General features: G+C 43.7%; 1 protein-coding gene across 2 annotated transcripts; it reads right to left on the reverse strand.

Annotated features, from left to right (window-relative positions):
• Nucleotides 1-3884: 3884 nt before the first annotated feature.
• On the reverse strand, nt 3885-28148 carry ZFAND6 (zinc finger AN1-type containing 6). 2 transcript variants are annotated; one of them, XM_063448689.1, is made up of 7 exons: nt 27807-28148; nt 7704-7874; nt 6768-6873; nt 6088-6170; nt 5616-5759; nt 5394-5510; nt 3885-4640 (listed from the first exon to the last, which is right to left on the reverse strand). In XM_063448689.1, exons 2-7 carry the CDS (start codon nt 7861-7863, stop codon nt 4492-4494), a joined length of 759 nt encoding a protein of 252 aa, XP_063304759.1. In that variant the 5' UTR covers nt 7864-7874; nt 27807-28148; the 3' UTR covers nt 3885-4491. The 2 variants fall into 2 exon arrangements, with proteins under 2 accessions (XP_063304759.1, XP_063304760.1); XM_063448690.1 differs by lacking the exon at nt 5616-5759 and having other exon boundaries at nt 27807-28135.
• Between the last annotated feature and the right edge of the window lie 38294 nt (nt 28149-66442).

Consider the following 66442-nt stretch of genomic DNA (forward strand, 5'->3'; position numbering starts at 1 on the left):
ACTATAAACTAATCTACTGCTGGTATATGGTCCCCCAAATGTATTGAATTTCTAAATCAAATGCAAATCTTTGTTGGAGAGGTCTATCAGATATAGGCACTATATATCATATTTGGTGGGGTTGTATACTGCTGAACGCATTAAAAACAAGCTTATGTAATCGAATTAAAAATGTGTTCCCAAATATACATACTATTTCCCCACAAATATTTGTTTATTATTGATATCACTACTGGTAAAATACAGAAAAACTTAATTGTATATATTTTATTGGCAACTAAGATCTGAGTAGCAATGGAAAAAAAAAAAATAGAACCGCTGCATTGGGTGGAAGTACAAAATCAATTAGAATTTCAATGCATCGAAAGGGGAAATAGAGAAGAATAAACAAATTTGGCATCCCTGGACAACGATTCTCAAAATATAAACTTAACTAACTTGGACCTATGTCCCCCTAGACTAACTCGCGACATGTTCTTCGTGAACCAGAAGGGCTTTTTCTTTTCAGGTCTTAATTCAATATGAATGAAGTATGAATGGAATATCCTTGCATTCAGGTCAAATTACTCAATAGATTTAATAACTAAGGATGATTATTTGAATTTGAATGTACATTCATTTGAATGTAATGATGTTCAGGTTTTATTGTCCAAATTGTATAATTATAAATATAATATATTTAATTTCTTGTTACCAAAGGTCATCGGTTAATGTGTAGACAAATGCCAAATATGCACAGAATCAACATTAGCCAGTAATATTGCCGAAGGCGGAGTTACATATCCAGCACCAAAGTGCTTTATCTCTTTGTGCACCATTTTTTTCAATGAAACACTGCACATGCAGACTCCAAGCACCATGAATACTAAAGTGACTGTGGTGCTTGGAGTAACCCAGTAAGATTGTACGTTTTCACAAGATATATTACTAGATTTCTTAATTTACAAAACCTAAAAGGCTGGTTAATTTACAGTATTAAAAAAACGTATATAATGTTTTAAGACATGCCTTCTATTGTACACAAATTGTAAATCAACCCATGCAAGGATCTATACAATTCAGGTAATCTTGTTTAACAATTTAAAATTAGAGGGGAACAAATCACTTCTGAGAACATTACAAAATACAGATTAAGGAACTGCGCACACAGAAATAAAATTTTAAAATCACCTATCCCAGAAAACAAATATGGGGATTCAGTTCCACCATGTGGCCATATCGTGTTAAACCCACAGTACTCAAATATCAGTGGGTCTTACACTTGTTTTACTGTGTGAGACATAGTGCTAAATGAACTAAAGTATATTTAATATGTTGTAAGAGCATTGTGAACATATATAATGCAAAATAAACATGATACACAATTCACAAAAATACAGTGTTATAACTAAATGACTAAAGTGATGTATATATTCACAATGCATATCATATCTGCATTACATCACATAATTTTAAAGTTAGATTTCTATTCAAAACCTGTGGTCAACTGGTAACATGTGGTCACCTCCAAAGAATCTGATGTTGGGGTGGGCAGTGTTTCCCCTTTTGAGGAGACAAAAAAAAAAAAAGTAAATTTGAGGAGGTTTTGAATAGCAATCTCACTTTAACAATTATTTGATATAGAGCAGATAAAGGATATGCATTGTGATTATATAGATAAAATAACTATTACTTTGTTTAATTTTTAACACTTTTTAATCATCACATTCATTTTGCATTATTTGCATTAGCACTATTTAATTTGTCTCCCACGTTAAAATTAGTGTAGGACCCACCGATATTGGGGTACTCTGGCCTAGTGGTGGGCTCAGCATAATAAAGTAATATGGGGATACTGAATCCCCATTTTATTTGGAGATAGGTGATTTTAGCCTTGTAACATTTAAAACAGTATGTGTGTGTGTGAGCTTTTAATCTGCATTTGGTGTCTATGGCAGCACCACAGCTGACTAATGCATAATCCATGTGGGCCCCCAATTTCCTTTTTTTATATTGAACTCTCACTCACAGATAAAAAAAAGGAATTAGAAAAATCTACATAAAATTTGTGTTAACCAATATGTTCACATGATGTAATCTCTTTTATAATTAACATTTAGCAAATTACATCAGATGTATCTTTAATTCCCCCTTTTCTCTGAACGCTTTGACTATGCCGATTGCCAGGTACAAAGAATAGAGTTTATAAAAACAACAGGCAAGACTGTAGATAAAGACATCCATTTGGAGAGGTGTGGATTTCAACATTTAAATTTAAACAGCTCCCAAATACTTATCTGTTAAATAAAGGGATTAAGTAAACATTATATGAAAAATCCTGGTACTTTAAGCCTCTGGAAACGTAAGCATACACTTGCAAGGATTTGAGTATTGGTTTATCCATTCTGAAATAAAAATATGGTAGTCTCTTTAGGGCATATCAACTCCTTTTCTTAAAAAATAATAAATAAATAAAAATTGTATATTATCCATTCTGGTGCCATCATGAAATCAGATGAATCTGTGAATGTGAGAAGAAAGCACAATGCTATACAACTACCATTTTTTAATGCAGAAATATCATGCATTTTGTTGAATTAGCACAAAACAGAAAACCTGTTAAGTCTTTCTCTACATTAAAGTCTTTCTCTGCATTTTTATAAACATGCCATTTTGTAGCACACATCAATTGGTTTGCAAGAGAAATGGCAGGGGAGTGTTGAAAGCAATGAAGTTTAAAATAGGTTTTAGAAAAAAAAAAAAAAAGCAGAGGCATATAAAGCTATAGGACAAAATATATAGGACTTAAAATAATTGTATCAATTATAGGTAAGAATTGAAGGCATGATGAGCTATACCATGATATTTAAACACAAATCAAAATGACTTCCATTTTTTCTAAGGTGACTTTTTCTCAAGACATGGAAGTTATGAAAATGCTATGTTTAAACAGATGTCACAGGTACCTGTATCTGATAAACAGTGGCCAAAAAATATGCGAAGGCACATACAGTACATACATTCAATGTAGAATGGATATTCTAATTAAAACTCAATCTTAACACGGAAGAAGCGTAAAGAATGCCATTCATTATTATTTCACAAAAAGGATATTTTGGATCCCAAATGGGAAAACATGGAGAAAATATTGTGCCATGAAGAACTAGCCCTTATAAGAACACAGGTACAGCCCTCATAGATGCAATATGCTAACGAGCAGGTATGGAGTAATTTTACTGACAACCTTATGCAACTGCTATAGAAGTGCCAGAGCAATGATTTGATATGCAACCTGTGGTGTCAGAGATAATACACATACTATGAGTTGCACAGATTGGACATTGGCAGTTTCTACCGGAAGCATAGCTTGAAGACCTGACATTTAGACAATGCTTGCAAGTAAATATGTCCCCATTCAACCTTTCATAAGTCCATTACCACTGTCATTTCACTGGGAACGTGGAAAGGTAATGATCATGTGACCATCCATTCATTTTGCTATTGACAATTTTAGAGCATTTAAAATATTCAAATTATATTCAGTGTTCTCCAATATAGAAGACTATCTGGTATAAACTGTATTAGAAAACATTTAATCAGTTCCTCTGTGGTAAAAAAAAAAAAAAAAAGGCAGTCTAAACCTCATAACCACAATATGGTGTAGTTTTTATTGTGCTATGATGTTATGTGTGCCTTCCTCCAGTTTTGGGTCAGAACTGAGAGTATTCGCCAATGTCTAATCACTGCAATTAAAACAAGGACAAAAGAGCATGTCATGGTTATGGGGATGATTGTGCTGCTTTAACTCTTTAAAAGACCATAGGTTATGCAATTGGCATATCACACGCCTTAGCTTATATTTTAATGGTAAAAAGAGACAGTCCTACAAAAACAAGTCACCAGTGTTCATAGTTAGAGAACCTTTAATCATCCACACAATCACACAATGTTGCAAAACAAAAGCATCTAGAGTTGGCCCCTCGTATAAAAAAGGGAGAATCTCCAGAGCTCAAACATACATAATTAAATTGGTCCAATAAAATATTGATCCATTTACTTCAGGATAAATACAATGGTTTAAAGGAGCCAGGAGCTTGAACAAAGGTGTATATGTGAACACCATGAAACAAAGCCAGTCCAGGCAAGATAATAAACTCCTTTGCATCCTCTGTCCCTCTAAATAATAATAATAATAATAATAATAATATAAAATCTAACTGGTCGGAAAGGATGGAAATAACCTGAAGATATTAAAGATTTTACTCAAGTCTGTTTAGTTTTTTTTTTTTTCTTCCTTTTTTTAATCCTTTTTCGATCATTTAGGAAAGCTGCAGTAAGAAAGAGGGGGAAAAAATCAAACTAAAAAGAAAAAAATTGAAGAGAAGAGGATCCAATGTCCATGGATCCAAAGTCAAGAACAAACAGGGTGGGGTAAAATATTGTACTCCAACACAGCCCATCTCCCACGGCAAAAGGCTGGTGTCACCAGGAACACAAAACTTCGAGCTTTCCTCAGATTTTCTGAATCTTTTCCCCAACCACGACAGGGTTTTCTTTCCTGATTTTTTCAGCTGCATCAGCTTTGTAATCGTAGGAACAATTGTGAACATCAGAATAGCGGTGTGTTCCGCAGAATACATCCCCACATCGGCATTCAAACCCTGACAAGAGAAAATATATGTGTTACCAACAGGTACAAATAGTACCATGAGACTTTACCAAGGCTTATGGAAAATAGAGAGTTATTGGGCTGGACAGATGACAACAGAATGTTTAAAATTAGGTGATGTTCAACCAAGGTACATTTGAAAGGTAGATAAAGAAAACTACCACTTCTAGCATAACATTTTGTAACCATTATACTATACATAAGACTTACGGTAATAGGAAAATCTCAGAGGCTGCGCTTATTAGAATGAAACAAGCTTCCTACACAAATAACATTTTATTCTAGAAAGGTAGTACTTTTACTAAAAAAAAAACTAAACAAAAAAAAACCACATTCATTAGTGGCTTACACGTTTTTACACGTGCAATTCCAGGTGTGTTCACATACTTACACAGAATACTAATTTTAAGTATAAATATTCCATTATGTTGCATGGGACTGCTCTCACTTTTACAGCATATTTATACGTTTCTAGAGAGCAGATTAGGAGTCAACAAAAGGCCTTACCATAGCACATATCTATGTAACAGCATAGATCCCTGAGGAGCCAGGACAATGAGAAAACTGTGTGATGAATAATAAATAGCAGGACAAGCTTGCTGGGAAAAAATCTATGATACAATTTATATAGAACAACAGAAGTATGGGGGGGAGTGGAGAGAATCAGTTAGCATAAAAACAAAAAAGGTGTGATACAGAACTGGTAACAGAATAACAAATCTGGTCATTTAAATTTGACACAAACCAGTAAGGCCAATCTTTTTACGACACATAAAGCAACGGTTCCTCTTCTTCAACTTGGCTTTCACAGGAGAGCGATCTTGCTCTTCAGAGGAGTTCTGTGGGCTATCTGCAGAGGCAGCTGGGGAAGATGACAAACATGGAGACATTGTGTAAGTGGGTCCCCATTCTGTGTGTGTTACAAATGAGATTTAAAACCCCACATGCAAATAAGACTGTCACTTACCATTAGTACTTTCTAACGTCAGATCTGTTTCATTAAGTTTTCTCTTCCCCCTTCTTGATCCTTCTTCCAAAACACTGCGCTGAGATCCCCCCTTTTCTATGCTTGAAAAACTGAACCCCTTGTCTGAGAACCTGCCAGTGCAATCTGGAACATCCAATAGTAACATCTTCTACAACTAATTCCAAAAAAGCCCTTACTTTCCAGCACTTTCCACTGGAGCGTTACAAAACATTTATTACAACCCTTCCTCAATCACACTGTTTCTATTTTTCTTTTCTCCAATCTTCCCAACACATCTCTCCTGACATGAGTCAGAATACGCATATCACCCTGGTTATGTGTATTCTGAGAAAAGAAAGTCTTTGTGCTCATTGTCTATACTAGTCACATCTGTCACTCTGCACACACCAGTTGAAACTACACAGTAAACATTTGGACTACACACAAACAAACAAAAATATCTGAATCTCACCTGGCGTTTCATTTGTTTCTGCAATTCTGTTCTCTGTATTTTCAGCTTCTGAAGATGAGACAGATTCCACCTGTGATGATGAGCTTAGAATCCAAGAAGAGAAACCGTCACAGAAAAGTAAATCAGCCAGTGCAGATCAAATTAAAGTAAATAAATCTAGTGTACCTGTCACGGTACACACGCTTATGCTCCCTATAGGAGCAGAACATTTCATCTATATGTTGTGCTAGCAGAGTTGCTTGAATAAACTACAAATAAAAAAAAAATTAAAAGTATCTTTCCCCACCTGCCAATCAACTGAAATCCGTGCCAAAGAATTGACTTAACAAGAGAGACCTCCTATAGGCAGTCTCCCAAACATAGCAACCACAACGCATGCACTCGAGTTCTATGGTTACTTCATAGTCATCACTTCTAGTACTAGCAAGGGGGTATAGGAACAGAGTAACTCACTTCAGATGCTGGTAGTAAAACCAGCGTGTTGGCGTCAAGGACAACAACATTTGCCCTGCTTGGGGAAGGGACCCCAAGCAAGGCAAATCAAACTGCAGTGCAGGTGACCTGGAGGTGGATGTTACAATAGTGCAACACTCATGAACCTTCATGGTGCCGGACCATTTGGTTATGGGGACGGGGGTTCATTTCAAGTTCACTTTAAATGTTAAAGATAAACTGCTTACCTGGCTTCTGTGGTTTCTGGGAGTTCTGATTCCACTACATCATTTTCCTGAGAAGTAACTGCATGCTGCATGGAAGATGTCTCAACCCCATTTCCTACTGACACAACTATAAGAAAATGGAAACAGAAGTACAGAGATACTATAGTAGCTGAAATAAAAAGATTAACTTTTACAAACCTTTACTATAATAATCGATTTTTCATCTATCAAAGTAATAAAACTTAAAGGACCACTATAGTGCCAGGAAAACAAAATTGTTTTCCTGGCACTATAGGGTCTTTAAGTCCCCTCGGCGTCCCACTCCCGCCGGGCTGATAGGGGTTAAACACTCACTTACCTTTCTCCAGCGCTGGGGAACTCTCCTACCTCTTTGGCCACTAGAGGCTGGATTAACCCTAGTGTAAACATAGCAGTTTCTTTGAAACTGCTATGTTTACAGCTGCAGGTTTAACCCTAGATGGACCTGGCACCCAGACCACTTCATTGAGCTGAAGTGGTCTGGGTGCTTATAGTGGTCCTTTAACAAGGTTTTTTTCCCCCCCAATTGCCTCTGATGAAGTGCCCTAGGAAACACAAAACATGTAAGTATCATTGTGGTTGTGCAGCCACCTGAGTTTATAAGTGTAGAAAATAAAGGTATTTAATTTTATACTTTACTACACATTTTGGGTGTATGTTTTCTTCACTATATGAGCTGCTTCTGATCAAAGAGTTGTCACACAGGTTCAGATCCTGTCTTAGCCCAAGTGCATATCAGAAGTATGAAGATCTATTCCTCACCAGCCACCCTTAATAAAAGTTTGTTTTCCAATACCACAAAGTCCTCAAATCCCACTAATCCTTTACATACTGAAAAGTGTGTCACACTTTAGTGTCATATGTTTGAGTGTCTATAACATACAAAGGCAACCTTTTCACAGCAGGATCAATGCTTACCTGAGGGACTATTCCTCCCGCCACTGCTGTTCTGCCGTTGTAGATGTTCCTTGTAGCACACCGAGCAAAGACCATTGGTACGAGGATTGCCATAGAATCCACAGCCAGTAGAACAAAGAAGAGGTGCCTGGCTGTGGTTAGTCTCCTGCGCCATTGTCATCCACCTCACAACTGTAAGAACATCACACACACATAATTTACAAATGGTCTTCAGGATTTATCTACACTGCTCTGCCTCTTTACACAAATACAGACATGACGCTTGTTCATTTGGTGTTGGAGAAGCTGACTTTGGTTGTTAGTTTAGGGATTATCTCAGCAAGGCAAATGGTGCACACAATGGATAAAGTAGGAAAAAAGGATGACATTAATAAAGAGCAGCACTGTTAAGAGAAAGGCACAAAGTATAGTGGCTAATTTGATGTAATAAGGCAATTTGTTACAGCAGTACTGTAGGAGGTTGGAGGTAGAATGAACAGAAGAAGGAAGGGGCATCATGTGGAGGAAATTATATGAGGGTAGTGGACACAAAAGGGGGCGCATAGGGTCAAAGGCACACTTCGAGCCCTAAAGCACTTCAGCTAGCTGTACTGGTTTATGCATTAGGATCATGTCCCCTGTGTCTTGTTTTATAAAACTGCTAATTTCGATGTAAATTGGCACTTTCATAAATAATACAAGTTGCACAACACATTCACAATTTGAAGGATATCTCTAATCTCTTTTTCACACATTGGGAGCGACACGTTTGTGAACTGAAAAAAAATAAAATAAAATGGAACAGGAAAACAAAGTAAGAGAAAAGGCATAGCAAAAAATACAACTGCACAAAGAAGGGAATAAAGATGTGCAAATAAAATAAATTAAAAAAAAAAACATTGGACACAATACTTTTTTTTTACATAACCCCCATATCCCTGAAGTCAACGTCACAAATATTTGCCGTTTGATTACTTAGTTTAAACAGTTTTCTGGGGTACTGATAATGCTTCTGTATGGATTTAGACCCTAAACTACAAATTAACAAGACTCATTAGGAAACTCATATAATTATCATTAAAAAGCAATGTCAGAGTAAAGCTGTAAAACAGGGGCAATTGTGACCAGGTGAAAATATTAGGCTTGACCATAAAACTGGTAATATCAGGCTCGGAGAGTAGCTCAGAATTATTGGAGCCTTTCAGAAATGTATCTGTTCAGGAACCACCCAGCAACAGCTCCTCCGAAATGTTCTGAATGCCATGAATCTCGGAAGGGAGGAGAGACAAAAATAGCTATTTTACCTTGCGCTAAAGTGCTTCTGGTTTAGGAGTCTGTATGTGCAACATTTCTGCTTAAAACACTGCACATCCAGAGATACTTGCACTTGTTTGCTGGAGGGGCTAGTTAGACCCATGGCACACGTGACTTTGGCAACCTGTAATCTTCTTCATTGCAGGCAGGGCTCCTGCAAGGGGAAAGTAGCTTACCCCTGCTTAAATTTTTGGGGGATTTAAATAGAATATTCCTTCCTCCCTTCACACGCATGCGTTTTGAGCTGGTGAAACGGTCAAATTACAGGCTCCTTTATGAGAAGCTTGTTATTGGACTGGGCAAGTCCCTTTGCTGACATTAAAATAAAGTTTGGTGCCCAGAGCTTCACTCTGTGCTGGAATCACAGGTGCCCAAAAGGGAGATGGCCAGATGTTCTAGAACTACAACTCACATGCCGCTTTCCATGCCTTTGTCTTTGAATGACAAAATATCATGGAAGCTGTAGTTCTAAAACGTCTGAGGATCTACCTTTTGGGTACCCCTGGTTTAAACACTTATTTATGAGTTAAGGATGGGGGACCTATTGGTAACGTCCAATAGGGCATTCTAATCCTAAAATCTTAAATTTTAACTAAAGGATTGCAGTAACCCTTTAACTGGTTACCAGGTAGCATAAATCAAATTTTAGAGTAAACCAAAAATTATCTTTAATGGGGAACTCTCGGGGAAAATAAAATGAGGTCTAAATGAGGTTGTTATGGAGCCAGGTGGCCCCTGGAGGCATTCCTACCAGTTGTAAAACAGGGGCAAACTTCTCAAAAAAATTTAGCCCAAAGTTGCCTGCAGTGGAGATGTTCACTCCACCCCTGGCGGCATCAAGCTGCTGAATTTTCAGATTGAGGGAGCACGGATTGCCGCCACTCTCAGCCAGTGACTCCCCATTCACTAAACTGGCTTGGAAAGAAACGTACCTTTCACAAGAAATTTTAGCAAATTTTGGTATAGTTTAACCCCTTAAAAAAAAAGGGGGGGTGAGGGGGGCTTTTTTCAGATGCAAGGCGTTTGTGACCAAGGCCTTTTTGCCATGCATTCATTCTACACCACATTTATTTATTAAATATTTTACTTGGATGGATACATTGAGATTTCTCTCGTTTTCAAGTATGTCCTGGGTCTACAAAACATTGCATTGTTACAATAGGGTAGAAAAATAAATAAATAATAAAAAAACAGTATTAACATACATGTTATATGTCATTTGTAAAATGCCCAATAGGTCTGGGATTTTAATTATTTATTTGTTACTGGCATTTATAATGCACCAACATATTCCACAGCGTTGTACAATTTGGGTTAGAACATACAATATGCACAGACCAATACAAAAGGTAAAGTAGGCCCTACCCGTGAGCCAAGGTCTAGCATTGAAGCTCTTTTATACAAAGTGCTGAAGAAGCCATAAAACAAACACTGCAAGAAGTTAATAAATTGGCATGCTGAGATTACAACTTATAGTAATATAGTAGTCACAGAATCCAAAACAAAAAGTTTATTTTTTGTAGAAAGTACATCCCCCAGGCTATGTAATAAATTGCATTTTGACACTTTGTATTTAACCATTTTATCACAAACCTAGGTCAAATTAGTTAAAGGGACACTATAGTCACCAAAACAACTACAGCTTATTGTATTTGTTCTGAGGAGTATAAATCAATCCCTTTAGGCTTTTTGCAGTGAACACTTTTTTCAGAGAACCACTTCCACTGACCACACCTCAGATGGCTACTAAAGGTGCTTCCTGGATGGAGAAAGAACTTACCACATAGAGATGCATTGATTCAATGTATCTATATGAGAAGATGCTGATTGGCCAGGGCTGTGTTTGGCTTGTGCTGGCTCTGCCTTCTTGGCAGCCTCAGACAATCCAATGCTTTCCCATGGGGAAGCATTGTGATTGGCTGAGAGAATCACGTCTGCCAGCAGGCAGATCAGGGGCATGAGCCAGCAGCAGCAGACTGGAGTAAAGGTAAGATTGTACTATATTTAGGAAGGCAAGAAGAGGCCAAGGGAGCTAGATGGTGTTCTTAACACTATAGGGTCAGGAAATTTATAGACCACGGGTGTCCCACTACTGCAAACACTGCATATTTGTATTCTGCTATTGTTCTCTGGTACAGTGATATCCCGCATGTATACAATTTTATATTAACCTGCCCTAAAATCCAACTACTTTTAGTATCCATAATCAAACTTCTAATCCTATCCATAATCTGACACTAACCCGACCCATAATCTTACTTATTAACCTACCTATAATCCCAGTCCTAATCCAACCATTTATCTCCCACATACTGTCTAGTTTACCAGTATATTCCAGGCACATTAAAGGTATCCTATAGTGCCAGAAAATCAAAGCGGTTTTCCTGGCATTATAGATTATACAATGCTTTCCTATTGGGAAAATCTGACGCTGGAGGTCCTCATGCAGAGCGCGAGGACGTCCAGCGTCAGATAACGGACCCAAGGTCCGTTTAAATTCCGGAAGCCCTCTAGTGGCTCTCTGGTAGACCGTCACTGAGGGCAGATTCAGAGCTGCAATGTTTTACATTCAGCACTAAGTGCAACAGGGACACTGCATCCAGACCACTTCAATGAGATGAAGTAGTCTGGGTGCCTACAGTGTCCCTTTAACAATATGTATTTTCCATCCATGCTTGTGTTTCAAAGTTGATCCGTATGTTATTCTTACAAATTAACTAGTGCAAATAGTGTAAGATACTTGAAAAAGAAAAGAGAATGAAGCCGTTTGCATAGTTGCAGCACTAGTACGGAGCTCCTATCTGCAATATCTCACATACAAATTGAAAAGTTCAAATAAATTATAGGCAAATACCAAAATTCAAATATCACAGATCTGCTCACTGCTTTAAAGCCTCACACATCTACTTTAAAAGGAACATGCATCACTTGACCTTTTATTATTATTATTATTATTTTTGTAAACTAGCAAGCAAACACTTTTAAACCAATATACAAATCATAATAAAGCATGACAAACTTTGAAAAATATGTAATGAACATTTATAAACGTACTATAAACTTGGTCAAATTGCATTATTGGGCATGCCTCTCAGCAAGGGGAGATTATTCAGCCTCCCCCGCTTACCTATCAACCTTAGTTTCAAACCAGAACACTTATGACAAAAATGGTGCATCACTGTGCAGCAGCAATCTCTTATCCCCATATCAGGATGTTGCAACGTGAAGATATCTTCCAACTGCACATGTCAGGCATGCCCAGTGCACTTTTCCACCATTCCTAGGGATTGGACACTAATTGGATAGATCAGAGTCCCCCCTGGAGTGGGTGTGGAAAGCATAAGAGAGAAGAAGCAGGTAAACATTAAAACAAACATCATATGTACCTGCTTGTTTTAGGCTGCACAATGAGACAGTTGCTTTAAAGTGATGCATGTCCCTTTAAAGAAGATCCAGCAGGAAAATAAGAAAATCCACAGAAAAAGGGATACTTTACAAATTGTACAAAATAAAAACAGGATAAGTGGTGGAAACATTTGTACAAGTTCAAGGGGCAATCGAAACGCAACAGTCTATATAGCTCATTTTAGCAGTTAGAATACAATTGTTTTGTGTTTTAAAGTAGTAACTCCCTTCTCCATTTCAAGTTAAAATGTTCATGAGTATTTTGAATGAGAAATTTTAAGGGCTCTGCAAAGTGCCAAGCATCTGGCATATATGCAGTCTTTCCAATTATGTATCTCACGTTAGCCATATACAAATGACAATTTAGCCCTAGCAAAAAGAAGTCTACCCCTGGTAAGGTGTGCCATACACACTCCAACCTCCCACTGGCGAGCAATTTTTAAGGCCTGTCTAGTACCATATGACTTGAAAATTTAAGCCTACAGGGTCAATCACTACACACAGGTGGCTGCAGCTGATGGTGGGTGTTATAAATATTTAAAGGACCACCATCTCAAAAAAGTGGTCTTAATTTTAACCCTACAATGTAAAACACTGCAGTCTTGTAGAAACTCCAATTGTTACATTGCAGAGTAAAACCTGACACGCCACAAGAGAACCTTCCTATACAACGGAGTGAAACTCTGGTCATTTAGTCAAATGCAGGTCATAGGAAAGCATTGACTTCAATGCTTTTCAATGAGAAGCATGTGATTGGATACATATAGGACGCTCACACATCAAGTCTCTAATTCTCCCCTTTGAGGAGCACTGGATTGGACCATTGCTGAGATAGCAAAGCCTAATGACATTGCAAGATACAGAGCAAACAGCAAAGCAGCAGTACAGAGTAGAGACTCATGTAAGTAAAACTTTTCTTTTACTATTTTTATGAAGGGGGGGTTGCAATAGGAACCCGCAGCGATGAGCTGAAGCTGAGTAATGTAACAGCTTCCAAAGCATAGAAATAATCACTGTGATAAATGATGAGCCATTACAGCTAAAGTTGAACCTGGAGTGACAAGTTCACTTTAAGTAAGATTGTTTTACACGATAGTAAATCACTGTTGGACAAAATTCCAAGGAATCTGGGAACCAGAGTCAAAATTTATGAGACAGTCACAACGTTTATTAATAAAAGAGATCCATATTTAACCCCTTACATTACAACTACGGTATATACAGGCCTGTCTTAACTTTTGTTTTGCAGGTGACTCGTTAGTGGCTGTAATAAAGACACATTCTCAACCCTAAAAAGGAACACTAGAGCGTTAGGCAGAGCTCGACAAATCCCAGGCTCCAGGGTGTTGGTCAGCCCAAGCAAGCGTGGAGGTGGCCAGCCGGGGGGAGCATGGAGTTGTGTATTCCTGTCACTATAGCCATCTCTGCCTAACCCCTGCCCCCGCTTAATAAAGGGTTTAAAACACTTTACCTGACCCAGCGCCAAGGTCTCTCTGCACTGGATCACTGCTCCACCCCCTCTGACATCACTTAATTTGGGGGCACTAATGCGCATGCATTAGAAAAATTAAATAAGAATAATTATGTCACCCCATAGGAAAGCACTGAGTCAATGCTTTCCAATAGGAAAATAGAGGACCAAAACGTCGGCGTCAATTAGCAGTAACATTCCGGAAGCACCTACAGTGGCTTTCTGGTAGACAGTCATTAGAGGCGGTCTTTTAGTGCTAGTTTAGAAAAACTAAATTGAAGCACTAATGCCTTGTTTCCACTGAGCGGATCGGTTCGGTACAGTTTGGAAGGTTTAGAATGGACCAGCCCATTCTGGTGAGCGTTTCCAATGCAAGTCAGACCTTCAGGGCCATGCAGGGTTTAGAAAAAAAATGCTCTCCCTGTCCACCAATCAATGGATTGTACAGTAGCTCCGCCCTAACCGAACCGATCCATTTCCTATGGTCCTACATCTGAAGCAGGACCCTGAATGGATCTGTACAGTTCGCTTGTATGGGCTACTTTCATAATGGAAACATCCAAATAGCGAACCGAACCGCTCAGTGGAAACGAGGCATAAGTGCAATAGGGGCACCGTACCCAGACCACTTCAACTCAAGTGGTCTGGGTCCCTATAGTGTCCCTTTAAGTCCAATGTCTTAGGTCATAAGTAGAAAGTGTGACATATGTATGGAATTGAAAAATTGCTACAAATTCAATAATTTGCAATAATTATTTGTGGTTATGCATAAAATCATGAGTTTCTATTTAGATTGGTGTTGGTCTGAAACACAAGGGGGGCACTTGAGGTGCATATAGAAGGTATATATCCAATGATGTGCAAATGTCTAGTGAGCTAGGGCAAGATCTAGTTCTGTGTACGTTGCCATCTTTTCATGACAAAGCCCCAGCCAGAAGACACTGTTCCTTTCAAAATCTAAGTAAGTACTTCGGACGTGACAGGTGTTAATTTTGCCTTTTTTTTTTTATTGTTGTTGTTGGTGTAAACTGTATTTTACCAAAACAGAGAAAAAAAATTCATGAGAACCAAATATACTGGGTGCTATGCTAAAGAGTCAATCCCTAAAGTGTACATACAGACAAAATCATGCACACCAAACTAAATCATATACAAAAGGCAATCTTTACGACATAAAAGCAATATACTAATATACAATAACCAATACCAGCTGTAATCAACAATCCTGATCATCATCAGCAATAACTTACATGATGCCTGAAAGAGCTTGACAGGTCAACAGACTCAACATTTCAGCACCAAAGTGCCTCTTAGGGGATTTGAGAAATTTGCATTTGGTGACGAAAGGTTGGGGCGTATTTTGACATATGTCTCTCTCTTACAGATTCCATGCAAGTTATTTCTGATGATTATTAGGATTGTTTATTGCAGTTAAAGAGACACTATAGTCACCAGAACAACTACAGCTTAATAAAGTTCTGGTGAGTATAATCACTCCCTTCAGGCATTTTCATGTAAACACTGCCTTTTCAGAGAAGTAGCCTCAAAGGATTAAACTGTTCTCAAACTGTTTAACCCCTAAGTTGCCTCCAGTGCAGGTCTCACACCTCCCCTGGCGGCATCTGACTTTTGAATTTTCACTTATAGGAAGTGTAGAGTGCTGCTGGGCAGGGGACGCTCTCAGCCAGTGACTTTTCATGCACTAAACGAGAACAGTTTAACCTCCTCCAAGGGGCTGCCGGCACCATAACAACTTAATTGAGATAAATTTGTTTTGGTGCCTGGAGTGTCTCTTTAAGTTCTCTCTTTGTCTGGTAAAGACTTATGTTACCCAATTAGATCAATTTATTAGGAAATCAGCCTAATTTGGTCTTGGTGGCAGCAGTGCTTTGATAGTTTTAGTATTATAATTAAGGGTGGATGGTGTTATGGGGGATTTTTTTTTATCCTTTTCGGTTTAGTGCAGACAAAATTAATTTTAACCCTTCCACCACCATATCCAAGTCACGTGCACTCTGAGTAGGGTGCGTTCGTAACACTTAACAGTCAGCGTTAGAGGTCATATCACTCTGAAATACATATATTTGAAAAATAAATAAATAAAGTGTTTTATCTTCCCTCCATGAACCTGGAAAATTTCTAAAAGGTACTAAATCACTCAATTCCAATAAAAACAAGGGTACTTTCTGTATTTATAATACAGCCTTGTTACATTTTTTTTGCAAATCAATGTGTTTTTAAAACACAAGAAATCCCAGAAGGACCAATGATGTAATAATAGATTATAACAAGTCTTTAACCCCTTAAGGACACATGACGTGTGTGACACGTCATGATTCCATTTTATTCCAGAAGTTTGGTCCTTAAGGGGTTAAAGATCCTGCACAGTTAACAATTGCAGGGCTGTATGAAACTGTAAATGCAAAAACAAGTAGAACATTCCATACTAGTAAATGGGGTCTTTAGAGACAAGATTGTGATCCCAAAGGTGTTATGAAGTTGGTCACTAAGGGTTAAGTTAATCTTTCTGCATCTACAGAAAAAGGCCATGATCAACCTGTACGCTCTCAGTCTCAGGTGGAAAAAGACTAGCACTGATTTTGGAAGACAAAAATTCAAATTTGCCACAAAAAAAAAGAGGTTAAAGAAGATCATTTTCCATAACCGGTTTTGTTATTGATAAATAATAGGGGTATTGTATAGAATGCATATTTTAATGTTTTGTTTCCCCCTCAGGGCCACATATAGCAATCAGCAGAGAACATGCTGGATCCACAGAAATTATGGAGTTGCAGCCACAGGCTATGCTCTTGTGTATTCTATTAACACAGTAACAATGTCCTTCATTTCAGTGGTATTATACTAAATAAATGTTAGTTATTCTAGTAACTACTCCAAACATACTATCACTGTTTGGGGCTATGCAATGACTAGAATTTGGAAAAGTGGAGAAACATTCTATACAAATATATAAGAGTAACAACCATTGAAAATGTCACTTATGGAAGATGTATTGCTTAACAGGTCACTCCAGATAACACACATACACAAAAAATAAATCAATAAAATAAATAAAAACTGACATATGTAAACCAGTATTGCATGCAGGGACCAGGAAATGGCCAAGTTTTTTCATCCAATCCTGGTTCCTATCATATTTTCAGTTTGAGCGTTATTCACGACACAGGAAAAGAAAAAATACAGATGAGTTATAGCACATTTGTTTTTATTTATAACCACTTTAGTGATCTGAAGTTGTGCTGTGCATGGAGTCTGTATACATATCAGTGGGCTGTAGTGGTTATTATGCTGGGAGTAAGCCATAAAAATATATCCAAATCTATTAAAAAAAGAATTCAAATTGAACCATATCCCTAAAATATTTTTAAAGTTGCCACATTCAACCAATGGTTATTGTAATGACTATTTGTGTTTATGTAATAGATAGATTTTATCCCCTCTTTATTTCTGAATATTACGCAGGTGTATCATAAGAAGTACGATATTACACATGTTCCTGGTTTTTAAGTTTGTTGTAAAATGGCTGGAGTCTTTTTTTTTAGGGATATAGTTCTACCAAGCTATATTTTTATGCAGTTTTTTTTTTTTTTTTTAATTCTTTATTTTAGTTGTGCATAGATTAGACAAGTACATTAGCAATGCCACAATAGCAGTTGCAAATTCAAGTGACAGACATATAAAAAAAAAACAGTTGTTGGCATTTGAGAATACTGCACTTTTTTTTTTTTTTTCTTAACGTATGTATTTCAAGAGGGTATAACGTGTCCCAACTTTTCGTGTTACAGATATCTAGTGAAATTCAACAGAGTGTATGGCTAGGCTGTGTAGTTATAAGGTGTCCCTTTTGTGGACCTGTCTGGTGGGATGCGTAGTAGGTGCTTTCACTATGTGCTTTGAGTATACAGGCATTAGAAGGAAGAAAAGCTTCCATGGCCGAAGATGGAGCCTAGGTAGTAGTAAATGTACATCTGTGTGATATAGGCTTACTGATAAGTGGCTAAAGGCATTGTGAGAGAGTTAGACAAGGCAGTCTATAACAAGTGACAAGTTGCACGATGATATTGACTAATAAAAAATGAAAATTTTTCTCTCTTTTCCTTCCTTTTTAGCTTAAACATGCTGAATTATCTCAGAGCTATAATGCATTTCTTCTACTGGGTCCCATTGATATGTATTGGGCAAGAAAAAAAAAAAAAAGAGAAAGTAAAATGTAAAATCACTAAGTATAACAGCGCTATCGTAACAGGAACATGCTAGGTCTGCTAAGTCTAATAGCTGTTAAGAAGATAAATTTGTCATGCTAGCAAGACATGTCTGGCTATCATTGCACGCCGCTAAGCTAGTGAGACGTGCTTATCCAGGGTATGTCAATGGACGGGTAAGTATCCTTGGGATCATAACATTAACTGGGAGCATCTAGGGCGTTGTACACATTTAAGCATATGGCCTAGAAGCACAATCAGGCCTGTTGTTTAGACGAACATTGAAAACAGAGTTAAAAGTAGCATAGGGTTTTCATAACATGTTAACAGCCCTGTTGTATGCATTGAGGCTATCTCAAGTGCGGGAGGTTTTGTTCCGCCGGACCATAGGGGGGCTCTCAGGTATGGACCATCGTCGGCATAGCCTGGGTGAGACCTTTTGGGATAAATGTCTTGGAGGTAGCTGGGTTCCATTCGTGGGTCTTGGAAGTTGTACGGGGTTGCCGTAGGGAGTCTTGTGGTAGGCCCCAGGTCATTAAGTGTTGTCTCGCTTCCTGCAGGTCAGATATGATGTAAGTGGTGTCTCCCTGGATCACCTGGAGCTTGTGGGGTGAGCGCCACTGGTATTTGATGTTGCTGGTGCGGAGCAGAGTGGTGAGGGGCTTGAGGGTTGCGCGCCATGCCATTGTTCCTTTGGATAGGTCCGCATAAAACGACAGAGACATATCCTCAAAGGTATAAGGTGTTGCTCCTCTGATGGCAGCCATAAGTGCCTCTTTATCCTGTCTTCTCTGGAACCTAACTATTGTGTCCCTGGTTGCTGTTAGTGGGGCTGTCGTGGGTTTGGGTATTCTAAACAAGCCATCTATGTTTATGCTCTTGGCCTGCTTCTGAGGGAGTATTTGGCTTACCAGGCGTCGTATGAGATGAGGTAGTTCTATGTCCGGGGTTGATTCGGGTATACCTCTGATTTTTACATTTTGAGCGCGCCTTGAGTCCTCCAGTGCCGCCATTTTATGTTCCATCAGCTTGTGCTGTTGTTGTAGTGATTGTAAGTCCTGCTGGTGCGTAGTCAGTTGTTGTGTGTGGTTACGGGACTCTTGTTCCACTGTACCCATGCGATCCGACAAGCCCTGGATGTCTCTTTTCATGCCCGCCATATCGACTTGGATATTTTGGCGGAGTTCAGCCAATAGCTCCCGCATCTCGGCCTTTGTGACCGGTGATGTGTCCTGTTGCGGTTTGAGTGATACCGGCGTCGGTGCTGTGAGTAAGCTCCCATCTTCCAGGTCTGAGAGTTGGTCGTCGGAGTTATCCAACTCGTCCAGGTAATCGGCCATGTTAGGTTCCTGGGCGCCATGTGCTCGCCGCCATAGGTCCCCAATACTTGTGCCCGGTCGGGGCATGTCAGCTTTCTGCTTCTTGCTTTTTCTTCCCATTGCTGGGTTGTTTGCTGGTGCAGTTCAGCTGTAATTTCTCTTGTTTGGGGGGTGATTTTCGGTATTTTTCTGCGTTTGTAAGTTGGTATTTCACGGAGCTCTCTGTATGTGCGACCAGTCGTCTCCTTTATGCAGTTTTAACTTTTAAATACTGTATTTTATTTTTACATTTTTTGTTCATATTTTGAATTACTCATTTCACATTTCATCTTCACTGCATTTTATTTGTTTTCCCAAACGCTATAATGTTCCTGTATCTACTCTTATTTAGGGCCCTCTCCTCCCCCGGAGCATTTAAATAATTAAAAGAATAAAAAAAAAAAAAAAGTTTCACACATTTGTAAATAAGAGGGAGCCATTTTCGATTGAAGTAAAGAAATAAAGTGAACTATGATTATAAAGAACAGATTGATTAAAGGGTTACTCTAACCACCATGCCCACTTAAAGGACCACTATAGGCACCCAGACCACTTCAGCTTAATGAAGTGGTCTGGGTGCCAGGTCCATCTAGGATTAAAGGGAATCTCCAGTGCCAGCAAAACAATCAGTTTTCCTGGCACTGCAGGATTCCTCTCCCTCCCACCCCCCAACCACCAGTTGCTGAAGGGGTGAAAACCCCTTCAGTGACTTACCTGAGGCAGCGACATGTCCCACGTCACTGCCTGCTCCTCCCCCGCCGCTCCACCTTCTGCCTACGTCGGCCGGTGGGCGAGACTGATCCCGCCCACCGGCCGAAGAGACCTAATGCGCATGCGCGGCAATGCCGAGCATGCGCATTAGCGCACCCCATGGGAAAGCATTGAAAGCGATTTTTTTTGCCCGCGCATGTGCACTAGCCTTCCAATGCTTTCATATGGGAAAGCACTGTGGGGGAGAAAAGGTAACTAAATCACCTTTTTAACACAGACAGTGGGAGCCTGGTTAACTAAACAGTGACCATGGAACTAAAGCATTAGGAATGCCAGTTTGCATTCCTAACGCTACAGTATTCCTTTAAAGACAGATTGAAGGATTTCAAATTAAAGTTCAGGACACAGAACACTTGCAATAAAATACTGCAATCCACATGGAGTGTGTAAGCAAAATGTTCTAGAACAGGCGCTTCCAACCCATGGCCCGCAGGCAGCCCTGAACCATATGTAATGTGGCCCAGTTGCCATCCTGGGTGCTGGGTGGTGAGAGAGCCCATTACTTACTGTGCTGTTTCGGCACAGCACCCTCGCGTGTCCTGTTGTGATCCAGCAGCTGGGATGTAACAATTCTGGCATCACTGGTGGGCGAGGGACCTGTGCAGGAAGAGCACAATGATCCCATTACAGCAGCAACCACTGGCTACCAGGGAGAGAACTCACTGCAGCTCACTCAGAACAAGCTGGGGAGACTGGGTAAACCTCTTAAAGGAACACTATAGGATCATGAATTCAAACATGTATTCCTGACCCTATAGTGTTAAAAACACCATCTAGCTCCCCAGGCCCTCCTAAATATAAAAAAAATCTTCCATTTATTGCAGTCTACTGCTGCTGGCTCTGCCCCTGCTTGGCTTACATCAGAAGTTGTGTTCTGAGCCAATTACACTGCTCTCACATTTGATTGGCTGGGCTTGTCAAATAGGCATATGAGGGGCAGAACCAGCACAACGAAACACAGCATCTCCTCATAGATATATATTGAATCAATGCATCTCTATGAGGAAAGTTCTGTGTCTCCATGCGGAGGATGGAGACGCTGAATGTCAGTGCTGCACACTATGCAGCACTGCCCCAGTTAGCACCTCTGGCAGCCATCTGAGGAGTGACCAGTGGAGGTATCCCTAGGTTGTAATGTAAACATTGCATTTCCTCTGAAAAGATCGTGTTTACTGCAAAAAAAAAAAAACGCCTGAAGGGGATGATTATACTTACCAGAACAAATACAATAAGCCTTTCTCCCCGGCTAGTGAACAAGAGGTGTGGCTGCGCTTCTCCTTTCCTCTCGCCCCACCACTTGCCCGCTTGATCCTGTCCCATCGCACCTTATTAGATTTCTCCCCCCTTGTCTTGTGCCTTCCTTAACGCACATCTTCAACTGCTCTCTCTCTTCTGACATTGTCCCTGCTGACCTTAAACATGCCACTGTATTACCTATCCTGAAAAAAAAAAAAAAAAATACTCATCTCTTGACCCGTCCTCCCCCTCTAACTATCGTCCCATATCCCTTCTCCCTTTTTCCTCAAAGCTTCTGGAAAGACTTATCTTTACCCGTATGTCTCAATACCAACTCTCACCTTGACCATCTTCAATCTGGCTGCTGCCCCCTCCACTCTACTGAGACTGCTCTTATCAAAATTAATAACGACCTAATCGCAGCTAAATCCAAAGGCCACTACCCATACTAATTCTTCTGGACTTCTCTGCTGCTTTTGACACCGTTGATCATGCTCTTACTTCTTCAAACTCTTCAATCACTCGGTCTATGTGACTGTCCTCTCATCTCTCCCAAATCTCATTCAGTGTCTCCTTTTCTAATGATACCTCCTCCCTTCGTCCTGTTTTGGTTGGAGTCCCTCAAGGCTCTGTCCTTGTTCCACATCTATTTTCTCTTTATACTATCTCTCTTGGAAAACGTATTACCTCATTTGGATTCCACTACCACCAGTACGCTGATGACACCCAGATATATCTCTCCTCCCCAGACCTCTCCCCTGCCGTCCCGCAACATGTCACTGCTTGCCCATCTTCCATCTCTGACTGGATTTCCTCCCACTTTCTGAAACTTAATCACTCTAAAACGGAGCTCCTTGTCTTTCATCCTCCTAATACTGATCCTCCTCTTTTGCCTTCAAGTTAGTAGTATCCACATCAGACCATCCTTGCAAGCGTGCTGTCTTGGCGCCATACTTGATTCTGGCCTCACCTTTGAGCCTCACATCCAGCATGTTAACAAGTCCTGTAGATTCCATCTTAAAAACATAGCTTGCATCTGCCCCTTTCTTACGCAAGATGCTACTAAGGAGCTTGTCCATGCTTTAGTAATTTCCTGCATGGATTATTGTAGCCCTCTCCTAATTGATCTTCCCAAAAACTGTATTGCCCCGCTACAGTTTGTAATGAATGCTGCCGCCAGGCTGATTTTCCTCTCTAGTCAGTCCTATCACACCTCACCCCTCTGTCAGTCCTTACATTGGCTTTCTGTAACCTAGAGGAGTCAATTCAAAGTGCTAACCCATACCTATAAAGCACTGAACAATTCTAGCCGCTCTTATATCTCTTCACAGATCCATAGGTATGCCCCTTCTTGGTCTCTCCGCTCTGCCCACCTCCTGTCTGCTGCTTGCACGCATACAGCCAACTCACGCTTGCAGGACTTCTTGCAGGCAGCTCCCTTCCTATGGAATAACCTGCCTTCTGCCAGACTCTCCCCTAGTATTCAATTATTTAAGAAGTGGCTTAAAACCCATCTCTTTAGAAAAGCTTATGGCCTCCCAGAGTAACCTCTACCTCACATACCTGACTCCTGCTCTCTCCTCCAGCTCTGATTCACTCCCACCTTATTTAATTGCTATTTCCAGTTCTGTTTTACACCCTACCTCCTATAGATTTGTAAGCTCGTTTGAGCAGGGTCTTCAACTACCTATCATTCCAGTTTTCTAGTAATTGTCCTATTTATAGTTAAATCCCCCCTCTTATAATGTTGTAAAGCACTACGGAATCTGTTAGCGCTATATAAATAATAATATAAAATTAAGAATAGGTCTTTTGAAATTGTATTATATAAAATTATATTACCGTGTATACTCTAGTATAAGACAAGTTTTTCAGCACATTTTTTGTGCTGAAAAACCCCCACTAGTCGTCTTATACTCTAGTTAATGTCTGTATTATGGCAATTTACATTGCCATAATACAGACAGGACCGCCGGGCTCATTACAAGCTGGGCGGTCCTTTTGGGGGCTGGCAGAGAGCTGTAACTTACCTTCACAGCAGCTCCTGTCAGCTCCCTCTGCAAGTCTTGCGAGAGCCGCGGGGTCAGAGCGTTGTCACGGGTTACCGTGGCAACGCTCCGCGCGGCCGCGAGACTTAAAGTGGGAGCTGACTAGAGGAGAGAGAAGGGAGCTGCTGTGAGGGTAATTTAAAGCTCGCTGCCAGCCCCCCTCCTACAGCCTATCCACTGGACCACCAGGGAATGAGAGGGAGGGGGGACGAAAAAAATCTAAATAAAAAATTTAAATCACAATAAAAATATATTAATAATAGTAATAATAGTAATAATAATAATATAAAAATAAAATAATTTAATATTAAAATAATTTGTAAAAAATAATAAAAATGCCCACCCCCCACCAAGGCTCTGCATCTCACACACACACACTGCATTCATACACACACAGCATTCATTATATACACACACTGTAAATAAATATTAAATTAATATAATTTGGGGGGTATATAATTTTATTTAGAAATTTGCCAGTAGCTGCTGCATTTCCCACCCTAGTCTTATAATCGAGTCAATAAGTTTCCCAGTTTTTGGGGGTAAAATTAGGGTTCTCGTCTTATATTCGGGACGACTTATACTCGAGTATATACGGTATATATTTTGTGTGCGGCCCAAGAAAATTCTTCTTTGCTCAGTGTGGCTTAGGAAAGCCAAAAGGGCTACTGAAGTGGGAATATGCTCTTTGGTTTGAATTTCATTTTAATACATTGAAAAGTCCAAGATGATGAAACTGGTTGGGTTGTACAAGGCAATCTCCCTGTGTAACTTCAGCTTGGGTAGAATGGGTAGACCACTGGTGCAGTTCCTGGAGTTTTTGGTGGCACAATAGTAAATAAAACTGGGACTAAAATGTAATCAAGTGAGTGATATTTACCAGGGGGCGGGGTGTGAAGCCAGAGTGTGATATTTATTCTACAGACCTGAGATCTTTGATTTGATTAAGTTTGTATTTATAAAAGTACTATCCCTATGATGTAAAACTTCTACACTGTAATTTATTTTGCCAAGTTTGACAAATATTTGTCATTGGCATGTTAGAATTATGCATTTTAACACGTGGGATCGCCAATCTATACGCTACTTACACTTTTGTAAATTCACTTTAATTTTCACAATTATTTCCCTTACATATAACACAATAGAGGCTTATCTAATAGCCACCAGCACAATCTATATCTTGTTAAGCCATAGCGCATAGAAGGGGAGGGCATTTCAAAATACTATTAGGGGATCTTTGATTTGATTAAGTTTGTATTTATAAAAGTACTATCCCTATGATGTAAAACTTCTACACTGTAATTTATTTTGCCAAGTTTGACAAATATTTGTCATTGGCATGTTAGAATTATGCATTTTAACACGTGGGATCGCCAATCTATACGCTACTTACACTTTTGTAAATTCACTTTAATTTTCACAATTATTTCCCTGACATATAACACAATAGAGGCTTCTCTAATAGCCATAGCGCATAGAAGGGGAGGGCATTTCAAAATACTATTAGGGGAACACAGCTTATTTTCCATAGCTCTCCAATTTTGGCAACTTTGGATATTTGCAGTGTCCTAAAGACAAATTTTCAGAAGCTTTTGGATTATGCATACATATTTATTTTAGAAAGAGTTTAGCTACTTTTTTAACCTAGTGATAGACATATTGAAGATTTAAGGTAGGTCTGGAAATAGATTATTAATATTTTTTTTATACAGTGCCAGCAAATTCTATAGCACTGTGCAATGGGTGTACTAACTAACGTTTCCCTTTTTTTTTTTTTTGGGTTTCCCTTTAGGACCCCTCATGGGGTTAACACAGATGACGTGAACATCACGTGCCACTTCCAATCCCCTACCTGATGTTGATTGGTTGCCAACGGCTGACAGGTTTCTAACTTTCCTCCAATGAAATCGCACCACTTACCTTCAAATACCGGCTCAGTTCCCGCACATCAGCTCCCCTCTGATGAGCTGCGGGCGAAACGCGCGCGTCAGGGGCTGACGATCCATATATATATCTCATATTTTTTTTCGCTCATCATGGCAACAGAGATATGATGGATCCTGAGTTGACTTCAAACTCCCATCAGGCGAAACCCGGAGAGGTGGTTAAGGTTTACTGTGATGCTGTAGCAGTCCATAAACCTTTTTATCATTAACTATTGTGTTGGCCGGGCTGTATCCTGTTTCTCCCGGGTATATTTTGAAGTCTCTCTCTGACTTATCAGGAGTCTGGTTACTTAGGGCACACTATCGAGTGTGCTACCCGTGCATATATGTGTTAGGCTATTTAGGGTAACCTAGGAGATAGAGGGGTGTTAATCTGGTTAACATTTGTGCTATACCAACCATCAAGGCTGTTCCTACTATCTAAGCATACAGCTTATTACCCATTACGCCTACACTATATGTCCATGTGACCTATCTGATACCTCACATACTGGAGGTCTCAGTCATTCATATATATTTGTTACGTGCAAAATTACTGCTCTTTTGCACATAGGTATCTAAGAGAGGACACTGAAAACTTTTGAACAGGACCTCTCTAGGGCTATTATGTACCAGTGTACAAACTTATGATTGCTAATTTACTATTTGAAGCCTTACCTATGGCCTCAGGGATCTATTGATTGAGGTTTCTGTTCTCACGGCTATACCTGCTTATTTTGTTATCATTGTACTTGTTATCAGTGTTAACACCACTTTCACCCTAGCGTGCAGGGGCATATCCGTGGGGATAATGGTTACCTTTGTCCATGTCCTCTCTTTTTTGAATTTTGAAGCAGTTTGTATTTCCAACATGGTGGGGGTCTACATAATTGGGTTTTAACCCCTCACACGTTGGAATATCTGTTATATAATCCGTTAAGACCCATATATTCAGTACTCATCTTTAGTGTGGGATACTGTATTCTATCGGAATTATAACAGATTTTATTTGTTCATATTTTTTGGTGGTTTTTCACCTATCTTCTTAATATACATTATTAAAGGTTACGTATTAATAACGCAGGGCACTCATCCGGTTTCTGCTTTTTCTGCGACTACCCTGGTAGTTTTTGAGGGTTACCCCCTACCCATTGAGTGCTCGTTTAAGCCTTCCTTTTCCTCTTTTTTTGCCTACTAACAGACACGTAATTGGAACTAGACAAATGCACGCACAGGAACAGAGGGGTTGAGGGCCGGGGTAATGGATTGTGCCATTGTGTGATTAAATAGTAAAACCTCACTTTTCACTCACACATGGAGCAAAAGTCAGGTCAGGGACTCTTCACATATATACTGTATTTACTCGAATATAATACGCCAACTAAACTAATGCGAAATAAAATTTTCAAACCTGAAAAATGTTTTTGCTGGCGAAAGATATCTATACAGATTAGATGAGGGCGAAATTCGCATACGCATCACGGCAAAGATGCAAGGTACAACTTTATGGCACACAAACAGGATCGCAGCGATGTGAATCTCACCGAAACAAATTTTCGTTGTATCTAATGCACTGTTTATACTCAAACTTAATGCGCATACATTTTTTGGAAACTTCATAAAGCCAAAAAAGGTGCACATTAGATTTGAGTAAACACGGTTTATACCCAGAAAATCAACTATTTATTTTGACTGCATATTATATGCTGACACATAGATACAGTCATTACAGAAACATGACACGTTTAATTAGCTACGATATGTGCTTTGTGATAAAACAAGAATGTGCACATTATTCCTCATGAAAATAAAGCAATCAACATATGAGTGTGTGTGTGTGTAATTCTTAGCGTGTGACTGTTCGCCCTCACCAATATCACTTAATTTTTGCAATTTGTTTTTCTTCAATATTGCGCAGAGTGAAAAGTTCCCAGGGAGAGGAAAATTTATAATAAAAAACAAAAAAACAAAAAAACAAAAAAAAAAAAAAACACACTTTTTACATTTTGTTTAAAACAGAAATGGAAAAGAAAAAGGCAAAACACTTCCAAAAAAAAAACAAAACTGTATGTATGTGTGATTTAAATAATAGAGCAGGCTTTACATGGACATTAAATCACAGGGTCCTTTCGCAATATTGTGGGTTTTACATTCTCTTTGTACTGTTGTTCCCGTTCTATTGGTTTTGTAGCCCCGGTGTGGGCTGACATTCTATGTCTGTACAGTATACACGGTGCAGAGCTCGCACACTGTGGCCCAGCTGCTGTGACTGTATAAAGCCGGCCGGGCGGGCAGCACAGTCCACAGTGGTTATGGTGCTCAGTTCTCCCCGCACACGGCGGACACTCACTCACTCTGTCACTCACTCACCCAAGCAGTAGCGGAAGGTGTGCTCCAGGAGCGGCTGCCGGTGGTCGCGGTAGTTTGTGAACCCGGACGGTAAGTGACCGAAGAGCAGCGACCTCTGGGCCTCCAGGACTCCTACTGAGACTGCTGTCACTCGGCCCCCGAGATCCCTCCTGGCGATTATTCGGTAAAGCCGGTCCTCAGGCGATATCACGGCGTCCCAGGAGTAGCACTCCGCCAGCCTCCAGATCTCGGTCAGCGGGCAGCCGGTGTCGGGCACTTCCCTCTCTCACACTTCCGGTTTCTCACTCTTTCTCACTTCCGCCAAATACAAGTTTTCCTTACTACTGCTTCCGACTCCGCCCCCTCCGCTCAGCCTGTGCACTGGTTACTGCGGGGGGAGGCGGGTCTGGAAACGGGGAGTTTCAGTGTGACGTAGGACGCAACGCACGCGCCTCGCAGCTTGTTTGCAATGGTGGGGTTTGGTCATGTGACACTCAGGTCACCAGCTCTTGACCCCATTCAAATACAAGGGATAATCAATCAAATGGGGGGGGGGGAGAATCGAAAAGTAATTTTCAAACTTTAGGTCAAAACAGCTTAATTAGAAAAATTCTCCAAAGGGGTTTATACAATAGAATTCTAATGGCCGCAATATTAAAGGACCACTCTAGGCACCCAGACCACTTCAGCTTAATGAAGTGGTCTGGGTGCCAGGTCCTTCTAGGGTTAACCCATTTTTTCATAAACATAGCAGTTTCAGAGAAACTGCTATGTTTGTGAATGGGTTAAGCCTTCCCCCTAATTCTCTAGTGGCTGTCTCACTGACAGCCGCTAGAGGCGCTTGCGTGATTCTCACTGTGAAAATCACAGTGAGAGCACGCAAGCGTCCATAGGAAAGCATTATGAATGCTTTCCTATGTGACCGGCTGAATGCGCGCGCAGCTCTTGCCGCGCGTGCGCATTCAGCCGACGGGGAGGAACGGAGGCGGAGAGGAGGAGAGCTCCCCGCCCAGCGCTGGAAAAAGGTAAGTTTTTTCCCCTTTCCAGAGCCGGGCGGGAGGGGGTCCCTGAGGGTGGGGGCACCCTCAGGGCACTCTAGTGCCAGGAAAACGAGTATGCTTTCCTGGCACTAGAGTGGTCCTTTAATGAGAATAGCTGAAATAGCCAAATTGTTTCTGTAACTGAGTTTGGTAATTGGTAATGTAAACCTGTCTCTTGCCCTCTCCTAAAGGGCAACCCACCTTATTTGATTGCAAATTCCTGTCCAAATGTGTTTTACACCCCACCACCTAAAGAATGTAAGCTCGATTGAGCAGGGTCCTCTTCAACCTATTGTTCCTGTAAGTTCTTTGTAATTGTCCTATTTATAGTTAAATCCCCTCTCATAATATTGTAAAGCGCTACGGAATCTGTTGGCGCTATATAAATGGCAATAATAATAATAACTCACTGGCACCATCCATGATGCCACCAGGGACCTCCGGGAGCTACCTTAGAAACCGGTACCTTATGGCTACTTGCCTGGCAGCCCGATACTATCAGAATCACATCGATTACACCTTCTATCTGTACATTGTGTTAGCATGATTGCTAGTAAAATGTATCTATTGAAAGAAAAAAACAATGAGGTCTTTCTCTCACCTGTCAATCAACTCTTCGGCATGACTCTTGTGCTGAAGAATTGAGTTACAGGGAGAGCAGGAGACACAGGGGAAGATGCATTCCCAGCCATCCCGTGTATCTTCTAACCCCCGTTTTGCGTTTCTTAACCCCTTAAGACCGCAGGACGTTATATGCCGTCCTTAATTGGCCAGCTCTAAACGCCGCAGGACGGCATAGAACGTCCTGGGCGGTCTTACCCTCCACGTGGCCGGCGGCACATGGCTGCTGCAGATCGCGGTCGGGGGGCATGCCTGGCCCCCCAGGCAGCCCCCCTGTGCCTGGGGACCGCGGTCTGCAGCTTCCGATCGCAGTGACAGGTTGTCACTGCGATCGGTATTTACCATGTGTCAGCCGATTTTAAAATCGGCTGACACATAGAGCCGCGGCATTTTCACTCTGCAGATCGCGGTCGGGGGACATGCCTGGCCCCCCAGGCAGTCCCCCTGCGGTCAGTGACCGCGATCTGCAGAGTATGATCGCAGTGAGAGGCTGTCTCTGCGATCTGAATGCAGAGACAGCCTCTCCCTGCGATCTGATCGCAGTGACAGCCTGTCACTGCGATCAGAGGTTACTATGTGTCAGCCTATTGGCTGACCCATAGTAACTGCAGGCAGGATCCCACTGCAGATCGCGGTGGGGGGCATGCCTGGCCACCCAGGCACTCCCCCTGTGGCAAATTACCGCAATCTGCAGGAGGTGATCACAGTGACAGCCAGTCACTGTGATCACTGATCCTGTGTGTCAGCCAGTGATGTAAAATCACTGGCTGACACTGTCTCTGCCCCTCTCCTCCCCTCTTAACCTCTTAAAGTTTAAAATAAATTAAAGTTACAAATAAAATATATTTAGATCATTTATATTGTCAGGGTATTTATATCGGCAGACATTTTGTGCTATGATAGAAATACAAAGTGTATACTCTGAAGTCATTGTTGAACAGACAAGACTCCATTTTGTTAGTTTCAAGCTAACAAAAGAGACACATAATTTCTTTCCTTTCTCTAAAACTGACCGTTTTGCCCGAGCTGAATGGAATGTCTTGTATAAACAAACCAAGTGATATCAGACTGTCTAGGTACTAATGGAATAAGAATAAATTCTATTCCCAGACGTAGGTGACAGAAGATTAAATAATTAAATTTTACTTTCTATATGTACAGAGTCCCATTATAAGTTTGAGTTCATTGTTAGTTCACAATGTGTCATATTAGGAATTATTTCAGAAAATGGAGACGCATAGTCTGAAGAAAACTCAAGAAAACTGTGTGATCTGACAGAAGATTTGAGTTAGGGCAAACATAGAGATAACGTAAATGATGTCAAAAATAGCCACCAGGAAAAGTTAACTCTTTCCTGGATAGGTATGCTTAGTGGGACAAGACTGCCCCCTTGAGTTCAAATAATAAATTTATGATTAGAAGATAACCACGCCTACAGTGTTTTGATTGGTCATAAACCACTGACGTACTGAGCAAAATTTCCCTTTAAAAAGTAAGACAAAGGAAAGTTTGGGAAGGAGATTGAGAGTCGGGGATTCAAAGATTAAAGAGAAAGACATTACAACACTCTGGGGATTCAGAGAGATCCAGGCAGAATCGGGTGATCAGAGTAACCAAGAAACTCTTACACTCCATGCAGAGAAAGAGACCCATGACATTTAGCTACCTGAGGATATCTGATGAGAAAATATCTACTTAACTAGAAAATATCTACTTAATATCTACTAAAATATACAGGCATTTAATTAATTAATTTAAATTAATTAAAATTAATAGCATGATATATGACTGGATAAATCATGATTAGATTTCATATTTAGAAATCTGAATTATTAAAGAATATATATATGGTTATAGCATCCCATCTGCAGCTGGGATTAATATAGCCATTAATGTATTTGTGTGATTAATATCACGTTAGCATATCATGACCATTTATCCAGCTGTATTGATTGGCTCTAAAATTAGATAAAATATCTATTTAGACAAATTAATTAAAATATCAGCTTATGTAACATAGTAAGATATTCTCTTAATTTGATGGAATCAAGGAAGTGGTTGATGACTGGTTAAATGTTATTTTATTAAAATTACATAGGAGTAGATCTTAACTACTTAGGAGGTCTAGCCAGCATTGCAAGGGTTATTTCTAAACTGCCAGTTGAAAGTTTTTATGGCTTTAAGCTGGAAGGAATTCTCTTCTCTTCTCCCCGTGAAACTTTCCCTCTCTGTAAAGAAAGTCGTAAATTGTCTTGACAGCTTGTAGATTCAATGCTGTATTAACCAGGAAGTAAACTGCCACTTTGTATTGCATATTGTTTTTATACTGCATATTAATTATTATTGCCATATTGTATTACATATTCATGTTATACTCAAATTCCATTGATTATTGTCATGCATGTTACTCATCATTATTATTTTAAAATGTCACAATAAATGATCTATTTTTATAACAATGTGTGATTTTAATTACCGGTATATGGTTAAACATTTCACTTATAACGATAAACGTTCTTAGGGATCTGAGAATTGAAAATCGTGGCCAATTCTCATCTGTTTACATTATTATCCCATAAATATCCCCACAATATATATATATATTATATATATGATCTAAGTATATATATATATATATATATATATATATATATAGACACACACATTTACACATTTACACAAAAATATGTAAATACGTTAAAAAATTAAAATTAAAAAATAAATAATAAAAAATATATATATGTGTGTAATTTCGTTCTAACTGTATTTTGATATTAATATATATAGATAGATATCAAAATACACGTAGAACGAAATAATATATATATGTATATACCTAAGTATATACGTATACATCACTATATTTATACCTATATATAAATAAAAATAATTGTAAAAAAATTATATACACATATATATATATAAATATATATATATATACACACACACACGTGTATATATAATAATTGTACATATATATTTATGTAATAATTTTACATAATTAGGTCCTTTTATTAATTACAATTTGCGGGACCTGCCTAACAACCCATGCCGAAAGTATAGGGAATTTAATTTGCTAGCACTATATTTAACCCTATAACTTTCCAAGACACTATAAAACCTGTACATGGGGGGTACTGTTTTACTCGGGAGACATCGCTGAACACAAATATTTGTGTTTCAAAACCGTAAAATGTATTACAACAATGATATCGTCAGGGAAAGTTAAATTTTTTGCATTTTTTGCACACAAACGGCACTTACACTGACGATATTTTTGCTGTAATACTTTTTACAGGTTTTATGGTGTTTTCAAAAGTTACAGAGTCAAATATAAGGCTTGCGTTTCAGTTTTTTCACAATGAAATTCGCCAGATTCGTTACTTTGGCTTTGAGACCGTATAGTAGCCCAGAAATAAGAATTACCACCATAATGGCATACCATTTGCAAAAGTAGACAACCCAAGGTATTGCAAATGGGGTATGTTCAGTCTTTTTAGTAGCCACTTAGTCACAAACACTGGCCAAAATTGGCTTTCAAATTAGTTTTTTGCATTTTTCACACACAAACAAATATTAACGTTAACTTTGGCTAGTGTTTGTGACCAAGTGGCTACTAAAAAAGACTGGACATACCCCATTTGCAATACCTTGGGTTGTCTACTTTTGCAAATGGTATGCCATCATGGGGGTAATTCTCATTCCTGGGCTACCATACAGTCTCAAAGGCAACGTAACCAAACTGGCAAATTTCAATGAGAAAAAACTGAAAAGTGTAACATGCTATATTTGACCCTGTAACTTCCCAAAACACCATAAAACCTGTACATAGGGGGTACTGTTTTACACGTGAGACATCGCTGAATACAAATATGTGTATTTTATTGCAGTAAAAGCAAACAGTATTATGATATTCACAGTTAGAATGTCACATAGAACTAAGAAAATTTAAAAAAAATCGTATTTTCTCAAATTTTTTTATATTGTATTCATATTACGTTATGTTCCATACCTAAATATTTGATGTTGAATGAAAGCCCGGTTTCCCCTGAATAAAATGATATATAATAAGTGTGGGTGCATTTAATATGAAAGAGGTAACTTATTGTTGAACAGACATATAGTCAAAATCTGTGGTTTGTTTAAATTTTTTTTGGTTAACAACTTGTACATTTGGCTGCGGTCTTAAGGGGTTAAACCCTCTTTTGATTGTCCTACCTGCTTTTATGTATCTTATCCCCCATTTTTCCTTTTGTTTGTCTTACATTCGTGTGTCTCTAGCCAATCTGTATGTCTCTTTCCTCCCATCCCCTTTTGTGTGTCTTTTAGCCCCAGCCATTTTGTCTCTTTCTCCACTTTCCCAGCCCCTCTGTTTTTCTCTTTTTCCCCTTTCCCCAACCCCTCTTTGTGTCTCTTTCTTCTGCTCCAGTATCTCGGTGTATCTCTTTCCCCACATCCCCCTGTGTGTCTCATTCCCCTCTACGTGTCTTGTTTCCCACATTCCCTCTATGTCTCACTCCGCCAACCCCTCTATGTGTCTCATTCCCCTCAGCCCATCTTTGTGTCTCACTTGGCTCTCTTTGTGTCTCATTTACCCCACCCCCTCCCCCAGCCCCACTGTGTCTTGTTTTCCACAGACTTTGTGTTTCATTTTCCCTCCAGCCCCTCTTTGTTGCTCATTTTTCACAGCCCCTCTTTGTTTCTCATTTCCTACCCAGTCCCTCCACGTTTCTTATTTGCTCCCTCAGCCACTCTTTTTGTCTCATTCCCCCTGCCCCTCTTTGTGTCTCATTTGTACCACCTTCCTCCCTTTGTGGTCTCTGACATCCATCCATGTAGCGTGACCAAGCGGACATCGGTGTAGGATCTTCTGTATCCTCTATCCTGTCTGACAGGAAGTGCTCCCAGTGAGCTGCTTGTCACCCTGCAATTGCGCCCCCCTGGCAGGTGCTGCCGTATGGTTGTACTGGTCTGCATGTATGCTGGCCCATCGAGAAACTTTCTGGTGGGTCAGTCCGGTCCTGCTTTCAGGCGAAAACTGGGATATTTATGCATCCCGAGAAGGGTTCTCGGGAAGCTGGGATAAATCACTGAAAATTGGACTATCCTGGTAAAACCAAGATGCCTGGTCACACTGTGAATAGCATTGACCACCCTGTACTAAAACACTAGACAAATTAGTGTAGGGACACAATAATACTGGTTTATTGAACACAATTAGTATATTTATATAGTACATGGTGTTACATAAAGGTGGGACAAAAATGTGAAATAGTGAGTGGACCTTGTGGAAGACTAGAGTGACACAGTGGGAACATACACACCCCAAGTGTCAGTATGTCTAGGCTAAGCTGGACAATTACTAGGGGGACAACAAAAGAAAGGGGAGCTCTAAAGATACCACTGGATAAAGTATACACTCAACTACGTGTGGTGTAAAGGACAAATATTCCTGTCTTTCAGGGTTAGAGCAACACACTTAGGAGTGTTAAAAGTTATCTGTGATGTTACTAGCTGAGTTTGGTGCTAGTACCTGTAACTGCAGGGAAAGGTGCACTGGCGATCGGCCACACTGGCCAGGGTTACTCGGTCATAGAACCATGAGATGCAGAATTGTATTTTAAAAGATTACTCCAACCGCCATGATCACTTCAGTTATTTGAAGTGGTCATAGTGGTAGTGCAGTAAGTCTGCTTGAAACATTGCACATACTTAGTAATTAGCACTTTTGTGCCAGGTGCTAATTGAACCCCACTATGGGTGCCCTTTGGAGGTGACCACAGGAAAGCTTAAATTGAGGAGTCTCTTGACGCAGTTTATACTGCAAGTAAGTATTGCAAGTTAGCATGTAATACTCCCATGTTAAAATTAGTGTAGGACCCACTGATATTGGGGTACTGTGACGTAGTGGTGGGCTTAACACGATATGGCCATATGGCGGAACTGAATTCCCATATATATTTGCTAAGACAGGTGATTTTAAGTAGCCTTGTTAAATGTAAAGCTGTATTTTGTTTGTGTGTGCGCTTTTCCTTTAACTGTTTAACTGTTATTCGGAACAAAGTTCTGGATTGCCTAATATGAATTCTGTGCATATTTTACATATATTGTCAGAGCACTGGCATCAGATGTAAAAATCTTGGAGGCAGAGCGCTTGCAAAGGGAAGATTGCTTTCCCATTGACTCCCTTCTGAGCATTCCCTCCCGCCTCCCTCCATTGAAGTAATGTTTGTTTAAAAAAAAAGAAAAAATCCCTCCCTCATTGTCCCTCCTCTTCCCTCCTTGCCAGCCCAAAGCATGCGCATGCAGTCTGAGCCTGTCTATGATATTACTATCAGTTCACTGTTTAGTGAACCTTTTTTTCAGCAGCAATTACAGGCTAAGTTTAGCCGATTTAACACAGCTGTGCCTTGAAATTAATAAACCTAGGATAGGACCTAGTGTGTCTATATGCATAGTAACTACCTCTCTGATTGATCTGATTTGATCTGATCTGATTTTCTGTTTATATAATAAAGTTTTTTATTTCACTGGATACATTTTGAATAAGCATAGCTGTGGGAAGCTGGTTTGTTGCTCTACCAAGCCTTTTGAAGGAAAGTAATTGAACCTGTACATACTTTATTTTCCTTTAACAATATACCAGTGTAGAATCCCCCCTTATTTAGGGCGTATTCATAATTTTGTTGCATTGGACGCAGCTCGTATACTGCCTGCTAGAGTGACTGCAGCAGCGTCTCAGGGAAAGATTCCATGATGTGGAACAGAGGCGCAGAAGCCTAAATCGCAACCATCTCCCAGTCTTGGTCCACAGGACCTGGAGGTCCTATGATTTTGAGTGGTTACATGTGGGACTGTTGCTGGCCCAGAAAAGGGAAATCAGCCAATAGTCTTTTACTCAAGGGTTGCCCGTTGCTCTTTGTCTTATTATAACCTATAATCCCGGTATACGCTGCAGTGTTACCATTGGCTTTGCTTATCATTTTATATCTTACTCACCTAACATCCCTAGTATGTTATTATTATTTTCTCTAACTATATGTGCCTACTTTGCATGTTATAAAAAAACAAAAAAACTGTGCAGTATATTTTTAGTCATGTATCCATAAGCGTGTACGTTTTTACTTTGCACTCCAAAAATAAAGCCTGCAGGTGTCAGGGTACCTGCGGTCTCTACCTCCGAAAGAGGTAGAGACTTAGCTGTTCCTCCATCCAGACGGCCTGATGGCTCCCTTTCCCACGGTCTATCCGGTCATGCAAGGCCGGCCGCGAGGGAGTGACTGCCTTTTACAGCATCTAGGCAGGAAGTTGTCATCAGGACACTCCTCTGGAACGACCTGTCACTCAATTGCTGCAGGACCAATCAGGACGCCTCGGAGGCGTGGTTACTGCTCTGAACAGGGTATTTAACAGAGCTTCTTTCATTAGCTCATTGCCCTGTCGTGGTTCTAGCTTGTTCTAGTCACTCAGTGCTTGTGTATTCTATTATCCCTTTTGGTTTTGACCCGGCTTGTTTACCTTACTCTGCTTATCTCTGTTACCCTTGATTCGGCTTGAATCTCGCTTACCTGTCTTCTGTTACCCTCGACCTCGGCTTGTCTTTGACCATTCTATACTGTACTACTTACGTTAGTCCGGCCATTCTAAGGTCCGGTATACGTATCTGGCTACTGTTTGTACTCTGCGTGTTGGATCCCTGTCCCGATCCTGACAGCAGGGACATACTATACACGCCAGTACAAGTACATTAAGCGGTTAAGTGGTTGTTCTGGTGACAATTATGCCCCAATAAGGCATTATACTTTAAAAAATGAGACTACAAAAAAGGGTTGGAGTAACCCTTTAGAGAGACTGTAAAAACAACAACAACACACTATTAAATCCTTCAGTCCTTCCACATAAAATACAGTACTCCTTTTGATACCGGAGAAACTGACGGAAGCCAAGCACAGAGAGATGGACACAGGTTTCTTCAGGAAGGAAGAGATTCTTTATTGGATCACCGATCGGGACTCAGAGGGACTAATGTCACCAAAATACAGCAAGTTCTGAGCCCCGGACAATAATGCAGGCTCCTTATATAGGCACATAACTCCTCCCATATTAAGCTCCACCCGCACATTCTCTTGACCAATCAATACAAATAAGAATTAACTTCCTGCTTGACCGCATGGCCTGTCCAGCACAATGGAGGAGGGGAATACTATATCCTGTATTCTTGCACATGCTCCGTACACTACTGATCGTATCTTGCCTCGTGCAACCAACTGATCGATACGTCAGCATATGCACGTACACATGCCACGTGGTAATCTCGGCCTACTAAATTTATTTTTACCGAGATTCCACCACATTCCCCCCTTTGATGCCTCTTGATATTTCACAATTACTTGAGGCATCACTTAACCTTGGTTTGCATACACCACAAGTTACCTTGAACCAGACCAGACTTATCTTATGATGTGAATCTTCAACACTCATCTTCCTGCATTGGTTCTCCCTGATCTAGAGCCTTATATTTATAAATTGCCATTATCTGTGCAGCAGCCTTCCTCTCTGCTATATTTTCTATCAGGCTTTGCACAGACCTAACTACTAAGGGTATAAGACACGGCAGGAGTAGACACAACATTAAAATCAGTAGGACTCCACCTACCACTGCCTTAAGCCCTCCAAACCACTCATACCAGCTACCAAACCAACTACTTGGATTATACCCTTTCCATACCTGAGTAGGCACATGCGCTAGTTTAACCATATTGCTAGGAAGCTCAGCTATTGCTTGCCCTTCGTCATCTATTTGAAGACAGCAATTGCTCAGATTAAACTTCCCACATACACCTCCCTCTACTGCCAAAAGGTAATCCAAGGCTAATCTATTTTGGTATACTGCTGTCCTCATCCTGGTATTATGCTTCGCTAGAAGATTGAGCGCTTGTGATGTCTCGTTAGTAATGATCTCAACCACTGCCTGTAATCTTATAATACGGTTGAGCATATAAATAGGGGTTCTATAACCAAAGGTACCGTCCTCTGCCCACGTGGCTGGCCCATAGTAATCTATAATACGCTGGGGAGGCCATTCATTATCTTCCCAGGCGCCTATCTCTATGGGTCCCCTTTTCTTCCTATGATTCACATCATACACTTTAACACCTAAAGTCTCACCTGTTTCAATAGGTAACAAGAAGAAGGATGGTTTGAGCATACCCAACACACATGCCCCTTCCCAGTCCTGTGGCAACTCCGAATAGGCTTTCTTACCACAGATCCAGTACAAATTTGCTGGGGCTCTCCAGTTAGATGTGATGGATAGGTCAAACCACACATCCTTTAAATTGGCGTATCTAGCAAACGGGTTAGATGGTTCTGAGACATTTGAAGCCGACCACCAAGTTGTATTCTTTGTATCATCATCATAAGCTTTTTGCCCTAAACAAGTTAATTCTCCTACAGAAGTATTATACATCATTCCTTTCCTTGCTATGCAAACATAACCTATGATGGAGGTCTTTAATCTCCACTCAGATTTACCTCTAACACTCATATGATAATCATTGTGTAGATATTAATTGGTCAACTGCCTCAGAACCGGACATTACCTCCTTTGCTTCCCAAGGCCATTGGTCTCCCATGTTAGTACCTCCACACACATAGCAGTTGGTAACATTAAGACTACCGGCAATACTTTCGGCTAAATCAATAAACAGGTTTTTAGCATTATGGGGGATCTTATTATCTATGTCCATCTCTTCATAAAAGGAATGGTATACTTGATGAGTTTGGGAGGATACCGTATCAGTCTCTATCCCTATAAACAATACTGTCCCAGGATCTAAACCCGTCCCATATATTTGAAACCCAAATAAATTACCATATTTATCTAAGAACTTGTCGGGGTTATTTATAAGTATATGGACTGGATTACATTCCATAGACTTACAATATGGGCTGGTAGGCAACTTAGTCACAATCATGTCCTTGTCTACTGTCTGTCCCCAAGTTGCCCACCCCACACAAGACCAATATGGGCAAAAGTTATAATCTCTATTTGGGCATCTAGGACTCACATATTTATTTTTACTACTGGGACAAATATATTTATCGTTAGACCCATACGTCCTCTCCCATCTAAGATCCCCACATACATTCCACGGCTTTCTACCACTTGATATCGCCTTACACGCATCAAACAGCAAAACACCCGAAGAATGTACGGATTCTAATACCGTCTTATTAATTAGGGTCCCCTGAGGATCTCCATTCCTGAGAGTCAACCAAATTGTACGAGGTTGATACTCCGGACTGACGCACTTAGGTTCTCCTACTCCTAAATGGCACACACTATATTCTATATTTAGGTATCTACATCTTGATACATCTCCTTTACACTCGTATTGTGAATGCCAAATTAGGGTTTGGGAAATATGGTTACCTGTTCTTGTAGTCTTAATGCATACCTCACGGCTAGGAGTGTCGGTACCTCTACCTTCCTGAATATAAAAATACACATATAAAAACATTATTAAGAACACATCTTTCGTCGTCATCCTCAGTCTTCGTCCGTGCGAAGGCACCTCAGCTTCCAGGTTGTAAGGGCTGCAGGGAATGGAGTTCTGCTCGTCTTCACAGGGGTCCCTTCGGGACTTTTCCTGGCTTATACACTATACGTCGGTGAGCGGACAGGCTTTATTATGGCCTTCTCACTCACTTACCAAATCTCTGAAACAATAAAGTTTGTAATCCACAAAGTTCCTCGTCACTCCGACTCAGTCGTGCGCTTTAACCGGATCTTGCAGGGATTCTCTGGATCTGCTGTAACTTGCCAAGAATCGACTGCTGCTGGTTTAACCCTGGAGTGATGTATCCACGGAGTCACTTCGGCTACTTTTATCGCTGTAGGGGTAGACAAAAGAACAACATAAGGACCTCTCCACTTGGGCCCTAACGGTACATTATTCCACTCTTTAATCCACACTTGGTCTCCTGGGTGGTAACTATGAACTGGGGGATAAATATTCACAGGTAATCTATCTTGTACCCATTTCTGTACCTCCTCCATAGTCTTACCCAACTCTACAACCTGCTGCCGGGTAATTCCTTCTCCCAACTGACTCAAATCCCCCCTTAAGTTACCAAGTACGGGAGGTGGTCGCCCATACATGATTTCAAAAGGAGAGAGGCCCATCCTTCTGGTAGGTGTACTGCGGATTCGCAATAGAGCTATGGGTAAGAGAACGTTCCACTTAAGTTGGGTTTCCTGACACATTTTAGCCAACTGATTCTTAATAGTTCTATTCATTCTCTCTACCTTACCAGAACTATGGGGTCTATATGCCGTATGAAGCCTCCACTTTATACCAAGCATATGAGTCAGTTGTTGTAGGCACTGATGAACAAAAGCTGGACCATTGTCCGATCCTATAGAGCAGGGTAGTCCATATCGGGGTATTATTTCTCGTAACAGGAATCTCACAACTTCTCCTGCTTTCTCCGTACGAGTAGGACATGCTTCTACCCAGCCTGAATAGGTACACACAACTACCAGCAGGTAGCGATGTCCACCAGATTTAGGCATTACTGTATATGGCTTTACTGGTCCTTGCCTTGCATTATTTTTAGCACACGTTACACATCTTCGTACAATGGCCTGAGTCAAGTTGGACAATCTTGGTATGTAGAGATGTTTTCTGAGAGATTCTTCTGTGCTGTCTCTCCCAGAATGTGTCCCGTTGTCATAGTTTTGGACAATTTCTACCGCTAGTGATGCTGGAATGACTATTCTTCCATCTTCTAACTGATACCATTTGTTCTCCAAATACTTTCCAGGTTCAGTCTTTAACCACTCCTCTTCTTGAGCTGTATAAACTGGAGTCCATTGAGACAGTGGAGTTGGTATAAGAGCAGCTATATGCCCCACATACTCCTGTCTTCCCGATTCAGCGGCACGCTTAGCTGTACTGTCTGCCATCCGATTTCCTTTGGTTACATCACCATCTCCTCTCAGATGCGCTCGACAATGTATAATACCGACTTCTTTCGGCTCCCACACTGCTTCCAATAGTTGTAGGATTTCGGCTGCGTACTTGATTTCTTTGCCTTCTGAATTCAATAGTCCTCTTTCTTTATACAAAGCTCCGTGGGCATGAGTGGTTAAAAACGCATACTTGGAGTCCGTGTAGATGTTCACTCTCAAACCTTCAGCCAATTGTAACGCTCGTGTCAGTGCTATCAATTCTGCCTTTTGTGCTGATGTTCCTTTTGCCAGTGGCCGAGCTTCTATCACCTTGTCTATCGTTGTTACTGCATATCCCGCATAGCGGATCCCTTCTTTCACATAACTACTGCCGTCGGTGTAATATTGGATGGGAAAATCACGAAGATCTGGTCTACTTGAAAATACTTCATCCATTACTTCCAAACAATCATGTTGACTTTCAGTAGGTTGTGGCAAAAGGGTAGCTGGATTTAAGGTATTTACAGTCTCTAAATGCACTCTTGGGTTTTCACACAACATTGCTTGATACTTGGTCATACGGCTGTTACTAAACCAATGATTTCCTTTGCAATCCAACAACGTCTGTACTGCATGTGGGACTCGTACATAAAGTTCTTGACCCAGAGTGAGTTTATCGTCTTCAGCTACTAGCAGGGCGGCTGCAGCTACGGCTCTTAGACAAGGTGGAAGTCCGCTGGCCACTGCATCCAGTTGCTTAGACATGTAGGCGACAGGTCTTTGCCATGATCCCAAGTACTGTGTCAATACTCCCACAGCCATTCTTCTTTGCTCATGTACATACAGGTAGAATGGTCGTGTGTGATCAGGTAGACCTAATGCTGGGGCACTCATCAAAGCCTTCTTCACATCTTCAAATGCCGTTTGCTGTTCTTGAGTCCATAAGAAGGGGTCGTGCTCTGTACCTTTGATAGCTGCATACAGAGGTTTTGCCAGTATCGCGTAGCTGGGAATCCATATCCTACAGAAGCCTGCTGCCCCCAAGAATTCTCGCACTTGTCTTCTATTCTTGGGTATCGGTATTTGGCACACAGCTTCTTTTCTCTCTGGCCCCATAATTCTTTGACCTTCAGAGATATGGAATCCCAGATATTTGACAGTTGGCAAACACAACTGAGCCTTCTTTCTAGACACCTTGTATCCTGCCTTCCAGAGAATGTGTAGTAGATCGTGCGTCGCTTGCTGACATATTTCCTTTGTAACTGCTGCTATCAACAAGTCATCTACATATTGTAACAATACACACTCTCCTGGGATGGACTCGAAATCCAGTAGATCTTGACTTAGGGCTGAACCAAATAGGGTAGGTGAATTTTTAAACCCTTGGGGCAGTCTTGTCCAGGTCAATTGGCGTTTTGAGCCCGTTACAGCGTTTTCCCATTGGAAAGCGAAGATACATTGACTTTCTGCGGCAATTCGGAGGCAAAAGAAGGCATCTTTGAGGTCTAAGACTGTAAAATAGGTAGCCCCGCCCGGAATTAAAGCAAGCAGGTTATATGGATTGGGCACAACTGGATGTATACTAACAACCGCATCATTGACTGCTCTCAAGTCCTGCACAGGTCGATACTCATCTGTACCGGGCTTTTGAACAGGCAGCAATGGGGTGTTCCAGGGGGAAGTACAGAATTTTAGGATACCATACCGTATGAACTTATCCAGATAAGATTGGATGTTCTTCTTAGCCTTCTGCGGGATGTGATATTGTCTTAGGCTCACTGGATAAACCCCAAGTTTTAGTTCGATTTTAAAGCGGCACTGTCATGCCGAATCCCGTTTTTTTTTTTAACCCCCCTCCCGCCTCCACTACATCCAATCGACCCCCTAGTCACCCCCAAATGCCCCTAAGCCCCCCACATTACCTCTTTTTAATTCTTTATCTTCTGCCCCGATCTTTATTCAGGGCGCCGCCATCTTTGTGTGGGTAGGTGAAGTCCCTGTGGGACACGTCATCTACCCACACTACACAGCCTGTGAGATTCCCGCACATGCCCAGTGAAACACCTGGACATGCGAACGGGAATTTCACCTATTCATTCATTCATCAGACAGACGAATGAATGAATAGAAAAAATCAGATGAACAAACTAACACTGTGTATCAGTGTTAGTTTGTTCGTTCAGTTTATTACAAGGAGGGAGCTACCGGCGTGCAGCTCCCTCCTTGTAATATGTAACTATAGAAGCGGCAGGGAGCAGTGCTCCTCGCCACTTCCTAAGCCCCCCAGGCCCCCCCTCACTCTATGGGGGTCAATATGACCCCCATAATAGCACAAGGGAGATTAAAATCTCCCCAATACCCCTACTCGCTATACCGCGAGTAGGGGCATGTCCACTAAACAGTGAGCAGCCTGTGGCTGCTCACTGTAAAAAAAAAAAAAATGGTAATAAGTAGGTCCCCCCCCCCCCCGGCCCCCACCCCTGCGCGGTGGGTGGGGGCCCTAATAAAACAATAAGGGGGGGGACCTATTGTCCTCCCCCCCGGCCCCCACCCCTGCGCGGTGGGTGGGGGCCCTAATAAAACAATAAGGGGGGGGGGGGACCTACTGTCCTAACCCCCTGGCCCCCACCCCTGAGCGGTGGGTGGGGGCCCTAATAAAACAATAAGGGGGGGGGGACCTACTGTCCTCCCCCCCTGGCCCCCACCCCTGCGCGGTGGGTGGGGGCCCTAATAAAAACAATAAGGGGGGGGGACCTACTGTCCTCCCCCCCGGCCCCCACCCCTGCGCGGTGGGTGGGGGCCCTAATAAAACAATAAGGGGGGGGACCTACTGTCCTCCCCCCCTGGCCCCCACCCCTGAGCGGTGGGTGGGGGCCATAATAAAAACAATAAGGGGGGGGACCTACTGTCCTCCCCCCCGGCCCCCACCCCTGAGCGGTGGGTGGGGGCCCTAATAAAACAATAAGGGGGGGGGGACCTACTGTCCTCCCCCCTAGCCCCCACCCCTGCGCGGTGGGTGGGGGCCCTAAATGAACCCCCCCCCCATCAAGGTGGCTAGGGGTCCCAAGCCCCTAGTCACCCCCCACCCAAAACATTCTATCCCCTACCTACCCCCCTCACCCTAAAAATAGTGAGGGGGGAATAAAATAACTAACCTGTAAAAAAAAAAAAAAAAAAAACTTACCATTTGACGTCTTCTTTTTTCTAAATTCTTCTTACTTCAGCCCCCCAAAAGGCCAAATAAAAATCCATAAGCCCGTCGCACTTTAAAAAAAAAAACAAAACAAAAAAACGAGCGCAAACAAAAATTAATCCATCTTCACCCATGGAGGGCATGCCGCGTACTGAGCTCCGCAGGGCGGGTCAAGGCTTATAAAGCCTTGCCCCGCCCTGCAATTAGGCTTAGAACACAATGATTGGTTGGTTTAAGCCAATCAGAGTGCTCTGTGTCATTTTACACAGCGTGGGAAAATTCAAAAGAACTTTCCCACGCTGTGTAAAATGACACAGAGCACTCTGATTGGCTTACACCAACCAATCATTGTGTTCTAAGCCTAATTGCAGGGCGGGGCAAGGCTTTATAAGCCGTGACCCGCCCTGCGGAGCTCAGTACGCGGCGTGCCCTCCATGGGTGAAGATGGATTAATTTTTGTTTGCGCTCGTTTTTTTTTTTTTTTTTTTTTTTTAAAGTGCGACGGGTTTATGGATTTTTATTTGGCCTTTTGGGGGGCTGAAGTAAGAAGAATTTAGAAAAAAGAAGACGTCACATGGCAAGTTTAATTTTTTTTTTTTACAGGTTAGTTATTTTATTCCCCCCTCACTATTTTTAGGGTGAGGGGGGTAGGTAGGGGATAGAATGTTTTGGGTGGGGGGTGACTAGGAGCTTGGGACCCCTAGTCACCTTGATGGGGGGGGGGGGTTCATTTAGGGCCCCCACCCACCGCGCAGGGGTGGGGGCTAGGGGGGAGGACAGTAGGTCCCCCCCCTTATTGTTTTATTAGGGCCCCCACCCACCGCTCAGGGGTGGGGGCCAGGGGGGGGAGGACAATAGGTCCCCCCCCCTTATTGTTTTATTAGGGCCCCCACCCACCGCTCAGGGGTGGGGGCCGGGGGGGAGGACAGTAGGTCCCCCCCCTTATTGTTTTTATTAGGGCCCCCACCCACCGCGCAGGGGTGGGGGCCAGGGGGGAAGGACAATAGGTCCCCCCCTTATTGTTTTATTAGGGCCCCCACCCACCGCTCAGGGGTGGGGGCCGGGGGGAGGACAGTAGGTCCCCCCCCCTTATTGTTTTATTAGGGCACCCACCCACCGCGCAGGGGTGGGGGCCAGGGGGGGAGGACAGTAGGTCCCCCCCCTTATTGTTTTATTAGGGCCCCCACCCACCGTGCAGGGGTGGGGGCCGGGGGGGAGGACAGTAGGTCCCCCCCCTTATTGTTTTATTAGGGCACCCACCCACCGCGCAGGGGTGGGGGCCAGGGGGGGAGGACAGTAGGTCCCCCCCCTTATTGTTTTATTAGGGCCCCCACCCACCGCGCAGGGGTGGGGGCCAGGAGGGAAGACAGTAGCCTCCCCCCCCCCCCAATCTTTAACCCCGCGCAGGGGAGGGGGGGTGTTTATTGTTTTTTTTGTTTTTTACAGTGAGCAGCCACAGGCTGCTCACTGCTTACTAGACATGCCCCTACTCGCGGTATAGCGAGTAGGGGCATATTATTTACTAATACTAAGTAATCTTTACTTAGTATTAGTAAAGATGGCTGAAAGACCAATTCAGGTATTTCAGCCTTTTAGTAGATAGCTCCCTGATACCGCGGCAATGAATAGGATCGGAGTTTCATTCATTAGAATGAAATTCCGATACAAACAAAGTACCGAATTGCATCCTAACACCAATGGAGAAACAGTGCTCATTCTGTTAGGATGCAATTCGGCAGTTTTGCCGGCGTTCTGTCTAAGTGACAGGACGTTCGGCAATACTGACAGGAAGCATTGTGGGAACAGGGAGGAAAGCTAGGGATCATGGGAAAATTGCTCTGACCAGCGGAAATGAAGCACACTTTGCTCCTCCGCTGGTCAGAGCTGGTCAAGCGGAGGAATCCCATAAGACAAAGAGTCCCTACTTTGTCTTATGGTTTTAAAGAAAACTAAAGAAGACAGGAAGAAAAGAAGAACAGATCCTGAGAGAGGGGGAGAAGAGGAAGAGATTGAGGAAAGGTAAGTTCGGCATGACAGTGCCGCTTTAATAGGTGGAATATTGCGGGCCAGTCCTGGTGGGTTGTTCTCTGCCCAAACTCCTGGTATGTTGAATAAGGATTCATCACTCCTAGGGTTTTGGCTAGTCAACGCTGTATAAAGTCGCCACTCTTCTTCCTTTGGTACGGATAATGTCATAATACCTGAAGGTCCATTAAACTTTAAGGATGTTGTTCCATTTGGTAGGAACGTAATCTGCGCTTGTAATTTGGATAGCATATCACGTCCCAGCAATTGGACTGGACATTCAGGCATATAAAGGAATTGATGTTTTACTACGTGGCCTCCCAATGTACAGAGTCGACTTTTAAGAACTGGTTTTGCAGCACTTCTTCCAGTTGCTCCTATTACAGTAATAGTTCTTCCAGATGGAGGAGCAACTAGGTCAGTCACCACCGAATGTTCAGCACCAGTGTCGATCATGAACGCACTCCTTTTTCCCCTTATTGATACATCGACCATAGGCTCCGCTCGACCAAGGGGGATGGAGCCCGGTCGGTATCAATAGTCCTCCATGACCGTGTCAGCCAATCCTACAAAGTCCCTACCTTCTCTATCGCGGGACCTTTGCGCTGCTGGATAGTACCTATCTTCCCTTACACTTCCTCTGTTCCCATTACTCCCTCTATTACCATTGCTCCCTCCGGGGCCTCCTCTACCTCTCGCTCTGCCTCTAAAGTTTCCGTAACCTGTCCTAGGTCTGTCTCTCTCATACTGTTCTCTTCGCGGACACTCACTTCTCCAATGCCCTTCTCCCCTACAGTATGCGCACTGATTTCTACTCAGAGGTTCCTCATTCCTTACTATCTCTTACTATCGCCTCTACCTGGGCCCCGTCTATCTACGCCTGCGATCGCTACCGCTAGCATATCAGCCTTTTTACGCATCTTGCGCTCTTCCTCTTTCTTAGTCTCTGTTTCCCTGTTCATATATACTTTATTTGCTACCTCCATTAGTTGGGTGATAGACATTCCTGCAAACCCTTCTAACTTCTGTAGCTTGCGCTTAATATCTCCGTAAGCTTGGCTGACAAAGGCGGAGTTTACCATTCGGGAATTATCTGCGTCTTCCGGATTAAAGGGGGTATACAAGCGGTATGCCTCCAATAATCGGTCATAAAAGACACTGGGCGGGCGTGGCTTGGAGGCCGAGAGGAATGGCAGCTTAATCTGAGAGCTCCCCGCAGGCTTATCTTGAATCCTCGTCCATCCACTCCCTACAAATACAAAATGGTCAAAACACATCGCTCATCACACGCTGGTAAGCCCGCAGACACAACCAAGGGCACCCCGGCGTCCACATTGCACAAATACCTGAAAACCCCGGCGGACCTGGCTTCACAGGCCTCGACGGATTCCGGGACCTCGTGGGCCTCGCGCCCTCATTCCCCAAACACAGAACCCTGCACGGAAACCCCCGACATCAACCCCCACCCAGAGCATACACCGGACTGGGTGACTTTAATCCGGGCACTACCAACCAAGGCAGACCTCAAGGAGGCGAACTCTGAGCTCCGAAACTCCATCACGGCAGAGCTCCACTCCCTCCGAGAAGAACTGCAGGGCCTACACCAAAAGGTATCCCAGCTGGAAGCGGACAGTGACCATCTGACTGCCACACAAAACGCCACTACAAATACCCTGAAGGTACATGAGGCACAACTACGCCAGATGGCCCTACACCTCGAAGACCTGGATAATAGGGGACGCAGACAAAATATCCGGGTTAGGGGGATTCCGGAAGAATTGGATCAGACCACTCCGATCCGCGTAACGCTCATGGGACTATTTAACAGGCTCCTCGGACGGCCTGAAACCACGCACATCGAATTTGTGCGGGCACACAGGGCCCTGAGACCTAGGGGCCCCCCAGAGTCCCCTCCCAGAGACACAATCTGCTGCCTAGCGAGCTACCAACTAAAGGAGGACATCCTGAGACAGGCCCGAGAAACAGACCGGGTCCTGTTGAACGGCACACCCCTACAACTGTACCCTGACCTGTCGCCAGCAACACTGGCCTACAGAAGGACACTTAAACCCCTGACTCGGGTCCTACAATCTAACAAAATACGCTACCGATGGACTTATCCCTCAGGACTACAAGCTTCCACTCCCAGCGGCTTATTTGTGGTGAGAACCCCAGAGGACCTAGCAGACCTGACTACTGAACTGCAACTACCGCCTATTCAGCTCACATGGCCAGACCCGATGGCATTCTACTCCTTCCACCCGGGAACGGTCTCACAACCCCGCAGACAACGGAGAACCAGAGCCCAGACCATACGCCAATCAGGAGCAACCTCTTAAGCCGAGAGACATTTCTACCTCTGATCTCAACTGCAAGTATTTAATACGCTCCATGAACTCAGAGACTAAGACCACCCATGCACCACATACAAGACTTTTTCCTTTTGTTCCACTAGACTCCACTTGACTCATTACAACAAGTAACGGGGGGGGGGGGGGAGGGGGGAGGGAGGGGGATGGGGGGGGGAGGGAGGGGGGATGGGGGAGGGAAGCTACATGCCCTGAGGCAGCCTGGGACCCCGCTAGAGATACAATTCCGTGAGGGACAGATAGCTCACACCCGAGCAAATCCTAACCGGCCCACCATCACCACCCCCTAGTCCAGACGCATGACCTAAGTCGACTTTAGCGAACCCCCCCCTGGTGGAGGGGTGAGGGGGGCGTCCCTGGCTGGACCGTACCGCAGAGGCGACACCGCCCTGCGAGGAACCGGTGGGGGAGCAGAGGCGGGGGCCGATGCTGGTGCGGTTCACCCGGGGCACGACCCCCCTCCTTGATAGCAATAGGGGAGTTAATTCAACATTAAAACCAGAGGGTTTGCCCTGTGGCAGCCTGGGACCCCGCTAGAGGTACAACTCCATGAGAGACAGGTAGCTCACACCCGAGCAAATCCTAACCGGCCCACCATCACTACCCCCTAGCCCAGACACACGACCTAAGTCGACTTTAGCGAACCCCCCCTGGTGGAGGGGCGAGGGGGGCGTCCCTGGCTGGACCGTACCGCGGAGGTGATACCGCCCTGCGAGGAACCGGTGGGGGAGCTGAGGCGGGGGCCGATGCTGGTGCGGTTCACCCGGGGCACGACCCCCCTCCTTGATAGCAACAGGGGAGTTAACTCAACACCAAAACCAGAGGGCGGAGGACGAGCACAGGGCCTACCTCGACCTAGGGATGGGTGCCAGACGCTAAAGAATGCAAACTTGAAATCTGAACCCACCCCCGACAACCGCTAAAATCACGGACGGGGTACCCCCTCCCACCCACACCATGAGAGTCGCATACTGTCCTAACCTCCTCACAAACCAAGGGAACAGAATAGGACTTATAACCGTAGAGTAGCATGGGATAACCGAAACCAATCCTGAGGAATGGGGAAGCGGGACTTTTTCTAAGGTAGATAAATTGTTCAATATGCTTGTTTAATAAGTTCATTTAAACTGTTATACTTGCTTAATGTGTTCATTACAACTACTATTGTTTGTTGATGCTCACTGACTTGCCCACCGGGCCACACGCCACACCAATACCAAACGCCCAATGACACAAACCCTACCCACTGAGGGCCTCAGGCCAATACGAGTTTAGGACGAGGATGAAACTAACAATCACTCACCCACCACCCACATTTGAAGCCGCAGGGGGGCTGGAGGTTCCAGGTGAGACCCGACACACGAGAGCCAGGGGTGTGAGGGCACGGGAGGCCACACAACCCCGGGAATCCCGGGCGGGACTCACACGGAGACCCTCGACCTCCTCCGTTTTCCCCAATAGGAATAGAGCGCCCACAGATAGGTGGACGGGACTTGGTGGACCACTGGTGGACCCCACCACTCCTTGTCCCCCGACGCTCGACCTTTAAACAGCCACCACCGAGTGGCTGCTTGGTTCACTGTACATAGTTTCCCCACCTAGATTCCCTTTCCCTTCCTGCCCCGTACCTGTCCTCCCCCCCCCCTTCCCCCTCCCTCCTTCCCCTCCTCTACCGGACGACCCGACTGACCCACGACACGCACTGACCGGACCCGACACAGACAAGTACACACACCACACGATGACCGACGGATCACTACTACCGTGCGACCTCACTGTCCTCTCCATAAATGCCAAAGGGCTTAACAAACCGGAGAAAAGGTCAGGGGCACTGAGGGACTTTCACTCGCAGAAAGCATCTGTAGTAATGATACAGGAGACCCACTTTAGAGATGGGGACAGGCCCAAGCTGACTAACCATCACTTCCCAACAGGATACTACAGTGACTTCCACGAAGGAAAATCCAGGGGGGTGGCGATACTATTTAATAAGAAAATACCGTTTGTGGAGAAGGCAAGCATGACCGACAGGGAAGGGAGATTCCTCTTTGTAAAAGGCACAATATCCGACCACCTTTACACCTTTGCCACTTGATACGCACCGAACTACAAACACCACCGCTACCTAAAAAGCACTCTGCGGAAACTTCACGCTTTCACAGAGGGGGTCCTCATAATAGGGGGCGACTTAAACGTTGCCATAGACCCAACCTGGGACAGCTCCACGGGCACCTCCCACCTCCCCAGACAACACCTTAGAGCAATAACCTCCCTACTGAATAGACACAGACTAATTGACTGCTGGAGGGCACATCACCCGGACGAACGGGATTATACATTCTACTCCCATCCCCACCGGACATACACTCGCATAGACTACTTTCTCACCACACACTATCACCTCTCCTTAATACGAGACGCAAAGATAGGAGTAGCGACTTGGTCAGACCACGCTCCAGTCCTTATCACCCTCCGATCCCCGCTTCTTAGACCCGCAATGACCAAATGGAGACTGAACGAATACCTGCTATCACGACAAGACATGACCACACACTTTGACAGAGTTTTGACCGAATACTTTCAGGACAACGCACCAGAGGACACCTCACCAACAATCAGATGGGAAGCACACAAAAGCGTCATACGGGGACACTTCATACAAAAGGGTGCAGAACTCAAGAAACAACGGGAAGCCCGAATCACAGAACTCATAACAGACATACACAAACACGACACGCTTCACAAACAAAACCAATCCCCGGCCCTTCACACACAACTCCTACAACTGCGACGAGACCTGACCTCCCTGATCCAGTCTAAACACCATAGAGAAGCCCTTAGACATAGGGCCTTTTTTTCCCTACACGGCAATAAGAGCGGCAAGCTCTTAGCCAGGATGCTGGCGAAACGACGCCAAATGACATACATCAATAAAATACGAGACAAACAGGGAGTGACGCGCCGCCTACCATCCGAAATCATGCAAACGATAAAAACCTACTACTCAGAACTCTACTCGCTTCCCCGACCGAAGTCGGAGATGGCGGCCGCCCACCTAAAAGACTCCATCCGACAATATCTGCTGACCCATAAACTACCCGTACTAGATCAACAGGTGGCCGACCAGCTTGATGAACCCTTCTCAATTGAGGAGCTATCGAGGGCGATTAAAGGAACTAAACCTGGCAAGAGTCCGGGCCCCGACGGCCTGCCTCTTTGCTACTACAAGCACTTCGCAGATAAATTGTACCAACCTATGCTGGCCTCCTTTAACGCGATTAGAGAAGGTCACCATTTCCCCAAACAGGCGTTGACAGCACACATTACTATCATTCCAAAGGAGGGCAAGGACGCGGAGCACTGCGGGAACTACAGGCCCATCTCCCTCATCAATTGCGACATTAAGTTGATGGCGAAGATGCTTGCCGGTCGCCTGCAACCACACATCCCCGCACTGGTGCACCCCGACCAAGTCGGTTTTGTCACAGACCGTGAAGCGCGAGACAATACCATTCGAACCCTTGCCCTTATGCACAACAAGACCTGTGACGCCGGAGGCCTTCTCCTTCTGTCCACGGACGCGGAGAAGGCCTTCGACAGAGTGGGATGGGAGTACCTATTCCAGATCCTGGGTCAAATAGGTCTGGGACCCCACATGCAGGACTGGATCACAGCCATGTATGATGGGCCCACGGCTCATGTCATAGTAAACGGGGCACTGACGGACGAATTTCCGATATACAACGGCACCCGTCAGGGTTGCCCACTTTCCCCACTGCTCTTCGTCCTTGCCCTTGAACCCTTTATGATAGCCATCAGAGAACACCACGACATAACGGGCATACGCACAAGAGACACACATCACAAGGTGGCCGCATACGCGGATGACCTCCTCTTTTACGTTACGAAACCGGAGATCTCTCTCCCCAACATTCTGCAATCCTTCAAGACATTCGGACACATCTCCAACCTCAAAATAAACTACTCCAAATCTCACATACTGAATGTAGACTTACCTGACAACAGAATTACCCCCATCCGCCCCAGCTTCCCATTCCAATGGGCAGAACATAAAATACGTTACCTAGGCACATGGCTAACTAGACAGAAAGAAGACATATACAGAGAAAACTTCTCCCCTATGCTGAACACTTTCAAAAGGGAACTAGCCGAATGGTCTCACCCACATATATCGTGGCTGGGAAGGGTCCAGGTAATTAAAATGAACCTTCTCCCACGATTGCTCTACCTATTCCAGACACTCCCCATAACAATCCCTAAAAGATTCTTCACTGCCTTACGCACGCTGACTAGCGCGTATATATGGAACGGGAAAAGACCACGTGTCAAGTACCAGACCCTCACTCTACCTAAGGAGAGGGGGGGGTTGGCCATCCCCGACTTCTATCTATATTACACGGCTGGACACCTACGGAGGGTCCTAGACTGGACCAAGACCAACGTCCACAAACAATGGAAAACGGTGGAAGAGACGGAGACAGCAGGGCCGGTGTCGACCCTACCATGGTGCTCCGGAGGGGGCCTGGGCCGGGGATGCTCCTCTCTGGCGCAACATACCCTACGGGTATGGCACAGAGCGTCCCGGGTACATGGCCTCACCCGACACCCCTCACCCTTACTACCACTCATCCATGACCGAGACTTTCCACCCGGGCTGGATCCAAAGGCCTTCAGAGACCTCATACACAACCCAACCCCCAGACTACACCACATACACACACATAACGGACGGAAAACACTCACACAACTGACGGAATGTACACACCCCACATTCATGCAAACTTTCAAATACAAACAACTTTCGAACTACATTGACTCACTGCCCGGAGGACAGAACTACGCTAGGGAACCGACCACCTTCGAGGACTACTGTATCCAACCAGACCCCCTTCCCCACAGCATTTCTATCCTGTACTCACTGCTACAGAGGGAGACCCCCACAGAGACTCCAGCCTTTAAGGGAACATGGGAAACGATCCTGGGGAGGACATTTACAGAGACAGAATGGGACAAAATTTGCTATCTAACACACCACTGCTCCACCTTTTCGAAGACGCAAGAGACGGCATTTAAACTATTGAGCCACTGGTACCGCACCCCACACAGATTACATGCCATAGACCCCTCACACTCCGACCTGTGTTGGAGATGTGGAGAGGCTACAGGCACCACACTACATCTATGGTGGGACTGCCGTAAGATAACACCATTTTGGGAGTCTATTCACGATATCTTGTCGAGGTTATCAGATGCACCACCACCGCTGGACCCAGCGGCGATGCTGTTACACCACACGACAACACCCAGATCTAGATATAAAAAATCCCTGACAATTAGGATCCTCAATGTAGCAAAGCAGATCATCCCTCAATACTGGAGACAGGACAGACCCCCACCCCTAAGAGCCTGGTTCAACCAAATGGAGGACCTCAGGGCTATAGAAGAACTCCACTCAGGAGCCACCAATACCACAGGGAAATATATGGAGACCTGGACACACTGGATAGTAACCACCATACAGACAGACTTCACCACTCACCTGGAAACGGGAGACTCACACGACGGGACGGACTGACCCTACCACCCCACCCACCCAACCTACCACAGAGCTCATACCCCCCCCACCTTCAGAATCCCCCCCCATCCCCTCATTTCCCCCCCTCTAACATTTCCCACATCCTCCATTAAGGCCGTAGGCAAATACCCCGACAACACAGAGACACGTATGATTACTGTACGAAGGCTCAGGCAGCCACGTAGACACACAAGGCTCACCTACGGTGACTTAGAGATGTTTGGAACACTTGGTTACCCAACCCCCTTATCCAATGAACCGCAGCTACATTCGTTTTGTATTTAAGCACCATGACAACTACTAGGGGCAACCCGATATGTAGTTAAACCCAGAGGGACGCACGAATGTCTTACCAAAAACTTAACCAAGGTTCACTTTTGTTAGGACCTGCGTGTCCACCACTGTTGGGGGCCTGCGTGCTCCACTCCCAACCTATATTTTGTAGCACATGTTGTGCTTTGTTTGCCTATCTTAAAGAGACCTGCGAGTCTCGATTTATATATTGTTTATAACGATTGAGACCTGTGAGTCTCACATTGAATATATAAAAATGACAATAAAAATATATTTACAAAAAAAATAAAAGACACTGGGCGCTTCATCACTTTTCTGAATCACCTCAACTGTCTTCGACATATTAATGGCTTTCTTCCCTCCGGCTTTCATGCCAGCAATTATAGCGTCTCTATAGGCTTTAAGTTGGACCATATCTGCGCCATTAACATTCCAGTCGGGATCGGTGTTAGGATAATGTGTTGCGGCCCATGCTGCCGGATTGGCTTGATTTAAAGCACGGGCTCTATCCTCTAGCGCTTTAATGGCCGCTTGGTTAATCCTTGTCCTTTCCTCATTATTAAACAAAGTCATTAATAACTGCTGGCAATCAGCCCATGTCGGATTATGTGTCTGAACTATCGAGGTGAACAGATCGGTCATAGCTTGTGGTTTCTCAGTGTACGAGGAATTGTGGGTCTTCCAATTCAAGAGATCGGTAGTAGTGAACGGGACATATACGAAGACTGGGTCAGCATGTGCCATTTGACCTGCGGCATCGAGATAGGCTGACCCGGGATTCAGACGAAGAGGCATCTGATAATGTCTAAGTTGTTGGGTACCGGTCAGTTGTCGGGTTAGTATAGGGCTACGTGGAGGGGCGTCAGTTATGGGTTCCAGTCGGGGGGAAATAGGGCATGAGGATGTGGGAGCTTGATTTTGGGAAAAGTTGGTAAATAGAATACTCCCAGCCGAGCTAGAAGAAGCTTGACCGGAAGTTTGAAGTGGCGCCAAATCAGGATATTTAGATCTAACGGGGGTTGGTTCTGGTTCCGGAAGGGGAGGTTTAATACGAGGGGGGGTGGATTCTGTACTAGAGGAGGAAGCGGAAGTGGATGAGGGCAATGAGGGGAGGGGTATAGAACTTCCTGCACTCGCGTCACCTCTTCCTGTAGGGAAGTAAGGGGGCGGCAAAGGGATCTCGGACTCAGGGGGCATGTCCAAAATGGGCCTAACCACAGTCCTAGTGGACAAACAAGTCCTGGCCACCATGAGGCGACATTGCTCCTCGTGGCATATCTGAATCCATTTTGGCGAGTCGTTTACGGCCTGTCTCCAACAATCAATATATGGAAACTGTCCGTAAAGTTCAGGCCTACCTGACACAGCCACGTGTACACGCTGTATCAGGGTTGGATCCAAACTACCACGTGGCGGCCATGCCGCAACCAAAGTAGGCCACTCCCTAGTGCACAAAGTGACCAAACGTACAGGAGACATTTTAACCCCAAAATCACATGTTTTGAATCCCTTTTTAAAATTCTTTACCATACAACCTAAGGGATCCGGAATCGTTGACTCCGACGCGCCCATACTTATCAATGGAACGTCGTTGACAACGAATACTATGCACGCGTACTATTCAACAGTCACACCCGTTTCCTCTGGCAACAGCACCACGTGGTACGGTTACCAAGTGAAACGTACACAATAACACAATAAACACTCAGGGAATTCCCGTACACACACAGCTGTTACACCAGTCACTAGATAATCAATATTATGCCCTTTGGCGAAACTATACAGTCACCCACACTATAATTCTCTATGTATGAATTACCCGTCTATAACACACCCCAGTAACATCGTCTTTTACAAATAGCGGTTACAGTACGGTTAGCATAGGTCAAAGCACAATTTAAGGTCACAATACAATTATTAGTGGTTATGGTGTTAAACATGCAATAGACGACAGTGATTAGTACTTATATACAGTGTCAGTAAATATACAGGGTTATGGTACCGTGCACTATGATACAGCAACACACTATTAACACTCTCGCTAGACGGCTGAGCTCGCGCTATCTAACAAGATATACACTTTACTAACAATCTTTAACACATTTACAATTCCCAACTAAACTATTGGCCAGTACCTTGAATGGACTACCTAAAACTATCTACATCCGTTTTGGTTAGCCACACTGCCCAAGCACCACATATAGCGAACTAGAGGACCGAATTTACACAGACGCCTCTTAGTCGATTACTCTATCAAAAATCTAGTGGGTTCCAAATTTACACGCCTTCCCACTTAGCCAAGATAGGTTGAGAGCTAGCGGACCGAATTTACACAGACGCCGCTTAGTCTCCCGGTCCCTCCGACCTAGCGAACAAAATATACACCCTAGAACGCTAGTCTAGACAAGACACCGGTGTCCGGCTAGGGCTATTTACACAGAACCCCGCCTGACTCCAAACCAAATCAAACGGTCTTACTAAAGAGCGTTCGATTGAGCGGTGCGCCTTCGCTCCTTCCCTCCGACAGAGGGGGCAGATTCCATACACAATTCAAACCCCTTATGGGCCTACCGCACAATCGGTATACCCCTAGTGGGTCTGCCGTCTAAAACAGCAGTTGTCTTACCTCCTCGTTCCTGAACCTGAGTTCACACTCATCGACGGGGACACCCCAGCACTTCTTACGTAGAGGCCGATGATCTCCTGGACAACAGACCAGTGGCGCCGAGACGAAGGGAGGTCCACGCAGAAGTTCAGGGGTGCAGCCGTAGAGAACGTGGGCAAAGATAGACCGTCTCACGCCTCTGCCTCTCAGCTACCGTTGAACGATGAGCTTCCCGGCCAATGCACCAAATGATACCGGAGAAACTGACGGAAGCCAAGCACAGAGAGATGGACACAGGTTTCTTCAGGAAGGAAGAGATTCTTTATTGGATCACCGATCGGGACTCAGAGGGACTAATGTCACCAAAATACAGCAAGTTCTGAGCCCCGAACAATAGTGCAGGCTCCTTATATAGGCACATAACTCCTCCCATATTAAGCTCCACCCGCACATTCTCTTGACCAATCAATACAAATAAGAATTAACTTCCTGCTTGACCGCATGGCCTGTCCAGCACAATGGAGGAGGGGAATACTATATCCTGTATTCTTGCACATGCTCCGTACACTACTGATCGTATCTTGCCTCGTGCAACCAACTGATCGATACGTCAGCATATGCACGTACACATGCCACGTGGTAATCTCGGCCTACTAAATTTATTTTTACCAAGATTCCACCACACTTTGTATACTACACCAGTTTCACACAATGTTGTCCTTTTGTTGTCCACATTGGTTTGTACTCCACAGAATTGACCCTTAAAAGTCCCAATATCCCATTGGTGTTTTTTACTGTTTACTTGGTGATTGACCTGTTCAGGTCTGGAGTGTGATTTCGCTCACAAGGGTCTATAGACTGGTTCTGCTACAGCATAACTGGATATTTTTTCCAAATGAGTAATTCTTTAAATGCTCCCTCATTCTGAACAGGTCATAGTGAGAGAAGAGAATATGGCATCACATCTAGTGACTCCAACAGACTCTGTCTATTAAACTCATATTGCATTTGCTGCATGAATATGACTATGCACACAGAGATCTGTCAATTTATTGCACATGAAAAGGCCATTGTTTTCTACTTGCAAATTTGCAAGACTTTGTTTGATGGACACGGATCATGTGTTAATGCTGTAGGTGAATTATAATGCTCCATGCAGGAAGATAAACAAGCACAGCATGAACTGGAGAGTAAGTGATACTGCCGGCAGCATTCACAGACAATATACAGGCCAGTCTTTATTAACATTTTACTAGCATTTACATACCACCAAAACTTTGCTAAATCTCACACAAAAAACGATATCACTCCCCTGGCTCTCTGTTACCCCCTCCCCTCCAACGGGACCTAGCTATGTTTCTCCTGGAACTCCAGCTTGGCCACGAGCCTCACCCCTGTCCGGTAATGTTTCCTTGTGGTTTTGACCCCTTTTCCAATGTCCTATGAGAGCTCTTTAGGAGGGGAGTTACAGTCTTTCAAGGGGAACAATCGCTACTTATGAGCCAGGGGGATCCCCTTTTCCTTGATCCACCAGAGACCCCATTAAAACGCAGGCATATTACTCTAAACGCCTGGAACCGTTTTCGGACAGGACTGTCCTAGGGGCCAGTCCAAACTTTAACGGCGTGGCATTTCCCCAAACCTCCACGGATCAGAGTGGATCCGTGGGCACTCCTACAAGAGCTATCAGGGGATTTGGGGATGTTTTATGTTTGTTTAGGGGTGTTTTCTTTGATGGGCTCTCTGTATCCGAGAGCTAATTAATTTAGCGAGAGTTGACTCATCTCTCAGACACATAGACGCCAGGGATGAATCTGCTATGTACTGAATGGAGACCCCATTGTGAATGGAGATTGTGCTAAATAAAACCAGTTATTCTTCCCAGCATTATTTATTTATTTATGAAATATTTTACCAGGATGGATACATTGAGATTTCTCTCATTTTCAAGTATGTCCTGGATCCACAAAACATTGCATTGTTACAATAGGATACAATGTGTACAATACACACACACACACACACATATATATAAATTTAAAACATAACAGGTGATAAATGTATTCAACCATGACAGGTGCATTCTGTGCTGCCATAATTGCGATGCTCTGTAGGAAAATGATGATCGAGCCACTTCATTTTTGTATTGCTGCATGCTAAATATCGTGCAAGTACTAGATTGGAGGTTATAGGAGGTGGGAACAGCTGCGGAGAGTATTCTTCTCAGGTAGGGTGGGAGCTTCCCAGAAAAGCTCTTATGCACAAGGCTGGAAAGATGAAGAGTGCGTTGGGATTCTAGCGATAGCCAGTTTAGCTCTTTTAACATGTCACAATGGTGGGTAAAGTAATTACATCCTAGTACAAAGCGGCAGAATTAGTTATATAACGTATTGCATACAACACATCGCTATAATCAATGACCGGCAGTAGCATTTGTTGCACTGTTTCCTTACTGTAGGGCTTAGGCAGGATTTGTTTCTGTACAGGGCACCTAGTTTTGAGAAAGTTTTGAAGAGATGTTTTCAATGTGAAGGCCAAAGGCTAGATTGGGGTCTAGCAACATACCTAGATAGAGCAGACTACTGTCAGTGTACTATTTGAATTTGTTCTGATACACAATTGTTGATTTTGTAGTTTACGTAATTTAGGTACAGTTCCAAAGATCATTGTAACTGTTTTGTCAATGTTTAGGAAGAGTTTGTTAACCACTATCCACCTTTTTACCTAGGTGATTGGTTTTGGAGCACAGACTCAAGCTGTAGTAGATTGGGTTTACTAGCGTAGATAACAGTGTCATCTGCATACATGTGTACAGTGGAGAATTTGCAGACATTGCGCAGATCATTTATAAATAATGTGAGGGGGGCATGGCCTGGCATCCGAACCGCATGGACGCACATCTTTGAGGCGCCTTAACCTGGAGTAACAGAGGAGCAAAAAACAATTGGTTCACAAGCATTTTGACACCCCATAAGCAAGGTACTACCTCAACATGTCACAGAGGCAAAAATCGAAAACTGCTAAGGCAGACAGGGTGTCCTTTTTTCTCAACAAAACATCGGCACCCAGAGCGCGGGAGAGCCACAGCCCGGCCAAAGATGGCAGAGCGCTGTGTACAGGAGAGGACTCGATCTCCCCCCCTGCCTCCCCCAACTCGATGTCGGAAGAGAGACCGCTGACTGCATCGACTATGCACCTAATGATGGCGGAATTTACAGAAAGCATACAGGCAAGCCTAAAGAAACAAATAACTACGCTTTCCACGGACCTCCGCAAGGAGCTCCATGATGTGGGCCAGCGTACCTCCCACGTGGAAAAGAAAATGGATGAATTCGCCGAGGCCCACAACAGCCTTGCGGACAAACTGCAAGAGCTTGAATCCACCTTACAAGACCATAAGCTGAAAATGGCGGATATGGAGGATCGGGCTCGCAGGAATAATCTGCGGATAAGGGGGATCCCTGAGGCGGTCCTCCCAACTGCTCTTAATACCTACCTGCTGGATTTCTTCCAAGCCCTCACGCCTGAGATCCACCCGGACCAGCTCCTCATTGACAGGGCTCACCGACTCAGACGCCCTCCACACCTACCCAGCACGACAGCCAGGGACGTTACTGTCCGGGTGCACTTTTACCATGCTAAGGAGAGACTGGTGCGGGCATGCAGAGGGATGGAAATGCCGGAACCCTACCGACAACTGAAAATCTTCACAGATCTATCAGCCGCAACTCTCCAATTCAGGAAGAGCATGTCACCGATCACAACCACACTACGGGCACAAGGAGTAGTATATCGTTGGGGATACCCCGCAAAGCTACTTGTCCAATACAAGGACGCACTGCATGGAATCTCATCTCTTGAGATAGGCATGGAAAAGCTAAAGGCCTGGGGCTGCCTGTGACAGTGGCAGAATCCTCCCATACCGTCCCACGAATGGTGCCGGAGTGGACAGTTACCTGAAGCGGCATGACCGCAGCAAGTATATCACAATCACAAATATGTTGATACTCTACATGTTCTTAAGTTAATGCTTCAAAATATGTACCTTAATTTCTCCTAATGGTTAAAAATAGGTCCCCTGTTTACTGGTTAGACATGTTATGTTATGATCCCGATGCCTCTCTCAGACTTAAGGCCCTTATCCAATCCTGAGCTCAGTCACTGAGGGCTACGTACTGTGAGCCTATTGCCACTCACACCTATATCCCCAGGGATAACTCCCATGGGATTAATGATACCTGGCCGAGTCCGGGGCTACCGACTGTTCCCTAATGGACTTCTTAGTTAAGCGCAATACTATGGTGTTCAGGAAAACACCAGTTCTAATTGTATGACAGCCCAAATTAAAACAGGGCCCCTGTAACATATCCAATTGTTTTTATAATGGCACTTACACATTCTGACCATATTGCACATTGAATGGATAATGTATAATACAGTTCCCTCCTCCGTTTTCACTCTTGGCATTATAAGTGCTCAGTTGCGGCAATTTCACCCTACCAAAACCTGGGAAAACGACCCATCCTCAGTAGCCCAGGGGTAATGAGTACCTAAAGCCAGGAAACCGAGTGAACGACACACACTCAAAGAGTTAGGCCATAACTCCCCCTGACCAGTCGGAAGCCAGGTTGCGGTACTAAAAATTGGCAACGTACGTCCATCACTGAGACAAAATAAGAGAGACAAAAAAAAAAGAGAGAGAAGGAAAGGGAGAGGGAAGAAAGATAGAAAAAAAAATAGTCAAGAGTTCCTTCTTCTTTTTTCTTTTTTTTTGTAACCATGTATAAACTTTGAAGGTGCCTATTACCCATACAAATACGACTGTCTAATAGCCCTCCATTTGCTCCTCAGCTCCAAGGTGAGCTCTCAATTTTGAGCCGATGCTCACCTCCACGCCCCCTGGTATCGGCGGCCAAGTCCCTCTTGGCGCTCTTTGGTTCACTTCAGGTGAACCTAGTTGGGTATTTTACCTCCAAGTTCTTCCCCTCCCTGTTCCCCAGTCCCCCTCTCCCCCCGCCCTGTTCCTGCCCTCCACTAAGTGCAGAAGTACCAACGACTACCAAACCCCTCTGATGACAGATATAGTACAAACCTCTACCCCATGCGGGGACAGAGTCACTATGTTCCTAAATGCTCGGCAGACGCTGCCCACCCAAAGAAAATTGCAGCGGGAGAAAGTCCTAGGCCCTCCCACACAAGAACATCTCTTAACCCTGACACGGGTTACGAATACAAAGGCAAACCTTAACGAACCTTCCTTAACCTTTATTCTAAAATATGAAAATCATCACTTACAATGTTAAAGGGTTAAATACCCCTAATAAGCAAAGGCTTTTACTCAGAGATCTTAAGAAAAACCGAATAGATATAGCTTGCATCCAAGAAACCCATTTTAAGAAAGGACACATACCCGCCCTATTCACTAAACATTACCCCATACAATACCACTCGATGTCGGACAGCAAATCCAGAGGCGTCTCCATTTTCATCCACAGATATGTAGCTTTCCACACAACATACGTTGGCAACAGCCTATTTCCCCAATGATAGCTCCAAGTCCTACCTTCATTCCGTGCTCACCAAACTTGACAAATACAAACAGGGAGACTTACTCCTCTGTGGGGATTTCAACTTCACCCAGACTGATCTTGACACATCGACTCGCACATCAGGCCGGACACGTAGCACTAGGGAAAGAACCGCCAAGGCTCTCACTAAACTCCTAACCCAGAACGACCTGTACGACGCCTGGAGGACACTTCACCCCTCTGAACGTGATTATACGTTTTACTCTAGGGTACACAATACCTACACACGAATAGACACTTTCTTAGTAGATAGAGTCTCTCTGGCACAAATCTCTGGATGCTCCATAGGAGAGATCACCTGGTCAGACCACGCCCCAGTCACCCTTGAACTATTTGACGGATTCCAATTTAAAGGGAGGGGAACGTGGCGTCTCAATGACTCCCTGCACTAGCAAACTCTCTAAATAAACAACAACCCTCAGTGGAACTAGCCAATAAATTGTCCAAACTATATGACCGCTTAGCGGAATTAAACTTAGAAAAAAACAAACACATGTTACATAAAATACGAGCTACCACATATGTCATGCCTTAACTACCGGTAATTCCTTGTCTCTTCCGGGTTGACGGAGCTTAGCCACACCCCCTTCTCTGACACGGTCTCCACACGCTACATAATGCGACCGCGCCAGATACAAGACGCTGGATTATTGAACAGCGTCACCGCGATATCAAACCGGCTAAAGATTCTCTGCAACCTCTACTTGTGAACCGAACCGGACTGGAAATCTACATACCCTCCTTCTCCTCTCCTCGACCACGGCTAGTATCTGGACCTTCCTCATCCTGTTTGAGAAACTTCCCTCCCCGGAGGAGAACTCCGGGAACCTGATTTTTCACCCTTGGAAGCTAAGTCAATTGCTATATCTGTAATAGGAGCTTACCTGCTCTCAAGTCCGCTAAGCATTCATGCTACAGCCTGCTCTCAGGCCTGCTATCTCTAACTCCAAAACGAATCACTCCTGCTTCAACTTCATTTCTAAATTCCTCCGTTTCCATAAAACTTGCAAACTCCAATGTGCTAGATTGCATGTATGTCAGAAGCTGCTTACTCGTTTAAACAAACAGCGAAGTAATTAAAGATACAGTACCTGTATTATCCATAATTGAATACACAGTTCCTATTCTATTCTCTAAGTATCCTAGTCAACAATCTAAGTCCTAAGAGATCTGCAGTTGTGCTCCATATCAATATATGTAAGCATTACAACATACCACAATAGTGGTAAGGCTTCAAAATATCTAGCCTCTAGGTTATGCAGTCAATATTCCGCTAAGAAAATAACTCACATTATTAATGAAGTAGGAGAGAAAGTTGTGAACCCAGAGGACATTTCCCAAGAGTTCGCGAAATTTTACTCCAAACTCTATAACCTCCATCAGGATCCTACGATACACATTCCAAATGCCACGGGCATTTCCCAGTATCTATCCACTATCCAACTCCCCACAATTTTACAAGCGTCCACTGAACAACTCCTGCAGCCCATAACGCTGGAGGAAGTCCTCTCAGCCATTGCTGCCTGGTAAATCCCCAGGGGCTGATGGGTTTACTAATGCCTACTATAAAACATACGAGGAGGACTTGGCGCCCCACCTCCTTAAAATATACATGGAAGCCACTGAGACCAACTCTCTCCCACCGGAGATGCTACTGGCCAAAATAGTAACGATCCCCAAACCAGATAAGCCCACCGACCTATGCAAGAACTTTCGCCCCATCTCGCTTCTAAATACAGACGCGAAGATCTATGCCAAAATTCTGGCTAATAGACTAAGCCCCATACTACCGACACTAATAGTGGACGATCAAACCGGGTTTGTCCAGGGTAGACAAGGATCCGATAATATGCGCAAGCTCTCCCTGGTGTTGGAGAAACTACGGAGGACCAGCGGAGGCGGCCTGCTCTTGGCGTTAGACGCGGAGAAAGCGTTCGACCGCCTCGGCTGGTCCTTCCTGAGAGAGGTATTAACCAAGTATGGCATCCCCTCACAAGTCATTGACCAAATACTTGCCCTGTACTCGGCTCCAACAGAACAAGTCATGCAAGCGGGCTTCCTGTCCCAGCCTTTTCAGATATGCAATGGAACTAGGCAAGGGTGCCCCCTTTCCCCATTGTTATATGTCCTAGCCCTAGAGCCCCTCCTATGCAGCGGAAAGGAGACCAAAGTAAGTGCGTTTGCAGATGATATACTCCTTTACATCTCCCAACCCGAGACCTCCCTGCCTCTGCTCATGAACCTCATCCGGGAATATGTGCTACACTCATACTACTCCCTTAATAAAACTAAAACTCAAGCATTGACTATAGGGTTACCGAACACTGCTCGAGAGGCCCTCCGCACCAAATACCCGTTTGAGTGGCGTAGAGACAATATTAAATACTTAGGAGTGTTATTCACTAAACAGTCAACAGAATTATATTCAGGGAATTACATAAGAGTCTGGAGCGAGTGCAGAGGCACCCTCCAGCATTGGGGCTCGCTGTTCCTGACCTGGACAGAACGGATAGTGGCGTTTAAAATGTCCATTCTACAAAAATTACAATACCTTTTCCGTACACTACCCATCCAACTTCCACAAGACTTCTTTAAGACGGTCCAAAAAGACATGGCCGCATTCGTCTGGGCAGGTGCCAGACCAAGAGTAACCGTGAAAATACTTCGAGCTCCGGCAAAGGCTGGGGGACTCGCACTACCAGATATTGAAGCATATTTCCATGCCTCGGTACTATCCTCAGTGATATCCCACTTCCTCTCCGGTCCCCAGCCCCAGTGGGTACACATGGAGAGCAGATGGCTACGGCCTTTCGACTTCCCCAGCATGTTCTGGCTACCAAAACGGCTTAGACCACCCTTGCCATTAGCACAGCCCCAGATCACCCTGATTCTCAGGATCTGGGACTCTCACAGGGCTAGATTAAGCTCCTTGAACCTGCTCTCCTTGGCCAACCCTATTGGGGCCCTACAGTACTGCATCCCCACCTTTCACGATAAACCTTGGCAAGCTCAGAACTTGACACACCTATACCATACTCATGCACAGGGGAAACTCTTAGATTTTCAATACTTGCAGGACCACCACAAACTGCCGAGTACATCACAGTTCTCTTATATACAACTGAAGTACTTCCTCACATGAGGACAAGCACCAACCCCCCCTACACCCACCTCTACCCAAACAATAACGATGTGGGAACAGATATGTATAAACAAACGATTACCTCCACAATGTAAGCCCATCTCCATGTGCTACAAGTTAATATTGAACTACCTCCCTTTTCATATGTCTCCACCTTCCCAGCAGTGGAGCAAAGATCTAGGAATTGAGGTCTCCCAACAATGATGGGTCCAACTGTTCACCACAACT

This window comes from Pelobates fuscus, chromosome 3 (genome assembly GCF_036172605.1).
Source record: "Pelobates fuscus isolate aPelFus1 chromosome 3, aPelFus1.pri, whole genome shotgun sequence".
In the NCBI taxonomy this organism is placed as follows: domain Eukaryota; kingdom Metazoa; phylum Chordata; class Amphibia; order Anura; family Pelobatidae; genus Pelobates; species Pelobates fuscus.

Excerpts from the sequence above, each read along its gene's own strand:
- ZFAND6 (XM_063448689.1), bottom strand. The coding sequence starts at position 7,863 with ATGACAATGGCGCAGGAGACTAACCACAGCCAGGCACCTCTTCTTTGT. Across the intron at positions 6,874-7,703 it reads CGGGAGGAATAGTCCCTCAG|TTGTGTCAGTAGGAAATGGG; the intron begins GTAAGCATTGAT and ends ATTTTCTTATAG. Across the intron at positions 6,171-6,767 it reads CCAGAAACCACAGAAGCCAG|CTCATCATCACAGGTGGAAT; the intron begins GTAAGCAGTTTA and ends TTGGATTCTAAG.